The sequence below is a fragment of the Oncorhynchus nerka genome, linkage group LG24 (assembly GCF_034236695.1).
Source record: "Oncorhynchus nerka isolate Pitt River linkage group LG24, Oner_Uvic_2.0, whole genome shotgun sequence".
Classification (NCBI taxonomy): domain Eukaryota; kingdom Metazoa; phylum Chordata; class Actinopteri; order Salmoniformes; family Salmonidae; genus Oncorhynchus; species Oncorhynchus nerka.
This window is the reverse complement of record NC_088419.1, coordinates 22,670,491-22,742,579: the sequence shown is the minus strand read 5'-3', so window position 1 is coordinate 22,742,579 and position 72,089 is coordinate 22,670,491. Positions and strand designations below refer to the sequence as shown.

General features: G+C 44.7%; 1 protein-coding gene across 1 annotated transcript; it reads right to left on the bottom strand.

Moving 5' to 3' along the window:
• Positions 1 to 13,860: 13,860 nt before the first annotated feature.
• Positions 13,861 to 55,147, bottom strand: LOC115107671 (laminin subunit alpha-4-like). The gene is made up of 40 exons (XM_029631172.2): positions 54,810 to 55,147; positions 47,320 to 47,421; positions 46,783 to 46,910; positions 46,583 to 46,663; positions 46,136 to 46,350; positions 42,753 to 42,853; positions 42,367 to 42,547; positions 41,788 to 41,871; positions 41,506 to 41,657; positions 37,948 to 38,058; positions 37,396 to 37,507; positions 36,951 to 37,115; positions 36,624 to 36,817; positions 33,938 to 34,054; positions 33,196 to 33,344; positions 32,702 to 32,843; positions 32,509 to 32,602; positions 32,292 to 32,408; positions 31,966 to 32,151; positions 31,619 to 31,758; positions 31,292 to 31,456; positions 30,348 to 30,493; positions 28,870 to 29,032; positions 28,516 to 28,649; positions 28,193 to 28,364; positions 27,889 to 28,020; positions 27,634 to 27,776; positions 27,330 to 27,459; positions 27,088 to 27,225; positions 26,843 to 26,976; positions 26,517 to 26,672; positions 25,721 to 25,874; positions 25,329 to 25,522; positions 24,969 to 25,158; positions 18,238 to 18,393; positions 17,582 to 17,741; positions 16,849 to 16,979; positions 16,645 to 16,738; positions 16,116 to 16,235; positions 13,861 to 15,868 (listed from the first exon to the last, which is right to left on the bottom strand). Exons 1-40 carry the CDS (start codon positions 54,924 to 54,926, stop codon positions 15,723 to 15,725), a joined length of 5,646 nt encoding a protein of 1,881 aa, XP_029487032.1. The 5' UTR covers positions 54,927 to 55,147; the 3' UTR covers positions 13,861 to 15,722.
• Positions 55,148 to 72,089: the final 16,942 nt, after the last annotated feature.

Here is a 72,089-nt window from a genome sequence, read left to right as displayed (position 1 = left end):
ATGCCTACCAATGACTGGAATAAGAATAACAAAAATGGACAAAGGAAGTAAATCACTGCGGTTTAACTTTAACTGTCAGAAACAGAATGGAGGACATGCATAATGAGGAAAGACCTGAGCATTGAATCAAAGTCTAAGATTACACTTTAACCCTGACACACAGGCAGTAACACACCTGATTCTCCACAAGGAGAACACAAGTCGGCATGCCCGGTGAGCTACTGCATGGCCAAGACACTGTTGTAGGAGGAGGTGATGACGTCAAGTTTTAACACACAGTAGCCCAGTCCCTGGCCATCACAGCATAGGACACAACACATTTTTATTTTTTATTTTTTTTATTTCACCTTTATTTAACCAGGTAGGCTAGTTGAGAACAAGTTCTCATTTGCAACTGCGACCTGGCCAAGATAAAGCATAGCAGTGTGAACAGACAACACAGAGTTACACATGGAGTAAGCAATTAACAAGTCAATAACACAGTAGAAAAAAAATGGGCAGTCTATATACAATGTGTGCAAAAGGCATGAGGTAGGCGAATAATACAATTTTGCAGATTAACACTGGGGTGATAAATGATCAGATGGTCATGTACAGGTAGAGATATTGGTGTGCAAAAGAGCAGAAAGGTAAATAAATAAATAAAATAAAAAAACAGTATAAAAACAGTATGGGGATGAGGTAGGTGAAAATGGGTGGGCTATTTACCAATAGACTATGTACAGCTGCAGCGATCGGTTAGCTGCTCGGATAGCTGATGTTTGAAGTTGGTGAGGGAGATAAAAGTCTCCAACTTCAGCGATTTTTGCAGTTCATTCCAGTCACAGGCAGCAGAGTACTGGAACGAGAGGCGGCCAAATGAGGTGTTGGCTTTAGGGATGATCAGTGAGATACACCTGCTGGAGCGTGTGCTACGGATGGGTGTTGCCATCGTGACCAGTGAACTGAGATAAGGCGGAGCTTTACCTAGCATGGACTTGTAGATGACCTGGAGCCAGTGGGTCTGGCGACGAATATGTAGCGAGGGCCAGCCGACTAGAGCATACAAGTCGCAGTGGTGGGTGGTATAAGGTGCTTTGGTGACAAAACGGATGGCACTATGATAGACTGCATCCAGTTTGCTGAGTAGAGTGTTGGAAGCCATTTTGTAGATGACATCGCCGAAATCGAGGATCGGTAGGATAGTCAGTTTTACTAGGGTAAGCTTGGCGGCGTGAGTGAAGGAGGCTTTGTTGCGGAATAGAAAGCCGACTCTTGATTTGATTTTCGATTGGAGATGTTTGATGTGAGTCTGGAAGGAGAGTTTGCAGTCTAGCCAGACACCTAGGTACTTATAGATGTCCACATATTCAAGGTCGGAACCATCCAGGGTGGTGATGCTAGTCGGGCATGCGGGTGCAGGCAGCGATCGGTTGAAAAGCATGCATTTGGTTTTACTCGCGTTTAAGAGCAGTTGGAGGCCACGGAAGGAGTGCTGTATGGCATTGAAGCTCGTTTGGAGGTTAGATAGCACAGTGTCCAATGACGGGCCGAAAGTATATAGAATGGTGTCGTCTGCGTAGAGGTGGATCAGGGAATCGCCCGCAGCAAGAGCAACATCATTGATATATACAGAGAAAAGAGTCGGACCGAGAATTGAACCCTGTGGCACCCCCATAGAGACTGCCAGAGGATCGGACAGCATGCCCTCCGATTTGACACACTGAACTCTGTCTGCAAAGTAATTGGTGAACCAGGCAAGGCAGTCATCCGAGAAACCGAGGCTATTGAGTCTGCCGATAAGAATATGGTGATTGACAGAGTCGAAAGCCTTGGCGAGGTCGATGAAGACGGCTGCACAGTACTGTCTTTTATCGATGGCGGTTATGATATCGTTTAGTACCTTGAGCGTGGCTGAGGTGCACCCGTGACCGGCTCGGAAACCAGATTGCACAGCGGAGAAGGTACGGTGGGATTCGAGATGGTCAGTGACCTGTTTGTTGACTTGGCTTTCGAAGACCTTAGATAGGCAGGGCAGGATGGATATAGGTCTATAGCAGTTTGGGTCCAGGGTGTCTCCCCCTTTGAAGAGGGGGATGACTGCGGCAGCTTTCCAATCCTTGGGGATCTCAGACGATATGAAAGAGAGGTTGAACAGGCTGGTAATAGGGGTTGCGACAATGGCGGCAGATAGTTTCAGAAATAGAGGGTCCAGATTGTCAAGCCCAGCTGATTTGTACGGGTCTAGGTTTTGCAGCTCTTTCAGAACATCTGCTATCTGGATTTGGGTAAAGGAGAACCTGGAGAGGCTTGGGCGAGGAGCTGCGGGGGGCGGAGCTGTTGGCCGAGGTTGGAGTAGCCAGGCGGAAGGCATGGCCAGCCGTTGAGAAGTGCTTATTGAAGCTTTCGATAATCGTGGATTTATCGGTGGAGACCGTGTTACCTAGCCTCAGTGCAGTGGGCAGCTGGGAGGAGGTACTCTTGTTCTCCATGGACTTCACAGTGTCCCAGAACTTTTTGGAGTTGGAGCTACAGGATGCAAACTTCTGCCTGAAGAAGCTGGCCTTAGCTTTCCTGACTGACTGCGTGTATTGGTTCCTGACTTCCCTGAACAGTTGCATATCACGGGGCTATTCGATGCTATTGCAGTCCGCCACAGGATGTTTTTGTGCTGGTCGAGGGCAGTCAGGTCTGGAGTGAACCAAGGGCTGTATCTGTTCTTGGTTCTGCATTTTTTGAACGGAGCATGCTTATCTAAAATGGTGAGGAAGTTACTTTTAAAGAATGACCAGGCATCCTCAACTGACGGGATGAGGTCAATGTCCTTCCAGGATACCCGGGCCAGGTCGATTAGAAAGGCCTGCTCACAGAAGTGTTTTAGGGAGCGTTTGACAGTGATGAGGGGTGGTCGTTTGACTGCGGCTCCGTGGCGGATACAGGCAATGAGGCAATGATCGCTGAGATCCTGGTTGAAGACAGCGGAGGTGTATTTGGAGGGCCAGTTGGTCAGGATGACGTCTATGAGGGTGCCCTTGTTTACAGAGTTAGGGTTGTACCTGGTGGGTTCCTTGATGATTTGAGTGAGATTGAGGGCATCTAGCTTACATTGTAGGACTGCCGGGGTGTTAAGCATATCCCAGTTTAGGTCACCTAACAGAACAAACTCTGAAGCTAGATGGGGGGCGATCAATTCACAAATGGTGTCCAGGGCACAGCTGGGAGCTGAGGGTGGCCGGTAGCAGGCGGCAACAGTGAGAGACTTATTTCTGGAGAGGGTAATTTTCAAAATTAGTAGTTCGAACTGTTTGGGTATGGACCTGGAAAGTATGACATTACTTTGCAGGCTATCTCTGCAGTAGACTGCAACTCCGCCCCCTTTGGTAGTTCTATCTTGACGGAAGATGTTATAGTTGGGTATGGAAATCTCTGAACATTATGCTCATCCAAAACTTTACACTGGAAAAAAAATGGAAAGCACCAATGCTGTTCATGCAGTTATAATGTGTTTATTAATGTGGTTCAGTAGTTATGAGATTATGAATGCATTTGTACACTCTGAGTCCTCACCTCCAACCATTGAGTGAATGAGAAAGCATTGCAGCCAGTCACAATGCTCTGCTGCCCTCTTCAACTGGTCCACAATCTGTTGCCTGTAGGCTGAGCCAAACGTCCAGCGGCCCACTGCCCTGCAGATAAATTAATGAGGTTTGCACACTTGCTGTACAAAATAAGTTTGGCATTGTTTGACCACAGAATTACCTCGATAATTAGAAGTTTATTGACTAGTCCTAATGTTCAGGTTTTAGCCAGAAACCTATCGTCAGTGTCAGTGGTGCTTGACAATTAGTGCTGAGCGATTAACCAACGATGTCGGTTTAAATATCTGAATGCCATTTAGTTTTTTTTTCTTTCCGTGAGCCAGATGTGCAGTTTCTTTAGAGATAAATTAGGTCAAGCCTGAACTGTGCGATGTAGTAGGGAGTTGTCGTTTCCAGCAGAACAATATTCTACATAGTTTAGCGCAGAGAACGTTGTAATTAACTACAATAAGCATAATACATTGCGAGTCAGCTTAAACTTGTCCGGTCTGTGCGGAACACATGACCGAGAGGGTTAGAAAGCAGGTGCTTAGTGAGCCGAAGATGCATGATCTATGTGATTGATAGTTGGTATTCAGCAGTCATAAAAGTAAGCATTATTTACTTTGAAGAACTACTAAATAGTGATTTTTGTCAGACAGCATAGGCAGCAGCTCTATAGAGATGATGACTTGGAATGAAATAATATAGTCATCAACTAAAACAAATATTTTTTTAAAGTAAAGTAATGTGAATAAATTATGGTTAATGAGTGATAAGCAATAATGGGCAGTGCCCACCATCAAGGGACTTTTGTGAATTGTTTTATTCTGTGTTGTTACAACATTAAACCCACATAATGCATAGTGCATTTAATGTCTAAAAAATAAATAATCGTAACCAAAAACCATGATAATTTTTCATAATCGAACCGAAACCGAACAGACATAAAAAAGCACTAATCACTACCACCAAACTACTGAAAATGCTGTCTCCACTGAAATAGACTATTTATGTGCCATATAATGAAGCGATTACCATGTAAAGCTCAGGGGTACTAAACTCTTTACCCCTACAAGGTAATAAGCGTGCTGTTTTTCTGTGATACCTGATAATTAATTGCACCCACTTTGAGTCCTACTGTAGGTCTAAGTCAGTCCCTGATTAGGTGAGAACAATGGAAAAGCACATTGAAACTAACGTTGAGGTCTAGAGTTGAGTTTGAGGTGCCTAGCCTATACAGAACTTTTACTAAAAAATGAGTTTCATAATCTGCATATGGGCATGTGAGATGGCAGAGGCAGGCAGAGAGACTGTCAGTCTCTCAGTTGGTCACTCAGTCCCTCACCAGGACACGTCAATGAGCAGGACACGTCAATGACATCTCTCGCATGCGGGCCCTGTAGGATCTCATTTACCATGCCCTCCTCCACTCCTCCATGTCTACCAACAACGCCTGTAGAGAGGGCATTCCTCTTGTCAGAGGGTGTGTGAAGCTGACACACACACACACACACACACACACACACACACACACATAAATCAAGCAGAGACAATAAATCATCACTGGAATTTACCCTGGGATCGTATCCTCCCACCGGTGATGTCACAAGCTCCTCCATTGCTTCTGCTGGAAATACATACATAGCAGGGAACAACAATGGTCATTTGAGAAGGTGAGTAAAGGTTGACTGACTAACTGAGCATGCACATTTCACAGGCGATGGGTCACAGCAAAAGATGGGCGGGATGGAATTACCTTGGGTCAACATTCTGGGAAAAGCTGCTCAGAGCCTCATTGTAGATTACTTTCCAAATGACAAAGAAAATAGGAAATAAATGTGAGAGATACTGTAGCCCAGTTATGAATATGTCAAATGAGAACATACCACTAGCCTTACTTCCTGTCCCCTTTTACACAACAGGGGATAAAAACCACAGGTGACTGGCATTCATCTAGAATACATTGTTAAACATTATGAGATATTTTCTCCACTACTGGTAGCCTTGACCTTTTCTCATCAAATCAAATCAAATAGATGTACCTTTTAATAACTACAATTATTTTTAAGGAAAAGTTTACTTACCTTGTTGACATATGAATGCTTCCGCAAAGCAAGATCCCATAACCTGCAGCCCACCTGGTCACCACACGGTCCAACTGCAGAACACAGCTAACCCATGTTACATAAATATTATCTAGCTGTTCCATTTTAAAGCAATGCTATATTGTTACCTTACTCAACATCAGATGTCAGCATGCCTGAGTGGACAAAACATTAGGAACATCTGCTCTTTCCTTGACATAGACTGACCTGGTGAAAGCTATGATCCCTTATTGATGTCACCTGTTAAATCCACTTCAATCAGTGTCGATTAGGGTTCACGCATAGCGTGAAATGGAAAATGTAATTATATGCTATGTCTAAATCTTCTCTACGGCCTCTGCATGATAAATCAGCGCTCAGGGTGGGGACAGACAGCCCAGCTCAGTACAGAAAGCAGTATTTGCCCAATTATATTTAAAAGTTCAAATCAAATTCGCTAGCCTACAGCATACTTGAAACTTTGTGGGCCGCATGTGCTGCACTAGAATCGCATGTTCTCTTCTGCTTTATCATGGGTTGAAAGATGTGCATAATTCCATTCCATATAATACACTATATTACAATACAGGACAGTAATACAGTTCACACTAAAAAAGATTAGGCTACTGGAGCTAGTTTCATTTATCTACCCAAGATAGAATATAGTTAGCTACATCTATTGGCTTTATGTTTTTCTGTCATGTGTAATGTGCAGTAGCCTATATCATATATGAAATGGATAACAGCACAATCATTTGGGCTTATTAAAAATCATTAATGCAGGGCTCATAAAGTGTATTTAATATATGGCTCATCACTAGGGTTGTGTAGGTTAATTTCTAAATGTAATCCGTCACAGTTACAAGTTACCTGTCCAAAATTTTAATCAGTAACGTAACTTTTGGATTACCCAAACTCAGTAATGTAATCTGATTACATTCTGTTACTTTTAGATGACTTTCCCCTTAAGATGCATTAGAAGAAGGCAATGTCAGATCCCTCTGGAACTTTTTTTTACGCACACCTGGCCCCTATTCCCAGTGATTAGTAATTGTATAAGTGTACCCTTGGTTTACCAGTGTCCTGTCGATTATTGTTACAGTGTCCGTTGGTTCGTGTGAGTACCTGTCTGTGTTTTGGCTTTCGTGCCATTGTGGATTGCGCAGATGATTACGGGTCTCATCCCGTGTGTTAATCATTGTGCTCTTGTGTTATTTATTCGAGGTACTCCTCGTTCTTTTGTTTGGGTTTCTAACCTGTGTTTGTATAGTGTTCTTTTGGTCTTTGTCCCTGTGCCTTTACACGGCACGCCGTAATTTGGGTGTAATAAAAACACCTATTACGCATTCCTGCGTCTGTCTCCCGAATCATTCAGGTTTTAACTCAACTTAAAAGGCAATTTATTGTACTCCCGATGGAGTTGTAGTTGATATCTCAAATGATGACTTTGTAAAGCAATTTTAGAGTAGGCAAAATGGAGACTGCGTCCGTTTCACTGTTGTCTCAGGTGCCAGGCTTATTATGGACAGAGAGTGACATCTGCTGGGCACTAAGACAGTGCAACCCAGTTACAGATTTTCTCAGTCGCTTTGGTGCATTTTTCACATCATCCCTAACATGTGCAAAATAATAAGTGCATTTCTCAGAACAATTTGTACAAACTGCAATATACAATAGATATGTTTCTAAAGCTAGTCAGTCACTAAAAATCCTTAGAACATCTCTCAAAAGTAAATATTCATGCCAATGATCATGTCAGTGTCATCAGAATGATAAGTCATTGAATCATTGTTCACGAACAAGGTCGTCAAAATGTTTAGGCATGTTGTCAATGTAACTGTGTACTTTGACAGTATTACCTGATGTAAACTTAGGCTACAGTTTGGATGACAGTTACTGTATTGAAAATGCACAAGGCTGCACTTCTATGGCATATATCAATTTCAACAGTACTATTTACACATTACTGTATGTGGGTTATAGATTGAAAGAGACTGGACAACCCAAGGGGCACAAAGGGAAAAAAACTAATTTAGAAAGAAAACAGGAAACCACCCCTAAGGCACAACTTTGCCCGCAGCACTGTTGTGCTGTCTCTACACATCCAGACGTTCCTGTCTGTCGGCCCACATATTCTCATCCACATCACACCGGATATTTTCACTTCCAATGCAACGTGGAAAGAATCTTTTGGAATGCCTTATCCATCCTCTGCAGGCGTCTACTGTGATGTCCTCACATGCTGCATCCATTGCAGCCAGCAGGGTCATTTACATTTACATTTAAGTCTTTTAGCAGACGCTCTTATCCAGAGCGACTTACATCTGTGTGTGTGGCTGATGATCGTACACCTTCCACCTCCATGCTGAAAATAACTCCTCAATTGGGTTAAGGAATGGTGAATAAGGTGGGAGGAATTCTATGAGCATCCTTGGGTGGGTCACAAACCATTGCCATGTTTGATCGATGGAAACTCACATTATCACAAATGACCACATACTTTGGCAAATCCTCTCTAAACAGAACCCTCTCATCATCAGGGATGAGAGCCCTGTAGAGAGTCTCTAAAAAGTTGAGTAGATGGTGGGTGTTGTATGGCCCTATAAGGGGGATATGGGTTAGGACACCATGCTCCGAAATAGCAGCACACCTGGTGATATTTCCTCCCCGTTGGCCTGGCAAATCCACAGTAGCTCTGTGACCGATGATATTCCGACCCCACCTTCTGCATTTGGTCAGGTTGAAGCAAGCCTCATCCACGTATACAAAGTTGTGAGAGGGTTCACTTGATTCCAACTCCATTATACGCTATATCCCAGAACACACAGTTGAATTTGTTTTGGTAAGGAAGAGTGACATAAAATGTACATATATTGCATGTTCCTTCCACAGCAATGGAAATGTGTGCAGTTTATGCTTACTGTACTATGTATCTCTATAAAATGTTGCTGTAAAGTAGTTACATGGATATATGTTTTACCTGTACATACTGGTACCGTAGCTCCTTAACTCTGTCCTCATTCCTTTGGAATGGTACACGGTACAGCTGTTTCATACTCATCTGGTTTCTATGCAGCACCCTGTCGATGGTTGAGATGCTAACCGTATGGATGTTTTCAAAGACATCGTTGTCTTCTATAATGGTCCTTTGTATTTCCCTGAGTCTCATGGCATTGTTTGCTAGGACCATGGTGCAAATAGCCTCCTCCTGTTGAGGTGTGAAAAGGCGTCCTCTGCCACCGGTTTGAGGTAATCTTGCAGTCCTATGTGGGGAAAAATGCAGTGATGCATCGCACACTTTCACATAGACAAAAACTATGCGAACACACATTTTACTGTAAAACATACAGGTGGGTGCATGTAAGGTGCAGTATGTATCTGTATAGAGTATATTTCTGTATGCTGTGAAATACAAGTGGACTACTGTAATATGAAGCATTGTAGGAAGTATACAGTATACTGCTTATATACAGTAACAGTACACTGTAACAGTGTAACAGTGTTACATTGGTGGACATACCTGTTCTCTCTTCGAAACGTTTGAACTATTGAGGACACGGTTGATCTCCCAATATCCGGCTGCACCCTTCGACCCGCCTCAGCCATTGTAAGGCCATGATTGACAACATGATCTACAATAGTGGCCCTTATGTCATCAGATTAGTGCCTATGTCCTCTTTTGCCCCTTCCTCTGTTTTGCCTTCCACCACGCATCCTTGCTCCTCTTCTTCCTCCTCTTAGCTGTTGACCCTGTTCGTTTCCTGGTCCATCCATTATTGGAAAATTGCAACTCTGTTTTGTGGTCTGTCTATATATGCTTGCCAATAGATTCTTCATGAGATGCACCTTTGAGCAATTTAGACAACTGGTTGATTGTTGGTTGAACTAACACTTTACATTCCTTCATGAGTGAGGGTCAATTTCACCTGCACGATTCATTAATTCACGTTTTTGTACAAAAGGTTTAATAGAAATGTGTAAAACTATGCTTAACAGTTTATGACAAATAGTTCAACAATTTTGCATGTAATGGCTTATGCAAGGAACTAATGCCTAGATGTTTTGAGGGGTAAGACTATTCAACAGAGAACCATCTACTATATTTTGATCAACATGACATGAGCAATTGCTAATGTGGAAAAAAGCTGACACTTGTACATTATCAATTGCAATTTGTTCAAAGGAATAAGACATTGCTTTAATGATGTGCACAAGTGACTAGATGATTTGGAATTTGTACAAGTAGTATCAAGAATTGCACTTTTGATCTAAGAAATGCACCAAAGCAACTGAGAAAAACTGTAATACATATTGATCCCTCCAAAGCATTACATATGAATCTTAAAATAGACATTTAATTAATATTGAAGCAGAAAGTGAATATCCAACAGAGATTGGTAATAAAAATATAGAGTAACCTTTTGAAGTGAAAACAATGCCTTCCAATTTGGAGAAAGTGATCATGTGTCACACCCTGATCTGTTGCACCTGTCTTTGTGCTTGTCTCCACCCCCCACCAGGTGTCTCCCATCTCCCCTTATTATCCCCTGTGCATTTATACCTGCGTTCTCTGTTTGTCTGTTGCCAGTTCGTTTTATCCATCAAGCCTACCAGTGGTTTTCCCCTGGCTCCTGTCTTTTTCTATAATTCCTGTTTTCTAGTTTTCCAGGTTTTGACCATTCTGCCTGCTCTGACCCTGAGCCAGCTTGCCGTTCTGTACCTTGTCACACCGCCCAGGATTCTTGACCTCTGCCTGCCCTGACCCTGAGACTGCCTGCTGTTCTGTACCTTTAGACTCTGATCTGGATTACTGACCTGTCTGCCATTGACCTCTCGTTTTGCCTGCCCCTGTTCTAGTAATAACTTTTGTTACTTCGACACTGTCTGCATCTGGGTCTTCCCTAAACCGTGATAGTACGAATTGGCCATGACCGACCCAGCAAACACAGACCAGCTCCACAATGCCATCTCCCTGCAAGGAGCCACCATTGGACAACACAAGGAGTTACTGCAATGTCTTATGGAGGGACCATACCCTGGCACAATGCCATGACCAGGCGGCCAATACTTTTCTGGAGCAATTCCGTGGATTCCCCACTGGGCAGCGGGTCACCTATCCCAGTGTCTCGAGAAGTCCGCTTACCTCCTACGGAGCACAATGCTGGACATTCTGGAACCTGCCAGGCATTTATCTTCCAGTGCTTCCTCATTTTCAAGCTGCAGCCTTCTTCGTTTCCCTCGGACCCCCCGAGGATAGCGTGCATCATAACGCTGATGTCCGGGAGGGCACTTGCCTGGGCTACGGCGGTGTGGGAGCAATAGTCCGCCGTCTGCCTCCGTCTAGAGAAGTTTGTGGTGGAAGTTCGGAAGGTTTTTGATTCTCAGTTGCCCGGGAGAGAGGCTCCCACTGCTTCAGCTACGTCAAGACTCCCGTAGTGTTGCAGACTACGCAGTGGATTTTCGTACGTTGGCGGCTGAGAGTGCCTGGAATCCGGAAGCATTGTTCGACATGTTCCTTCACAGATTATCGGAGGTGGTCAAAGATGAGCATGCAGCCCGGGAGCTGTCGATGGATCTTGACTCACTCATAGCCTTGACCATCCGGATCGATGAGCGGATTCGAGAACAGAGGAGAGAGAATATGTGCCCTGTCACCCTCGTTCGTCCTCGATTCCCACCTCGCCTCCAAAAAATTGCGAGCGACCCCCAAAGTCTACATGTTCGAGTGAACCCGACGTCACCCGGGTTCTCTGGGGAATCACAGAGGGCTGTCGACTCGCCTCTTTCAGATTCCAGCCACCTGGTCAGGGCTAGATTGACGCCGGCTGAGTGCTTACGCCGACTCCACACCCAAAGCTTTCTATATTATGGAGCGACGGGACATTTCGTAGCTACCTGCCCATCAAAAAACCAGGCTCATCAAGAAGGGGCGAGTACTCTGATGGGCCTTATCTTTTTTGCGACAGGGGGCAGCATTTTCACTTTTGGATGAATAGCGTGCCCAAACTGATCTGCCTCCTACTCTGTCCCAGATGCTAATATATGCACATTATTATTAGTATTGGATAGAAAACACTCAAGTTTCTAAAACTGTTTGAATGATGTCTGTGAGTATAACAGAACTCATATGGCAGACAAACAGGAAGTGAGAAATCGATTTTCAAAACAGTGCTTATTCAAATCCCTGATAGTTATGGATGTGCTTGCACTTCACAGGGCTTCCACTAGATGTCACCGTCTTTAGATCCTAGTTTTAGGAGCTCATCGGAGCTCTTTTAGTGAGTGGTCTGGCAGAGAGCCTCCGTCTCATGACGCGCAGTCACGAGAGAGTATGCTCTGTTCCAATGCTTTTCATCAGACAATCAAATTCTCCGGTTGGAACCTTATTGATGATTTAAGTTAAAAACATCCTAAAGATTGATTGCAAACATCATTTGACTTGTTCCTACGACCCGTAACGGAACCTTTTGAGTTTTTGTCTGACACAGCGGTTGCATAGAGGATAAGTCTATCTTTAATTCTGTGAATAACACTTGTATCTTTTATCAATGTTTATTATGAGTATTTCTGCAAAATCATCGGATGTTTTGGAATCAAAACATTACTGAACGTAACGCGCAAAAACTGAGATTTTTGGATATAAATATGCACATTATCGAACAAAACATACATGTATTGTGTAACATGATGTCCTATGAGTGTCATCTGATAAAAGATCATCAAAGGTTAGTGATTAAATTTATCTACAGTGGGGAGAACAAGTTTTTGATACACTGTCGATTTTGCAGGTTTTCCAACTTATAAAGCATGTAGAGGTCTGTAATTTTTTATCATAGGTACACTTCAACTGTGAGAGACGGAATCTAAAACAAAAATCCAGAAAATCACACTGTATGATTTTTAAGTACTGGACGCCGTGCCTGGACTGGACATTGGCGCAGAGGAAGGCTCCTGCCATGGAGTGGGACTGGACGCCGTCCCTGGACTGGACGCCGTACCGTGAAACGTCGCCGGAGGCTCCGGACCGTGAACCGTCGCCGGAGGCTCCGGACCGTGAACCGTCGCCGGAGGCTCCGGACCGGGGACCATCGCCAGAGGCTCCGGACCGGGGACCGTCGCCGGAATCTCCGGACTAGGGTCCATCGCCGGAAGCTCTGGACTGGTGACACGCATTTCAGGGCGCGTGCGAGGAGCAGACACAGGACGTACCGGACTGGGGAGGCGCACGGGAGGCCTGATGCGTGGAGCCGGCACAGGTTGCTCCGGACTGGTGACACGCTCTTCAGGGCGAGTGTGGGGAGCAGACACAGGACGTACCAGACTGGGGAGGCGCACAAGAGGCCAGATGCGTGAAACCGGTGCAGACTGGTGTCATGCTCCTCAGCACGCCTGTGCTGCAGCACTCTCATCGCTACCACCTCTCTCCGGAATCTCTCATCGAATTCCAGACTGGCTCTGGTTCACCCCCCGGCTCTGCCGACCACCCCATGTGCCACCCCCCAAAAAATTGGTTGTCTTTTGGGCTTTCTTTGTGGACGCGAACCCCGGCGTCTTCACTGTACTCCCTTCTCTCCTTGAGTCCTTGTTTCCACGGAAGGCTTTCGTCTTCTGACATAATCTCCTCCCAAGTCCAGGATGTCTTCACCTCCTTTATCTCCTCCCAAGCCCAGGATACCTTCACCTCCCAGCCACGCTGCTTGGTCCTGGTGTGGTGGGATCTTCTGTCAGGATCGTAGCTGTAATCATACTCAGACCAAAGCGCAACGTGGAATCGGTTCGACATCTATTTATTAGAAGAGAACCGAACAAAAAAACAATAAAGAATACACGACACGTGAAGCTCATGCAGTGCTCACAGGCAACTACACAGAAACAAGATCCCACAAAACACAGTGGGGAAATGGATGAGACAACAATAAACAGCTGCCTTTGATTGGGAACCATACCAGGCCAACATAGAAAAAAACAACCTAGATTACCCACCCTAGTCACACCCCGACCTAACCAACATAGAGAATATAAAGGCTCTCTATGGTCAGGGCGTGACAGTAAGATGTTACCTCTCTCTCTCTTTCTCTCGCTGTGTCAGTTTATGGAAAATGTTGAATGAAAAGGCTATAATATTATTGTATTAGCTGCGTGTATATTTTATGACCACATCTGTAAATCAGACCAGTGTCTTTCATGTGGGAGGGGAATAAATTAATTCCAGCAAGGATTTTACAAGATCCATTTTATTCAGCAGAACAAATGTAGAAAAACAACAAGGTGACAAAGCAATGAAGACTATTGTGTTACATGCTGATATAGCCCCTTCTAGTGACTGCCATTTCCTTACCACCTATTTACTTATTTTTCTTAGTTTTTAGTCTACTGTCTGTGTTGTGTCATGTTATGTATTGTCTGCCTGTTTTGTTTTGTTCTCCCAAATTTGAAAAATATATACACTACCGTTCCAATGTTTGGTGTCACTTAGAAATATCCTTGTTTTTGAAAGGAAACAATTAAAATAACATCAAATTGATCAGAAATAAAGTGTAGACATTGTTAATGTTGTAAATGACTATTGTAGCTGGAAACAACAGATTTTGTTAATGGAATATCTACATAGGCGTACAGAGGCACATTATTAGCAACCATCACTCCTGTGTTCCAATGACACGTTGTGTTAGCTAATCCAGGTTTATTATTTTAAAAGGCTAATTGATCATTAGAAAACCCTTTTGCAATTATGTTATCACAGCTGAAAACTGTTGTCCTGACTAAAGAAGCAATAAAACTGGCCTTCTTTAGACTAGTTGAGTATCTGGAGCATCAGCATTTGTGGGTTCGATTACAGGCTCATAATGGCCAGAAACAAAGAACTTTCTTCTGAAACTCGTCGGTCAATTCTTGTTCTGAGAAATGAAGGATACTGTCACGACTTCCACCGAAGTCGGCTCCTCTCCATTACACACCTGGTTTTCATTCCATAATTACTGCATGTATTTAGTCCTCTGTTCCCCACCATATCTGTGTGTGTAATTGTTATGTGGATTTTGTCAGGCGCTATACTTTTGCTATGTTCCGTGTTTTTGGCACGTTATTGTTCTTATGTGCTATACTTTTTGGACCGGAATTAGCCTACACTCTGCTCTCCTGCACCTGACTTTCTCCTCCCGTACACACCCCTGACAGCTATTCTATTCATTGGCCAGTCTCAACGTCAACAGTGAAGAGGCGACTCCAAGATGCTGGCCTTCTAGGCAGAGCTGCAAAGATAAAGCCATATCTCAGACTGGCCAATAAAAAGAAAAGATTCAAAATGGGCAAAAGCCTTAATTTCTCAGAAGAATAGACTGACGAGTTTCAGAATGGTGATGGTTGCTGATAATGGGCCTCTGTACGCCTATGTAGATATTCCATTAAAAAATCTGCCGTTTCCAGCTACAATAGTCATTTACAACATTAACAATGTCTACACTGTATTTCTGATACATTTTATGCTATTTTAATGGACAAACAATGTGTTTTTCTTTTCGAAAACCTAGGACATTTCGAAGTGACCCCAAACTTTTGAATGGTAGTGTATATATATTATTTGAAATAAAATGATACATTAAATGAATAAAAACATAGAAAAGACAAAGATGTGGCTACATTGAGATGACAAAATAGGGTAGTGGAAGCATTGTCTGGAACTGGAGTTGGTTGCACTTCTACAGTACATCACAGCTCTCGTAGACTAAACAATCCCGTCCCTTTGGGAGTGGGAGTGTGATTTATGAGTACTGTCAATGTAGATTAAGAGAATGAAGATGCATTTACAAGCCTTCTTCAGTTGGCTATAATATGAGCACTGGAAATGCAGTGGTCCTTAATCACAACATGTTGCAGTCCTTCAAAGAAACACTGAAACACAGTTTTTTCTCATGTGAAACTAGACTAATTCATAGGGAGGGTGGTTTACATTTCTGGGTCATTCTCTTACCAAAGAACAACAAATGTTGCGTTGGTGAACAAGGATAGATAGTTATGAAGCAGAATTTGGTCAGTCTTGTTGCTGGAGAGCTGGCCTGTATTGGTTATGACAGGCCCTTTAGGCAGCTGGACAGGAGCCCACACTGACGGCCCCGCTGACCAGGGCAGCTTTACTGAAGCTCACTTGGCTCTCATTCACAGTCAGCTTCCTCATACAGCCTGTGTAGGCCCTCCTAGTCGCAATGCCCTCTGGAAGAAGAGATTCTAGGACGATAGATAATAAATAACATTATAAACACATTCATTACTACTTAAAGACATTTGAAAGATTTAAAGATTTTTTTGTATAGCATCCTTTTTTTCTTAATTTCACCCCCCAGCAACCTATACAAAGTTGTTACAGTTTGGATGTGATTTGTGGATGGGTTCTCAGGAATTAGGTGTTATAAGTAGTGTTTAACCACTAGTATGAGAGTTGAGTAGTCTAGAGATGCATGTCCTTGCTACTGACCTGGAGCTCCACCAATGAACACAGGGGTCCTGGCTCTCTTGGTGCTGGGGTTGAGTGGTCCCACCACGTGATTGACCTCTGAGTCCACATCCAGCTGGACAACATTGGCATCTCGAATCACTGTGAACCAGAGGAGGCAGGAAGGAACTGCACATATCAGTCACTGCACATAACATTAGGGCCGGATGATACCAGTATCGCGATACTCATTAGTATCATGGCAAGAAAACAAAACGTGAAGCGGATTTAACATATTTAGGAAAACAGCCCTAATGTTGGAAACAAACATTATGTTGTCATCAGTCACATTTGTTTATTTTCCAAGCTATATCACACAATATTTTATTTACAGCAGATTTTTTAAAGGAACCAAATAGTAAAGTCTGCTTCATCTTTTCTTTTTTGACATGGAAAAAACATTGCAATACTGGTATCGTCATGGACCTACATAACATGGACCAATCAGTGTAAATAAATCATGGTCTCATCCTGTTTAAATCAGGGCAGTCAGTGAAGGGAAGCCTCTTACCTGTGATCCTGTGCCAGCTCCCATCACACAGGCCTAGTCTAGGAGTGACCTGAGTGAAGAACTCACGAACTCCGTTGTTCACCAGCACCATCACCTGTGAGCATAGAACAACACTTGCAATGATGACAAGTCCAAGATCTAAAAATAGAAAATCAGCAAATGAATGACTTTTTAATGACAGATGACTTTGTATTAGTGGCTTACTGCTCCTTGATGGATGTACATGGTGAGGTACTCCTCGGCTGCTGTGTACACATGCAGTAGCACCCCTGATGCCACACGGGGGCGCACCTCTACCACCAGCTCAAACTTCAGCCCCAGGTTGAACGTGTCATCTGAATGAGACGGATGGAAAGAGAAGTTCAAGCAAAGTCTGCTTTACAACCCCCTCGTATTCTGAACCTCCCCTTTAACGTCTGTAACCTGGAATATTTCACTGCCCTTTGGCCCAATGAGGTATGTCCATGTGTGAAACTTAGCCGGCCACAGTAGGGTGTGAAATTGCTCTGTCCTCATTCAAACAGCTGCAGCTCGGCTCCCAAGAGTTTTGGGTCTGCAACTGTCCTCCGTGCCCTCGAATTTTCCACCAGGCCCAATTTTCACCACAGCTGCACTGGGGATATTGTATTCCTCTATCCTGACTACAGTTTCTCTGCTTCACTGTCTGTGTGGGGATTGGTGAGCGGCCCAAGTGTTTTGTCTGCTTTCCAGAGGAAATATAAAATGGCGTGTGATATAATTGACTCATTGTTTCCAAACAGTTCCAGACCCTGCCAAAACTATTAGTGTACAACGATACGATGTCCTGAAGATTGCAGCAAATCAATGTTTCACAAGCTTTTCCTTTGGTTTCATACTTCAAATTAATCTGGAATGGTTCAACCACAGTATGAAGCCAGAAGGGCTTTGAGAGGAATAATGTGTATTTGTGTATTACCCAAAACAACATATCCACCCTCTTCGGAGAAGTATGTCCCCGGCTCGGAGAGTCCCTCGAAACACGGCGTCACCCCAAAGGTCTGGGACACGGAGGACAGCCATTGGCCATTCAGCTGGAGGTTCTTCACACAGCCAGTGAAGCTGTATGCAGAGTTTCTCTATAGGAGACAAATACAGCACATGGAAGCGTAAATGAGTAGTACTAGACTGGTCCTATCATGGTAGTAGAGTAGAGTGGTAATGTCTGGAAAATATGTTCCACTAACAAATACGGTCTTGCAGAGAAGGGTCCCGTTGGTGGTTTCCTGTTCTCTGTGGGAACCGTATCATCTGAAGACAGCAGTCTGAATTGAAAATACTTGAATGGCACCCAGTGTGAACATATAATGCCAGAAAAGACTAGAGGACCATAAATCACCCAAACATCTCTTGCAATACTCTGTTTGGAGAGGTCAGGATCTTAACTATTTTATCCTACTTCAACATTATTGGCCAGGCTTTGTGTTTCCAGAATTCCACTGTAAAAACTTTGGAACATTCTGTTCCATTTGCCTTCAGTAGGCTACTAGGCTACAAATGGCACCCTATTCCCTATATAGTAAGTGCACTACTTTTGACTGGTACTACCCCTGGGTGCTAAGAGGTGTATCTTACCTGTATGTTCCTCTGGGCCCTCCCTGGGGGCACCCCCCCCAAGTAGAGTTGGCTGCTGACGTGCCAGGAAACGTTGGAGCCCTGAGCTCTGTCCTCCAGCACCGTCAGCCCATCAATGACTAATTGGCCTAGATTCCCATCACGGATAAAAATAACCTGCAGGAGAGACAGAACAGAGCTGCCACACTGAAGTGTTGGAGTATTTTACTGCTAAAAACTAGTGGTTTATCTTAATATAGAATTATATATTTCTGTAGGGGAGAGTGGAGTAAGTTGAGCCAAAGCGGTATATTGAGCCACCCTTGTTTCTATACACAAATGAAAAATTTGACAAAATATTTTGGAAGTCATTCTTTTATGGAGTATATGAAGAAAGAAACCACACAGAAAAAGTGGTTAGGTCCAAGAAACAGATTTTTCACCAAGTCAAATAAATGTATTGTGTTAGAGGTTTCATGATGCTCGTATCTAAACAAAAGTAGATACTTTTAAGATTGTTCAATTGAGGTCTGTATAAGCTTCAATATGAGGTCTTAAACCTAGCATGAAAGTGCATCCTTGTAGCTGTGTGGGTTAATACAGTCAAATGTTTTGCCATGGGGTAAGTTGAGCAGATGGTTGAGCCAATGGCAAGTTGAACAAATTGAAGTGTTGTCTTCACAGGCATAATGCAAGGCATTATTGCTGGGACATGAGGTAACAACAGGGCCTGGCCTATGTTAAAAGTGTTTTAAAAAGTTCAAAGTGTTGTTAGGTGTTAAAAGACCCCCCCTAGGGGAAGTTACCCGTAACTATTTCCATGTCCTGTCCTAGAGATGAAACATGCCTTTGGGGGGCTCCCGAGTGGCGCAGCGGTCTAAGGCCCTGCATCGCAGTGCTAGAGGAGTCCCTACAAACACCCTGGTTCCATTCCAGGTTGTATCACAGCGGTCTAAGGCACTGCATCTCAGTACTAGAGGTGTCACTACAGACACCCTGTATCACAGCGGTCTAAGACACTGCATCTCAGTACTAGAGGAGTCCCTACAAACACCCTGGTTCCATTCCAGGTTGTATCACAGCGGTCTAAGGCACTGCATCTCAGTACTAGAGGTGTCACTACAGACACCCTGTATCACAGCGGTCTAAGACACTGCATCTCAGTACTAGAGGCGTCACTACAGACACCCTGGTTTCATTCCAGGCTGTATCACAGCGGTCTAAGACACTGCATCTCAGTGCTAGAGGAGTCACTACAGACACCCTGGTTCCATTCCAGGTTGTATCACAGCGGTCTAAGGCACTGCATCTCAGTACTAGAGGTGTCACTACAGACACCCTGGTTTCATTCCAGGCTGTATCACAGCGGTCTAAGACACTGCATCTCAGTACTAGAGGTGTCACTACAGACACCCTGGTTCCATTCCAGGCTGTATCACAGCAGTCTAAGGCACTGCATCTCAGTACTAGAGGTGTCACTACAGACACCCTGGATCACAGCGGTCTAAGACACTGCATCTCAGTACTAGAGGAGTCACTACAGACACCCTGGTTCCATTCCAGGTTGTATCACAGCAGTCTAGGGCACTGCATCTCAGTACTAGAGGAGTCACTACAGACACCCTGGTTCCATTCCAGGTTGTATCACAGCGGTCTAAGGCACTGCATCTCAGTACTAGAGGTGTCACTACAGACACCCTGGATCACAGCGGTCTAAGACACTGCATCTCAGTACTAGAGGTGTCACTACAGACACCCTGGATCACAGTGGTCTAAGACACTGCATCTCAGTGCTAGAGGAGTCACTACAGACACCCTGGTTCCATTCCAGGTTGTATCACAGCAGTCTAAGGCACTGCATCTCAGTACTAGAGGAGTCACTACAGACACCCTGGTTTCATTCCAGGCTGTATCACAGCGGTCTAAGGCACTGCATCTCAGTGCTAGAGGCGTCACTACAGACACCCTGGTTTCATTCCAGGCTGTATCACAGCGGTCTAAGACACTGCATCTCAGTGCTAGAGGCGTCACTACAGACACCCTGGTTCCATTCCAGGCTGTATCACAGCGGTCTAAGGCACTGCATCTCAGTGCTAGAGGTGTCACTACAGACACCCTGGTTTCATTCCAGGCTGTATCACAGTGGTCTAAGACACTGCATCTCAGTACTAGAGGTGTCACTACAGACACCCTGGTTCCATTCCAGGCTGTATCACAGTGGTCTAAGACACTGCATCTCAGTACTAGAGGTGTCACTACAGACACCCTGGTTCCATTCCAGGTTGTATCACAGCGGTCTAAGACACTGCATCTCAGTGCTAGAGGAGTCACTACAGACACCCTGGTTCCATTCCAGGTTGTATCACAGCGGTCGAAGGCACTGCATCTCAGTACTAGAGGTGTCACTACAGACACCCTGTATCACAGCGGTCTAAGACACTGCATCTCAGTACTAGAGGAGTCCCTACAAACACCCTGGTTCCATTCCAGGTTGTATCACAGCGGTCTAAGGCACTGCATCTCAGTACTAGAGGTGTCACTACAGACACCCTGTATCACAGCGGTCTAAGACACTGCATCTCAGTACTAGAGGCGTCACTACAGACACCCTGGTTTCATTCCAGGCTGTATCACAGCGGTCTAAGACACTGCATCTCAGTGCTAGAGGAGTCACTACAGACACCCTGGTTCCATTCCAGGTTGTATCACAGCGGTCTAAGGCACTGCATCTCAGTACTAGAGGTGTCACTACAGACACCCTGGTTTCATTCCAGGCTGTATCACAGCGGTCTAAGACACTGCATCTCAGTACTAGAGGTGTCACTACAGACACCCTGGTTCCATTCCAGGCTGTATCACAGCAGTCTAAGGCACTGCATCTCAGTACTAGAGGTGTCACTACAGACACCCTGGATCACAGCGGTCTAAGACACTGCATCTCAGTACTAGAGGAGTCACTACAGACACCCTGGTTCCATTCCAGGTTGTATCACAGCAGTCTAGGGCACTGCATCTCAGTACTAGAGGAGTCACTACAGACACCCTGGTTCCATTCCAGGTTGTATCACAGCGGTCTAAGGCACTGCATCTCAGTACTAGAGGTGTCACTACAGACACCCTGGATCACAGCGGTCTAAGACACTGCATCTCAGTACTAGAGGTGTCACTACAGACACCCTGGATCACAGTGGTCTAAGACACTGCATCTCAGTGCTAGAGGAGTCACTACAGACACCCTGGTTCCATTCCAGGTTGTATCACAGCAGTCTAAGGCACTGCATCTCAGTACTAGAGGAGTCACTACAGACACCCTGGTTTCATTCCAGGCTGTATCACAGCGGTCTAAGGCACTGCATCTCAGTGCTAGAGGCGTCACTACAGACACCCTGGTTTCATTCCAGGCTGTATCACAGCGGTCTAAGACACTGCATCTCAGTGCTAGAGGCGTCACTACAGACACCCTGGTTCCATTCCAGGTTGTATCACAGCGGTCTAAGGCACTGCATCTCAGTACTAGAGGTGTCACTACAGACACCCTGTATCACAGCGGTCTAAGACACTGCATCTCAGTACTAGAGGCGTCACTACAGACACCCTGGTTTCATTCCAGGCTGTATCACAGCGGTCTAAGACACTGCATCTCAGTGCTAGAGGAGTCACTACAGACACCCTGGTTCCATTCCAGGTTGTATCACAGCGGTCTAAGGCACTGCATCTCAGTACTAGAGGTGTCACTACAGACACCCTGGTTTCATTCCAGGCTGTATCACAGCGGTCTAAGACACTGCATCTCAGTACTAGAGGTGTCACTACAGACACCCTGGTTCCATTCCAGGCTGTATCACAGCAGTCTAAGGCACTGCATCTCAGTACTAGAGGTGTCACTACAGACACCCTGGATCACAGCGGTCTAAGACACTGCATCTCAGTACTAGAGGAGTCACTACAGACACCCTGGTTCCATTCCAGGTTGTATCACAGCAGTCTAGGGCACTGCATCTCAGTACTAGAGGAGTCACTACAGACACCCTGGTTCCATTCCAGGTTGTATGACAGCGGTCTAAGGCACTGCATCTCAGTACTAGAGGTGTCACTACAGACACCCTGGATCACAGCGGTCTAAGACACTGCATCTCAGTACTAGAGGTGTCACTACAGACACCCTGGATCACAGTGGTCTAAGACACTGCATCTCAGTGCTAGAGGAGTCACTACAGACACCCTGGTTCCATTCCAGGTTGTATCACAGCAGTCTAAGGCACTGCATCTCAGTACTAGAGGAGTCACTACAGACACCCTGGTTTCATTCCAGGCTGTATCACAGCGGTCTAAGGCACTGCATCTCAGTGCTAGAGGCGTCACTACAGACACCCTGGTTTCATTCCAGGCTGTATCACAGCGGTCTAAGACACTGCATCTCAGTGCTAGAGGCGTCACTACAGACACCCTGGTTCCATTCAAGGCTGTATCACAGCGGTCTAAGGCACTGCATCTCAGTGCTAGAGGTGTCACTACAGACACCCTGGTTTCATTCCAGGCTGTATCACAGTGGTCTAAGACACTGCATCTCAGTACTAGAGGTGTCACTACAGACACCCTGGTTCCATTCCAGGCTGTATCACAGTGGTCTAAGACACTGCATCTCAGTACTAGAGGTGTCACTACAGACACCCTGGTTCCATTCCAGGTTGTATCACAGCGGTCTAAGACACTGCATCTCAGTGCTAGAGGAGTCACTACAGACACCCTGGTTCCATTCCAGGTTGTATCACAGCAGTCTAAGGCACTGCATCTCAGTACTAGAGGAGTCACTACAGACACCCTGGTTCCATTCCAGGCTGTATCACAGTGGTCTAAGACACTGCATCTCAGTACTAGAGGTGTCACTACAGACACCCTGGTTCCATTCCAGGCTGTATCACAGTGGTCTAAGACACTGCATCTCAGTACTAGAGGTGTCACTACAGACACCCTGGTTTCATTCCAGGCTGTATCACAGCGGTCTAAGACACTGCATCTCAGTACTAGAGGAGTCACTACAGACACCCTGGTTCCATTCCAGGTTGTATCACAGCGGTCTAAGACACTGCATCTCAGTACTAGAGGTGTCACTACAGACACCCCGGATCACAGCAGTCTAAGGCACTGCATCTCAGTACTAGAGGAGTCACTACAGACACCCTGGTTCCATTCCAGATTGTATCACAGCAGTCTAAGGCACTGCATCTCAGTACTAGAGGAGTCACTACAGACACCCTGGTTCCATTCCAGGCTGTATCACAGTGGTCTAAGACACTGCATCTCAGTACTAGAGGTGTCACTACAGACACCCTGGTTCCATTCCAGGCTGTATCACAGCATTCTAAGACACTGCATCTCAGTGCTAGAGGCGTCACTACAGACACTCTGGTTCCATTCCAGGTTGTATCCAACCGGCCGTGATTGGGAGTCCCATAGGGCGGCGCACAATTGGCCCATCATCGCCCGGGTTTGGCCGGTGTAGGCGTTCATTGTAAATAAGAATTTGTTCTTAACTGACTTGCCTTGTTAAATAAAGGTTAAATAAAAAATAAATGGATGTTTAGGTTCCACCTCCAAAGAATGATGAAGGCAATTGATCCATATTCACAAACTGGGTGTGGGGAATTTCCACATGGAGTTGATACACATCAATAAATAGGGCGTAGCTAGCTAGCATGCTAACCTTATCTGGCTAGCTATCTTGCTGATCTTATCTACATAGCTATCTTGCTAATCTTATCTACATAGCTATCTTGCTAACGTTATCTAGTTAGCTATCTTGCTAACCTTTTCTAGCTAGCTATCTTTCTAACATTATCTACATAGCTAATATTTTATCTGTTGTTGCCGGGTTTTTAAAAATTCCACCATATTCAAAAGATTAGCCAGCTGGCTCTGTGGCTTGTTCTCGCACTGGATTTGTCATAGCATTGATTTAGGGAAAACTTCACCACAGAAGGAAACCACTGGCCTATCTTTGACTTTGCCATCTATTGTTATCTTCAAAGTTTTGGCATCTTCCATAAATTGTGTCTGCGAATATGCCATAGAAATAGTAAGAAAGAATAAGATGAAGCTCCGGTAATATGGATAAGTATTTAAAGATAGCTGATATGTGTTTTTCTACATTGTAATGGACACGGTGCAAACTTTGGTAGGCTCCTGGCAGGCTTCGGCTGGGGTACAGCAAAGCCAAGTCAGCCCGAGCTCATGGTTCTCACAAGGGGAGGGAAATAATCGGCTACAATGATTTTGCTCATGTACGACATGCCTTTTCATTATCTGGATAGACACTCGTGGTTTTTAACTAACGTTACACCAATCAAAGCAGTGGACGGATGGGGGGAGTGGGTATGCAAAATGCTTTAATATCACACAATTATACAATTTATGAAATGGTCATATACAGTATATATTTGTTTTTATAAAGACTAGCTAAAAAATAAGTGAAAATTGACAAATTATCAAATGGATTAAGATAATTAATCCACAGATCTGTATTTAATAGTTTACAACAGTAGTTACCTTCTGAAATCTGTATTCAATTAGTTTTAAAAAGTAGTCCGTTTTTAGGATCTGTATTCAAATAGTTGTAGTCAACTATTTGTTCCCCTGTTTTTTATATTTTTATAAAGCATAGTTAAAACAGGTCTGGTATACTGTATGTGACTGTCAGAGGTCAAAGTAAAGTATTTTTGTATGGATAGTGGGGAATAAGTACATCCACTTACATTGTGCCATGCTCCATCATTGTTCTTCTCCAGGCTCTTGATCTTGACCCTCTGCTGACCCAGGTTGAATGTGTACACCAGCTTGCCATGGGCCAGGAAGAGAGCCATGAAGTTGTCCTCCGCCTCATCTGATGCATAAAATATTAGGCCAAAGGAGGACTGGGTCTTCAGGGACAGGGAGAAGTGAGACCTGGGGGAGTATGGTGCATAAGAACTAGTACTTAGACCAGAGAGCACGTGACTAGTACTTAGACCAAGAAACCAAAGTGGAGTTGTAGTTCAGAGTGGGTTCAGGATTGACCTCTGGTTGACTTCTGGTCAACCTATGTACCCACAATGTTTTCCTAGCCCCGGCATTACCTCTTAGAGAGGGACCCTGGGATGTCTGTGAACTCCTGCCTGCTGTTGGCAGTGCCCCCATAGTGATGGGCATGGCGGGTGGCACGGGGCCTGGGGGACAGGTAGCAGGGCGTCTCCTCTGTCTCTCCTGGCTCCTGGTCATCACTATTCAGTCCCAACAGGCCTTTTGGGAGGTTGGACTTATCTCTGCCCACCTTTGAGAGACAAAGGAAGTCACTTGACTGTTAGTAGTGGGTCAATGCATGCATGCCTCTAGTTCAATATTCACTGATTAATTCTGTACTCCTTCCGCATTGATTATACCAAGATGGGCATGAATAAAAATGAAAATTGACATTTCGTAGCAAACTGTGTTCACTGACATGTATGGAAATTAATGAATGTCTTTATACCTTCCTTGTATGGCCCTGCTTGGGTTTGGCAGAGTTTTTACTTTGCTTCGAGAACAGGGCAGCGGGTGGTCGCTTCACAGGGCAGTCCTGCAGAGAGGTCTGGACATTCTCAGTGTACTTCTGAAAATCCTCTGGCTCAATGTCTCTGTCTTGTCTGAAGAGAAAGAGAGAGAGAGGGAATAACATCTAAATGCCAAAGACCTAAGAGCCATAGAGATACTCACACACACACACACAACTGTCTCCATGGAAACACACTCCTTGTCCTCCCACTCGGCTCTCAACAGCAGCTCTATTTGTGAGCCTGGCTTTCCTCCTCTCATAGATAAAGCTAGGCAGCTAGGTTTTCACCAACCAACCTAAGCCAAATTAACAATTAGCATGCTCTCATAACAGCAGTCCCTGGAGAAAGGAAACAGGCTCACTAACAGTGTGCAAACTTGGACTTGTTCACTCAGAAACACATTCAGCATTGACTGGTGGTGGACGAGGTCAGCTCACCCATTGATTGCTTTATTTTAAATTGTTTAAATGTAACCTTTATTTAACTCGGCAAGTCAGTTAAGAACAAATTCTTATTTACAATGGCGGTCCACCCTGGCCAAACCCGGACGACGGTGGGGCAATTGTGCGCCGCCCTATGTGACTCCCAATCAGTTAAGTGACTTCTCTATATAGATGCAATCCATGACAATCCATTTCATCAAATGCATTAGGCTACGGGGCCACTTGAGTTGCAATCCTGTCTATGTATTTCTAATGTGATCTGAGTGCTGTGGCAGGGAGAGAGTGTTACCTGCTGATGTAGGCATAGCTGATACAGCCAGTGAAGTTCTTGATGCTGCTGCTGGGAGAGCCTCCGAAGTAGAAGTTCCTCACTGTGGATGCTGACGGGGCAGCAGTCGGACGTTTCTTCTCATGCTTGTCTTTGTCATCCACCACCAACTCATACCTAGGATAGCATTAGATGGTTCATAAGCCAATTAGTGCAATGAATAATGATAACCTATTCTATATTCAAAGAAACCTTTCAAAAATGAAGAAATCTCAAAGTGCCTTAATTAACAGCAGGACAATCTGGAAAAGCACATTGTAGATGGGAGCCATGCATTGGATTCTTACTTGTCATTATTCACTGAAGCTACCAGGAAATGGGTAATTCCATCATTGTACTGCTTCTTGTGTGATTTGACTCTGGTGCCTCTGGAGTTCAATACCACTGCTCCGTTCTCAAGGGTGATGGTAAACTCATCAGACTGGAGGAGAAAGACAGAGGAGAGTTTAGAACAGTTGTATTTCCTTTGTAGTTCCTTACGGAACTCATATTAAAAAGAGAGCATTCTTGATTTAAGAATAAATCAGTATACCCCTTCGCTGTGGTAGAACAGGAGACCAGTAGGCTGCAGTGTCCTGAAGTTAAGGCCTCCCTCGAAGGAGTCGAAAGGAGATATCTTTGCCGCAGACCCTAGGTAGCTCTCTCCAGTGAAATAGGCTTTACGGGACATCTGTGACAATCCATGACACAACAGGGATATTGTCAACTATTGTTGTTCAGTTGATTCTGTATATGCTTTGTCTAGTAGAGTTTAATGTGGACTACAGTACATACAAAGTAGTCCTCAGGACAACCGCTGCTGATGCCAATAGTGCCAGGTTCTTCCAGGAGGTTGAAGTCTTTCTTCTGGAACTGGAAACCCTTCACACAGCCCTTCAGCCCAACCAGGGAGGACAGATCAGGCCTGGGGGAGAGGGAACAGGCTCATAGTTTCATGGGGCATAGCTGTCTAATGCCAATGTTATAATCTGTTGATATTGTGTTACAATTGTCAATTGCTTTTAAGGTTATACCTCTGTCAAAGTCCTTGGATTGGTGTGAGAAAGTGCATGCTTGTGGTGTTGGTTGGACAACTCACCTGGAGAGGAGAATGTGCGAGGGGGCTCCTCCTATGTAGATATCAGAGAAGGGCAGAGTCTTTTTCTCGTTCTCCATGGACTTCACGTGACTCTTGTCCACCAATAGAATGAACTTCTTGGAGTAATGGTAGATCACTGACACCTATAAAAAAACAGTGTAGATTAGATTACTGTTGAGGACATTTATTTTATTCCCACAGTTGTAGAATGCACACCCCTGCAGACACAAAGGGAGTGGGCTGATTTAGATTTACCTCATGGTATCTTGCGTCCTTGATTTGTAGTTTGGGTGAGTTACTCTCCATGACGATCGGGCCTCCACTGAAGCCAAAGTCATACATGAGACGTAGGAAGCCATTCTTCAACTCCAACAGGAAGAAGTTGTCCTGGAAAGAAGATAGAAGAATTACAAAAACAATTGTTCACAGTTACATGATGAAGAAAAATGATTGGTAAATCTCTATGCTCTCTGAAGTATTACAAGGCATAGCATTGCATCACGGACTGACTGTGTTGCTTGTTCAAATATAAAGGTGACATTTTTGTTGCTATGTTTACCCCATTGACCATGAGTAACAGGATACCGTTGTTTGCCACTGTCCGAACAGCAATGTCAAACCGGGTGACGATGCCAAATTTACCCCTCCTCTCCATGTTGTTGATGAGGGCATACCCAGTTCCGTCAAACAGGTAGCTGGCGATACGACTCTGTGAGAATGCCAGCTTATACCTGATAGGGCAAAGAAAACAATGTTCGATTTAAGTCAACATTAAGTTACTTTTCTGAACAAGCCTCAGATGTAGACGTGGACTCTTTAAAGGCAGAGGTAATATCTAAAGTTACCAACAAAAATGTTTGGACAAGATGCAGTATATCATACCTGGGACAAGGTGTTGAAGCAACTACATCCATCTTGTGGGTCTGTTTGAAATTGTACATACTGATGACATCGTTATTCAAAGAGGCCAATTCGATGCAGCCCACAAAAGGAGCTAGGCTTAGTGCAGGTGGAAGCTACAAGAAAAACAAATAAACAACATTCAGAATCTTATCTTGGAAGCGTAAATACAGAATCATTGCAATACTGATTCAATCCTGCTGTGTCAATGGGTCTTGTGTGAAGTACAGGTTACATCAACACTGTATGATGAAAACAGTCTGCTATGCATTCGCCAATGCCACAGAACTCTGATCAGAGGCTGGTGTCATATCCTGTTAGAAAGTAATACTGTACCCTGACATCAGCGGGGACGCCACCCACAAAGAAGACAGTGTCTTCAGGATCCAGGTCGAACAGGGAGTCGGTGCCAAAGGCCTCTCCCTTCTGGATGAATTTCTGCTCGTCTGTGGAAGCCTGACTGGGTACGGTCAGAAACACTTTGCCATGTCTGCCCATCCTGTCAAAACAGAGACACAAAGCAGCGTGAATAATCAGTCACATCAACACCATTACCTCCTGTATGGGCAGATCAGCCTCCTAGCTCCCTGTGAGTGGTTAGACTAGACAGATGTATTGACTGTGTGAATGGATGGACGACCTTTAGCCTGGTCGCAGATCTGTACTCAGTGGTGTAAAGTACATAAGTAAAAATACTACTTAAGTAGTTTTTTGGGGTATCTTTACTATTTACAATTTTTGACAACTTTACTTTTACTTCACTACATTCCTAAAGAAAATAATGTACTTTCTAACTCCATACATACACCCAAAAGTACTCATTACAATTTGAATGCTTAGCTGTCACGTTCTGACCTTAGTTCTTTTGCTATGTCTTTGTTTTAGGTTGGTCAGGGCGTGAGTTGGGGTGGGTTGTCTATGTTCGTTTTTCTATGTTGTGTTTTGCATTTGGCCTGGTATGGTTCTCAATCAGAGGCAGGTGTCATTAGTTGTCTCTGATTAAGAATCATACTTAGGCAGCCTTTTCCCACCTGTGTTTCGTGGGTGATTGTTTTCTGTCTTTGTGTATGTCACCAGACAGGACTGTTTAATTTCGTGTCATTCTCTGTTATATTTGTTTTAGTGTTCTGTGTTTAAAAAATTCATCATGAACACGTACCACGCTGTACATTGGTCCTCCGATCCTTCATACTCCTCAGACGAGGACGACAAACGTTACATTAGCAGTACAGGAAAATGGTCCAATTCACAGACTTATCAAGAGAACGTCCCTGGTCATCCCTACTGCCTTTGATCTGGCAGACTCACTTAATTTACAAACTAATAATTTGTATTATGTCTGAGTGGTGGAGTGTGCCCCTGGCTGTCAAAAATATAGAATAATAAGGAAATCGTGTCGTTTGGTTTGCTTGATATAAGGAATTTGATGTATAGCATTTACTTTTACTCAATAATGATAGTTGAGTTCTTTTCCCACCACTGTACTTAAGTACATTTAATACCAGATACTTTTAGACTTTTACTCAAGTAGTATTTTACTGGGTGACTTTCACTTTCTATTACTTGAGTCATTTTATATTAAGGTATCTTTATTTTTATTCAGGTATGACAATTCAGTACTTTTTCCACCTCTGGCTGTACTGTATGTGCTTTAGCCAAGTCCTTTGTCATTGGTTGTCAGTCATGATGCCAAACATGTATGGCGTGACAGCAGACATGACAGAAGTCTTGTCTATCAAGCATTAACTGATCTGCTTCCAGAATATGAGAGTCAATCTGTGTGGATCTGTTTCTTAGGAAATACTCTACTGTACCTCTCCACTTTGATGAGGTTGAAGACTGGAGGCCATTGGCTGATAGGCTTTGAACCAAGTGGGATCTCGACATCTTCCTCTCCCAGGTTGTAGACGTACACCAGGTTGTCATTCTTGATTGCCAGACCCATGTAGTCCTTCCTACCCTACATGATATATAGGACAAAAAACAAGGTTACAGGTTTTATACAACATATAATGCATGTACTGTAATATGGAATCCCTGCCTGTGCTCTTTTCAGGAAAAGCAAAGCATCCAAATCTTTGGTTTCATAAAACCAACGAATGGTCACTGAGAGTGCCATTTCTAAGGAAACACCACTGCCTAATTTACAGCAGTGGCAGAATCACCAGGGTAAGCAGCATCGTTAATGAGAACAGAGAGGCCCAGAGAGGAGAGATCTGCCCTGCTGTCAATAAGCCCCTATGGGTGGGGGTTAACGCCATTTATGTAAAGGATCCCCGACTTTGAAGGCAGTGGCACACACTATTGTTAACAGGGGTTTCCTGGAAACCTTTCAAAAACGGCAACCGTCTGCTTTCAAAGGCCTCTCCTGCTCACATAATGACAACAAACCATTCATCTGCACACAAGCTGCTCTCCCTTTCATCTCAGGCCATCCTCAGGGTCCAAGTCTGGGAAGTTTCAATAGCAGATCTGGGCCATTCTGCACCCCTCTCCTCCCACCCACCCACCCACCCACTTCTTGCACACAACAGAACAATGCCTCAGTCAGATCACAGGAGCCATTGTGTTCTATGCTGCTATCCTGATCCCAGATGTGTTTATGCTTTATGGCAAACTCCCATGGTAGTGACATCACAACAGCACGAGTTGGCTATACAGGACAAACATATCTGCTTTATAAAAGAGCCAAGCTGCTGAACCCAGAACCAGCCCTGCTCCCTGTTCCCTGTCCCTCCTCTCCCCCAAGCATCCTCACGTTTCTGTCTCCCAGATAGAAGATGAAGCGGTCCTCGATAGGGTCCTTATCTGGGTCCACCCTGATGAACAGGCTGATGGTGGTCACTGTCTTCAGGTCCTCCAGGTTGGTGTGGGGCTGCACCTGAACCGATGACTGACCATTGAACTTCATGGACACTTGGACCTATGGTGTGACAAAACATGATATATCCATGTCATACGACCTTGATTACGAACAAGACTTGGGATTATAGTAACATGAGACTAAATTGAATTTTACTCATCATAGGTGGATGAAAGTACATTTCGGTTGTGATATAGTGATTGTTAAGATGATAATATTGACCTTCTTGGCCACACTCCTGGCCTGGGCAATGAGCTCTCTGATCCTCATGATGTTAGTGGTCACATTGTTCACTTGGTTCTTCTCCTCCACCACACGCAGCTTATGCAGCAGTTCAGGGACCAGCTCAGACAGGTTCTCCACTAAAGACACCACCATAGATGGAGAGGAAGATGACAATTTACAACAATAATTCAACTACTTTTTTCTATTAAGCCACCACAACCACAGAGCATTTTTTCTGAGAATCTCTGTTCAGTTTTACACTTACTAGTTCCAGTGTAATGCTTTGTCATGAAGTCTTCTCTGTTGAGGATTGAAATGCTGTTGTCTGTATGGGTGTACTGTACCTGCTTCCCCAGCAGAGACTACAGCACGGTCAAAGGCTGCAGCAGAGTAATCTTGGTTCTTCATGCTGGTGGCCCACTCCTCCACCTTCTCGTGGATGGGGGTGATGGTCTGCAGGACCTCCACTGACCGGTTCAGGGTGCCTTCAGCCACCTCCTCGGTGAGCTCCAGACGCTTGGTGGTTCTGCCTGGAAGGTCAGAGTGGAATTCAGAACAAAAGAAAATGTCACTAAAGAGATGAGAGCAACCTTGGAAGGGAAGTGAATACAATGATGTGTATGTCAGAGACCCTAGATAGGCTACGGGCCAGAAAGATAATGTGTTTTACCTGGCTCAATTCCCTTGATATCTTTCAGTACTACCGCTAGTTTTTTGGTGTAATCCCCCATGGTCTCCTTGGTCTCCTCAATGTATTTCATCTTGTCCAGAACCTCAGCTTCAACCTCTGTGGAGATAATTTACACATGCATCATCACTGAGCATAACCTGTACAAGTTAGTTTCTAACAATAATCAAACAGTGCTGAACCAGAAAATGTGTTATACCAAATTGCTCAGAGCGCAATGAAACAGATTCCTTGAAGACATTCTCACTCTGGGTCTTCAGAAACCCCAGCTGGGTGTTGATCCCATCGCTGGCCTGCCATAGACAGCACAGTTTTAGGTTACCAAGCGAAAATCACAGTACAGTAGCCTAAATATATGATATGTAGCTAATTGCGCATTTCAGACAACCTACATCCTCAGCTCTTGTTGCTAAATCCATTGTTGCCAGTCCAGTGATGTTGGCCTCTTCGATGTACTGGACTATGTTGTTGTACACATTGGCTGTAACCAGAGCCTTCTGCACGAAGCCGTTGGCATCACTGCGTTTCAGAGCACTAGGTGAAAAGAAACATACCACAAAATCAATGTCTGGTTAGAATGTTTGTAAAGCATTGAGGATAAGGAACATAGCTGAAGTGCTGGCCTACTTTTAACTGGTGCTACTACTGTACATTAAAGGGTGGCCTTTCAATGGTGCTTTTATCCCGTGTTGGATAAACATGTTCAGTGGGTATTTTGTATCTTGAATGTGGTGTCCATTATCATAGAGTAGAGGATATTCAAGTGTAGTGGTACTTAGTAGTTGGTTGGTTCTACAATGTGATGTGCATTTATAATGGACTAAGGAGGAGTGTTTAGAGTGATGCAATGATTAGATCACTACTATGTAACATCACTACTGCTCACTACTCCAGCTCGTCCGCTTGACTCTGGAGGTCCTCTGCGTGGTCCTGGGCTCTCAGGACCAGGTCTCTGTCTGTCAGGGGCAGCACCTCAGTCTTCTCCTGCAGCCCCTTGCTGGCGCCGTCGATCGCAGCGTGGTATTCAGTCACGTTCTACACAGACAAAGACCCCATTCCAGGACTTAACTGACAATATTACCTCTGAATGATTATATTTCCCTACTGAGTAACCCAATAGAGAGGCAATTGACTTAAAGGGGAATTGTTCAAAGAAGCAGTGGCTTTTTCGATCCCAATCAATTCCAAAAATGAGTCTCTCATTTTGTCTGTCTGTTAAATTTGTTATGGATTGCATAGACCAGTACATGGGACTCTCCCTGTCAGTCCATATTCAACACATGAACTGAAACATTACATGATGACCTCATTGAGTGGGTCCAAAACACAAAGCTTTCAGGCATAGCAGGTTAATAGTGACTATGGTGTGTACACTCTTAACATTTTTTTTCTATCTAGAACCTAAAAGTGTTCTTCGGCTGTCCTCATAGGAGAACCCTTTGAAGAACCCTTTTTGGTTCCAGGTAGAATACTTTTGCGTTCCATGTAGAACCATTTCCATAGAGGATTCTAAATGAAACCCAAAAGGGTTCTACCTAGAACCAAAAAAGGTTATCCTATGGGGACAGCCGAAGAACCCTTTTGGAAGCCTTTTTCCTAAGAGTATACAGGCCGAGAACAGACCTTACCTGCACCAGGAGATGCATCTCGGCCACAGTATTTTCAGTGTCCATGATAAGGTCTTTAGCCAACTGCAAGGTGTCATTCACAGCTTCGTGGTTCTCTATCAGTTCCTGCTGCTTGGCCTGGGAGCGAGAGTGGACAGGATTAGCGAATACTCTGACTAACCGAGAATAAACATTGTGTAGAGAGTACTGGTTATGTATCTCTCCCATATGAACACTTGTATCATAAAAGTACACAAATCATAGGTAGAATCATTTCAAATGTCAAATGAAAGCTGCAAGCCTAATCGATGCAGAACATCAACATTTAATTTACAGAACTCCCTTTAACAACTTGTATTTTGCCCTAAAGAGGCAAGAGAGAGATATGTGTTGACAGCAGTTATGAGTATGGTACAGTAACATTCTCTTTCCCCCATAGTAACCCTGGCTGTGTTTCTCCTGCCACGACTTGTGTTGACTAATCTGCTATGGGAAGGAAGAGCCCCAGATTATGGTCTGCCTCCTGTTTGGACAGTACACCATTCACGGAATAGATTTGAAGCCGAGGCCCAGATCAAGGAGATAACACACACATACAGCCCTGCACCAGCTGGTTGTCCTATCTCTAGCCTTCACTGCAGCAGCTGGTTGCTCCTCGCACCAGCCTTCACTGCAGCAGCTGGTTGCTCCTCGCTCCAGCTTTCACTGCAGCAGCTGGTTGCTCCTAGCTCCAGCCTTCACTGCAACAGCTGGTTGCTCCCAGCTCCAGCCTTCACTGCAACAGCTGGTTGCTCCCAGCTCCAGCCTTCACTGCAACAGCTGGTTGCTCCCAGCTCCAGCCTTCACTGCAACAGCTGGTTGCTCCCAGCTCCAGCCTTCACTGCAACAGCTGGTTGCTCCTAGCTCCAGCCTTCACTGCAACAGCTGGTTGCTCCCAGCTCCAGCCTTCACTGCAACAGCTGGTTGCTCCTAGCTCCAGCCTTCACTGCAACAGCTGGTTGCTCCTAGCTCCAGCCTTCACTGCAACAGCTGGTTGCTCCCAGCTCCAGCCTTCACTGCAACAGCTGGTTGCTCCTAGCTCCAGCCTTCACTGCAACAGCTGGTTGCTCCTAGCTCCAGCCTTCACTGCAACAGCTGGTTGCTCCCAGCTCCAGCCTTCACTGCAACAGCTGGTTGCTCCTAGCTCCAGCCTTCACTGCAACAGCTGGTTGCTCCTAGCTCCAGCCTTCACTGCAGCAGCTGGTTGCTCCCAGCTCCAGCCTTCACTGCAGCAGCTGGTTGCTCCCAGCTCCAGCCTTCACTGCAGCAGCTGGTTGCTCCCAGCTCCAGCCTTCACTGCAACAGCTGGTTGCTCCTAGCTCCAGCCTTCACTGCAGCAGCTGGTTGCTCCCAGCTCCAGCCTTCACTGCAGCAGCTGGTTGCTCCTAGCTCCAGCCTTCACTGCAACAGCTGGTTGCTCCTAGCTCCAGCCTTCACTGAAGCAGCTGGTTGCTCCTAGCTCCAGCCTTCACTGCAGCAGCTGGTTGCTCCTAGCTCCAGCCTTCATTACAGCACAACCACAATAGGCCCATAATGTCAATTTGTACATGACAACAGGGCCAGTCTCTGGTATAAATTAGAATCGCAATCCCTCAGGATTTCACACCATAATGAATAGGAACAACAGGCCTGTTGTATTGTATTTTGGATCTATTATTTAAAATCTTTCAGTTGTCTAACTAGCCCCATGCCTCAGATGGAGGAAACGTTCAGGATCTGTACAAAATTACTGTACACATTCAAGTAGCTGTGGTTATTCAACTCTAAGGGGCATATCCTCTTGATATGGGCTATGGGGTTACGCTTGTGTTGTACAATAATGTATCTACCCCCCACTTTGTGCCTCCTAACAATCCCTAACAGCTGTTTCTGTATTATTGTTCTCTACTACTAAATACCATGGGTAACTGAGTTCTCTGGCAGATGTTGGGAACAACTACAATCCCCATACTGTATGGCAGAGAGGGAATATCTGGTCTATTCCTTGGAAGGAGATGAACTGTTGCTTTCCAGTGATAAAGTCAAGCTGAATTCCTGCAACAGTCAGAGGGAAGATAAAGGCAAACGGTACTGATGCACCTCAGAGCAGGCTGGAGCTGCACTGATCTCTTTAGCTGGGCGCTATCAAATCAATTGTTATTGGTCACATACACATGGTTAGCAGATGTTAATGCGGGTGAATTGAAATGCTTGTTATTCTGGTTCCGACAGTGCAGTAATATCTAACAAGTAACCTTTCAATTCCCCAACAACTACCTAATGCACACAAATCAAAAAGGGGTGAATGAGAATATGTACATGTAAATATATGGATGAGCGATGGCCGAGCGGCATCGGCAAGGTGCAATAGATGGTATAAAATACAGTATATACATATGATATGAGTAATGTAAGACATGTAAACATTATTAAAGTGGCATTATTTAAAGTGGCATTGTTTAAGTGACTAGCGATCAGAGTGAGCTGTGGTAACGAAACCATGCTGACAAACACAGGGAGCCAGGGAGTCAGGCAAGCAGAGAGCCAAGGAGTCGGGCAGCCAGTAGGGAAGGCATAAAGTCAGTCAGGCAGCCAGTCAGTCAGCTAGAGGCATTTGGGGAGGCAGGAGGAGAGAGGCTCCAGACGGCACGCTCTAGTCCAAGCTGACCCCGGGGTCGTGGGAAGTTACCTCACTCTTCTGGAATTTGACAGTGTTGGCTTTGTTCATGTCTTCCGTCTCCTGGACAGTGTTGGCAGCCTTCTGGAGGATCTCCTGGGCCTCAGAGAGCTTGTTGGTGAAGCGGGAGAGCACCTCCCGTACCGGGGCCACGCGGCTGTCTGTACTGATCAGCTTCTTCTCCAGCTGACGCATGCGTCTAAGGACTGGACAACACAAACATTTGTAAATACACAAGACCACAGAGCTTGTCTCTACCTCTCCATTATAACACGTCTGTAGCGTGTGTGTTTCTTTGTGTAGATGTGTCTATGTGTGAATCTGTGCATTTTTTCTCACGGTCGTGGGCCTCGGTTGACTCATCGGTGGCGATGGGTTCTTGTGGGGAAAGGTCCAGTTTCTTTATCCAGGCCACCATGCCCTCGGCAACAGCTGTCTTTTGAATGATGATCTCTGGGTCCAGATCCTGATGAACACTGTACAGCTTCCAGTCACTGATCATCTCTGTGAGACACAGACACAACACAGAGCACAGGGGGAAGGAAGGCTGGGATATGGCTATGGGACCAAAAGCACCCTCATAAACAAGTGCTGATCAATGGATGGCAGTAGGAAATACAGCAAAGGTGATTTGGATTTAAATCTTAAGGCAAGGCGGGCTTAAAAAGTAATTGGATATCATATATCAACATTTATAACATACCTAGGAGCATTATGAATAATGGGGGAGGTGTACGGTGCTCAGAGAGGCATAGCAGTGTATCTTTAGCAGGCTTAACAATACCTTCAATTAGCACTTTGATGGCGGTAAGGTTAGTTGTCAGCTCATCAGCCAGAGTGAAGCTCTGTAGTGTGTCGTCATCCACTCTGTCCCCCAAGGACTTCAGTACACTCTCCTGGCCCACAGCAAACACCACACAGATCAATTACATAGTCAAGACATGAAAAGCACCACAGAACACAAATATCAATGACACATTCTGGACACCACCACCACAAGCTCAACTAAAACAGATTTGATGGCTCAGAGATAACTGAACTGTATAACCTTAGTCTCTCGTGACAGACGTTAACATTAAAATTTTAAATCGAGTAGTGGGAGATAGTGGGAGATTTGGTTCTGGAACAGCTTCTACCCCCAAGCCAGAAGACTGCTAAATAGTTTCATTTTTTAGTCTACACTAGTTGTTTACGAAGCATGCAACAAAAACATTTGAGTTAGTATGAATTAACTCTATGTTGGTTTTTGCATTTGGACATTATTTCACCTCCAGAGAAATGTCAACTATGAAAGGAGGAAGGTGGAGGAGGATGAGTGATGAAGGTGTCCTCTTACCGTCTCTGCAAGATGGTTCATGTCTAAGAGTAGAACAGCGCTGGCCTCCTCCAGCTGCCCAGTCTGGGTCCTCATCAGAGCTGACTTATTCCTCCAGTTCACAAACTGTGTCTGGAAACAAAACATAGGGGTAATGGGATACACTTCCACAATACTATTACAATACACTACATTTATGTTAGGATTGTGAGAAGAAAATGATGTGATTCACACAGTAGAATGGTTGTTAGATTGGCTCGTTGGTTGGTTGGTTGGTGTATGATATTTGCCAAACTTTATTTTTAGAAAAACTCTGCTAGTTGAGCTGCTTATTTGTCTTATTTAAATCAAAATGAACTGATAATATAGGTGTGTATAAACATATTGAGTCCCAACTATATCAGCCTGAGCAGAGAGAAAGGCTGTACATGGTGTGATCATAACAACATACAGGAACTCAAGTTCTTTTATTCACCTGACCTAGAATTCCTTACAATCAAATGCCGACCGCATTATCTACCAAGAGAATTCTCTTCGATCATAATCACAGTCATGTATATCCCGCCCCAATCAGACACATCGACGGCCCTGAAATAACTTGTTTTGACTCTATGTAAACTGGAAACCACATATCCTGAGGCTGCATTTATTGTAGCTGGGGATTTAAACAAGGCTAATCTGAAAACAAGGCTCCCTAAATTTTATCAGCATATCTAATGCGTGACCCGGGCTGGCAAAACCCTGGATCGTTGTTATTCTAACTTCAGCAACGCATATAAAGCCCTTCCCCACCCTCCTTTCGGAAAATCTGACCACAACTCCTTTTTGTTGCTTCCAGCCTACAGACAGAAACTAAAACAGGAAGCGCCCGTGCTCAGGTCTGTTCAACACTGGTCCGAACAATCGGATTCCACCCTTCAAGATTGCTTCGGTCACGTGAACTGGGATATGTTCTGCATAGCGTCGGACAATAACATTGATGAATACGCTGATTTGGTGAGCGAGTTAATTAGCAAGTGCATCGGTGATGTTGTACCCACAGCGTCTATTAAAACATTCCCCAACCAGAAACCGTGGATTGATGGCAGCATCCGCGCAAAACTGAAAGCGCGCGAACCACTGCTTTTAATCAGGGCAAGGTGACCGGAAGCATGACCGAATACAAACAGTGTAGCTATTCCCTCCGCAAGGCAATCAAACAAGCTAAGTGTCAGTATAGAGACAAAGTAGAGTCGCAATTCAACGGCTCAGACACGAGAGGTATGTGGCAGGGTCTACAGTCAATCATGGACTACAAAAGGAAAACCAGCCCCATCGCGGACCACGATGTCTTGCTCCCAGGCAAACTAAACAACTTCTTTGCTCGCTTTGAGGACAACACAGTGCCACTGACATGGCCCGCTACCAAAACCTGCGGGCTCTCCTTCACTGCAGTCAACATGAGTAAAACATTTAAACGTGTTAACCCTCGCAAGGCTGCAGGCCCAGACGGCATCCCCAGCTGCGTCCTCAGAGCATGTGCAGACCAGCTGGCTGGTGTGTTTACGGACATATTCAATCAATCTTTAACCCAGTCTGCTGGTCCCACATGCTTCAAGAGGGCCACCATTGTTCCTGTTCCCAAGAAAGCAAAGGTAACTGAGCTAAACGACTACCGCCCCGTAGCACTCTGTAACGGCTTTCTTTCTGGGAAGGAGAGGCGGACCAAAACGCAGCGTGGTTATAGTTCATGGTAATTTAATAAGGTAACTCAAACATGAACAGGAATACAAAACAATAAACGTGAAAACCAAACCAGCCCTATCTGGTGCAGAAAACACAAAGACAGGAAACAACCACCCACAAAACCCAACACAAAACAGGCTACCTAAATATGGTTCCCAATCAGAGACAATTACTAACACCTGCCTCTGATTGAGAACCATATCAGGCCAAACATAGAAATAGACAAACCAGACACACAACATAGAATGCCCACCTAGCTCACGTCCTGACCAAAACTAAAACAAGGAAAACACAAAAGAACTATGGTCAGAACGTGACACACTCACTTCCGTCATCTTGAAGTGCTTTGAGAGACTAGTCAAGGACCATATCATCTCCACCCTACCTGACATCCTAGACCTTCTCCAATTTGCTTACCGCCCCAATAGGTCCACAGACGACGCAATCGCAATCACACTGCACTCTTCCCTAACCCATCTGGACAAGAGGAATACCTATGTAAGAATGCTGTGCATCGACTACAGCTCAACATTTAACACCATAGTACCCTCCAAACTTGTCACCCCGCTCTGTGCAACTGGGTCCTGGACTTCCTGACGGGCCGCCCCCAGGTGGTGAGGGTAGGAAACAACATCTCCACCCCGCTGATCCTCAACACTGGGGCCCCACAAGGGTGCGTTCTCAGCCCTCACCTTGTACTCCCTGTTCACCCATGACTGCATGGCCATGCATGCCTCCAACTCAATCATCAAGTTCGCAGACGACACTATAGTGGTAGGCTTGATTACCAACAACGACGAGACGGCCTACAGGGAGTAGGTGAGGGCCCTCGGAGTGTGGTGTCAGGAAAATAACCTCACACTCAATGTCAACAAAACAAAGGAGATGATCGGGGACTTCAGAAAACAGCAAAGGGAGCAGCCCCCTATCCACATCGACGGGACAGTAGTGGAGAAGGTGGAAAGTTTTAAGTTCCTTGGCATATACATCACGGACAAACTGAAATGGTCCACCCACACAGACAGCGTGGTGAAGAAGGCTCAGCAGCACCTCTTCAACCTCAGGAGGCTGAAGAAATTTGTCTTGTCACCAAAAACACTCACAAACATTTATAGATGCACAATGGAGAGCATCCTGTCAGGCTGTATCACCGCCTGGTACGGCAACTGCTCCGCCCACAACTGTAAGGCTCTCCAGAGGGTGGTGAGGTCTGCATCACTGGGGGCAAACTACCTGCCCTCCAGGACACCTACACCACCAGATGTCACAGGAAGGCCAAAAAGATCATCAAGGACAACAACCACCCGAGCCACTGCCTGTTCACCCCGTTATCATCCAGAAGGCAAGGTCAGTACAGGTGCATCAAAGCGGGGACCGAGAGACTGAAAAACAGCTTCTATCTCAAGGCCATCAGACTGTTAAACAGCAATCTCTAACATTGAGTGGCTGCTGCCAACATACTGACTCATCTCTAGCCACTTTAATAAAGAAACATTCATTACATCAATTTATCACTAGCCACTTTAAACAATGACACTTTATACTGTATAATGTTTACATACCCTACATTACTCATCTAATATGTATATACAGTACTCTATACCATCTACTGCATCTTGCCTATGCCGTCCGGCCATCGCTCATTCATATATTTTTATGTACGTATTCTTATTCATTCCTTTACACTTTTGTGTATAAGGTAGTTGTTGTGAAATTGTTAGGTTAGATTACTTGTTAGATATTACTGCATGGTCAGAACTAGAAGCACAAGCATTTCGCTACACTCGCATTAACATCTGCTAACCATGTGTATGTGACAAATAAAATTTGATTTGATTTGAAAATGTACCATACCTGCAGACGTTGGGCGGTGTAGTTGTAGTACTTGAGCCTGTCGTTGGCTGCAGCCCCAGTGGAGATGTTCAACACACTGACCTTCACCTGGTCCAGGGTCTTATTGGACAGCCTCAGGTCACCAATCAGGTGCCAGATACACTCATCACAACCTGGTGGTAGGGAGGAGACAACATTTTTGTGTGTAATTTCCCCAACATCACATCATGCTAAAATCCAACACAAAGGGTTGTTTAAGATAATAATAAAAATGAATGTTTCAGTTTAACTAGACACTCTTACTGATGTTGCAGAGGTTGACCGTGGTGGATTCAGGGAGGCACTCCCCAGTGTGCACATCACAGTGGCTGCTAGCACAGTCACATTCTGGATGGAAGAAACAGACATACACATTTCATATAGTTGATTACATGTCGAGTTCCATTTATCGAGTTGAAGGCTTTATCATCCGGACATAGGAGAGTCAGTCGGAGTACAAATACCAAATATATAATGGAACCCATGGTGGGTATTTTGGCTGGGAAGGAGTGCTGCTGCACATCTGTAGTGTGGTTCTGGTTCTCTATGGTGAAGCTGTGGAATGGATGATGGTTCCGGCAGCTGGGCAGATAAATTAGGACTGGGCGGGCGGTGATGTCAGAGGAACGTCGGCTGCCAGCTGCAGTTAGTGTCTGTGGTCATGTGCAGATGCGTACGGATGGTCCCGGTGTTTCAGATCGCAGCAGATGCCTCCCTGACATCATGTATGAGTGGGTGTGAGAATGGTGGACTGGCTTGCTAGCTACAGATAATGTTATCTGTTCTTAATGTTTGACCAACTGGTCTGGGTGGTTCGCAAGATTAGACAGACACAGTACTTACTCTGACACCCTGAGGGGCCGTAGTTCCAGTAGTCTGGGAGGCAACGCTCGCAGTATCGGCCTCCGGCCCCTGGTTTGCACTGGCAGCTGTGGGTCAGAGGATGACAGGTGGGCCGGAGACCGGCAGGTCCGCAGTCACAACTATGGCAGCCCTGGCAGTTATTGAAACCTGTGTGGCCCTTCTAAAGTACACAATGGATATACAGTATGTTAGACATCTGGTTGTTATTTTTGTTATTCACAGTAGCCTTAATGATTTTGTCTGCTTTCATCTTATTGTCTGCTTTACTGAGCATATCTGTTGTCAGGAAAATCTGTCCAACAGTGTTATTGTGTGACCACATGGTTGTAAGGCTGTCTCCTTGACAAGGCCCTTGAGCGTCTCACCTCACATTGGTCACAGAGTTGGCCGGTGACACCAGGCTTACAGTGACATGTCCCTGTCCTGTCATCACACGAAGCTGTCCCACACTTACTACACTCACACACTGTAACATAGGACACACTCATAGTTAATACAGTGGGTCAAAAAAGCATGACATGGCCACAATGAAAATGGTTATTTCTGCCCTAAAATACAAATGAAAATCCTGCAATAGATTGTGATTTTTCCCATTTCTTCAGTTGTATTCTTCATAGTTTTCTACAAGTGAGTTAGAGCTGGACTTATCTCATCCAAACAGCAACAGTCCGTGTAGACCCAAATTGGTCTACACGGACAAGTTCTGGCTTGATTTAGATCTTATTTCTCGGAATGATATCAGTTTGTCTCTGTGAATGGTTTGTCCTCTGACAAATCAACTGTAAATGTTGGTGTTCCTCAAAGTTCCGTTTAGGACCACTATTGTTTTCACTATATATTTTACCTCTTGGGGATGTCATTCGAAAACATAATGTTAACTTTCACTGCTATGCGGATGACACACAGCTGTACTTTTCAATGAAACATGGTGAAGCCCCAAAATTGCACTCGCTAGAAGCCTGTGTTTCCGACATAAGGAAGTGGATGGCTGCAAACTTTCTACTTTTAAACTCGGACAAAACCGAGATGTTTGTTCTAGGTCCCAAGAAACAAAGAGATCTTCTGTTGAATCTGACAATTAATCTTGATGGTTGTACAGTCGTCTCAAATAAAACTGTGAAGGACCTCTGCGTTACTCTGGACCCTGATCTCTCTTTTGACGAACATATCAAGACTGTTTCAAGGACAGCTTTTTTCCATCTACGTAACATTGCAAAAATCAGAAACTTTCTGTTAAAAAATTATGCAGAAAAATTCATCCATGCTTTTGTTACTTCTAGGTTAGACTACTGCAATGCTCTACTAGACTCCTGTTACCTGGAGACTCCTGCTACCTGTTAGACTCCTGCTACCTGGATAAAGCACTAAATAAACTTCAGTTAGTGATAAATACGGCTGTTAGAATCCTGACTAGAACCAACAAATTTGATCATATTACTCCAGTGCTAGCCTCCCTACACTGGCTTCCTGTTAAGGCAAGGGCTGCTTTCAAGGTTTTACTGCTAACCTACAAAGCATTACATGGGCTTGCTCCTAAATATCTTTCCGATTTGGTCCTGCTGTACACGTACGCTACGGTCACAAGACCCAGGTCTCCTAATTGTCCCTAGAATTTCTAAGCAAACAGCTGGAGGCAGGGCTTTCTCCTATAGAGCTCCATTTTTATGGAATGGTCTGCCTACCCATGTGAGAGATGCAGACTCGGTCTCAACCTTTAAGTCTTTACTGAAGACTCATCTCTTCAGTAGGTCATATGATTGAGTGTAGTCTGGCCCAGGAGTGTGAAGGTGAACGGAAAGGCACTGGCGCAGCGAACCACCCTTGCTGTCTCTGCCTGGCCAGTTCCCCGCTCTCCACTGGGATTCTCTGCCTCTAACCCTATTACAGGGGCTGAGTCACTGGCTTACTGGTGCTCTTCCATGCCGTCCCTAGGAGGGGTGCGTCACTTGAGTGGGTTGAGTCACTGACGTGATCTTCCTGTCTGGGATGGTGCCCCCCCTTGGGTTGTGCCATGGCGGAGATCTTTGTGGGCTACACTCGGCCTTGTCTCAGGATGGTAAGTTGGTGGTTGAAGATATCCCTCGAGTGGTGTGGGGGCTGTGCTTTGGGAAAGTGGCTGGGGTTATATCCTGCCTGTTTGGCCCTGTCCGGGGGTATCATCGGATGGGGCCACAGTGTATCCAGACCCCTCCGGTCTCAGCCTCCAGTATTTATGCTGCAGTAGTTTATATGTCGGGGGGCTAGGGTCAGTCTGTTATATCTGGAGTACTTCTCCTGTCTTATCCGGTGTCCTGTGTGAATTTAAGTATGCTCTCTCTAATTCTCCCTTTCTCTCTTTCTTTCTTTCTCTCTCTCGGAGAACCTGAGCCCTAGGACCATGCCTCAGGACTACCTGGCATGATGACTCCTTGCTGTCCCCAGTCCACCTGGCCGTGCTGCTGCTCCAGTTTCAACTGTTCTGCCTGCGGCTATGGAACCCTGACCTGTTCACCGGACGTGTTACCTGTCCCAGATCTGCTGTTTTCAACTCTCTAGAGACAGCAGGAGCGGTAGAGATACTCTTTATGATCGGCTATGAAAAGCCAACTGACATTTACTCCTGAGGTGCAACCTCGACAACTACTGTGATTGTTATTATTTGACCATGCTGGTAATTTATGAACATTTGAACATCTTGGCAATGTTCTGTTATAATCTCCACCCGGCACAGCCAGAAGAGGACTGGCCACCCCTCATAGCCTGGTTCCTCTCTAGGTTTCTTCCTAGGTTTTGGCCTTTCTAGGGAGTTTTTCCTAGCCACCGTGCTTCTACACCTGCACCAGTTAATATTTGGTGAACATGCAGCCCTTTTCCATGATACTATTCTTACACGGATGTGCACATGGCATTAGATCATACACAGGCCAGGGTTGTCTGAATTGTACTGTACTGTCTCTGAGGCATTGTGTCATTAGAGCATGGCAGGAATTCTCACTACCCAGCCTGCCCAACTGTGTAAACACACAAAATAGACCTCCCCGTATTTAGTTTCAGATAGAGCCTTGTGATTGACTTATGACTATATGAGCAAAACAAGGGGAAATTGTTAAACCTCTATTGAAGACAGATCCATAGTAAGTCTTTAACCCCAAGAGCAACGTCAAAGCAGCTTTCAAGTCCAGAATTGTGCAAATGACTGGATATAGCTTCACTATTGTCAGACATCAAATGAATATCTATTTTTCCCTTGGATATTTTTCCATGGGTAGTCTACATTGACAGTAAAGTTGACCTGTGTCACACCCTGATCTGTTTCACCTGTCCTTGTGATTGTCTCCACCCCCTCCAGGTGTTGCTTATTTTCCCCGGTGTATTTATCCCTGTGTTTCCTGTCTCTCTGTGCCAGTTTGTCAACCAGCGTGTTTTTCCCGTGCTCCTACTTTTTATAGTCTCTTTTGCTAGTCCTCCCGGTTTTGACCCTTGCCTGTTTCTGGACTCTGTACCTGCCTCTCTGACCATTCTGCCTGCCCTGACCTCGAGCCTGCCTGCCACTCTGTACCTCCTGGACTCTGATCTGGTTTTGACCTTTTGCCTGTCCATGACCATTCTCTTGCCTACCGTTTTGGATTATAATAAATATCAACGCCTCCCGTTTCTGCATCTGGGTCTCACCTTGTGCCCTTATAACCTGACTTATTCCCTTTAGCTCCTATTGGAGCAAAGGGCCTCAGTAGGGTAAGTAATGTCTAACAGTACTCTTGGCAAGCACCTCTGCAGTTCTTGGCACTGATGGCGTCGCCGTAGAAACCTGGGGCACACCGTTCACAGTTGGCTCCGGCCGTGTCCCCCCAGCAATTCTGACAGAAGCCGGTCACGTTGTGGCACTCATTGAAGATGTGGTTGGGGTCCGAGTTACCGTTACAGTCACAACTCTTACAGGAGTCACCGATCACCATGGGGTTGCCATAGAAACCTGGAGCACATCTGGGTGAGGAAGATGCAAGGTGGTTACCAATAATTGTTTGATTTAGTATGCCTTATCACTTACGGTGAAACATCATTGTTATATGAAAGCATTTCCAAATATTTATCGTTCAGGCCCTGAAAAAATAAATAGTGAAATTGTGTCTATATGAGCCGATTTAGGATAATAAGTGTAATTGCTCCCACGGTGGTGTTAACTCATGGTGTTGGCCAAGGTTCTGTCAGCACTGACCTCTCACAGTAATGTCCAGCATAGCCCTCTTGGCAGTTGCATCGTAGGATGTTACTGCTTCTGTCACAGTGCTCTGCAAAGCTGGCCAGACACACAGCGGAAAGAATGTCAGTCAGTGAGCTCTGCCCGCCAACACACAGGCCTCTCTCTGCACGGCCTGCACAACAGTAGGGTCTGGATGGACGGACGCTATAGCTTACTTGTTGGAGGGGCTGGACAGGGGACAGGCGCACGGCTGGCAGGAGTGACGTCCGTGGTTGGCGATGTCAGGCATGTATCCATCCTCACATATTTCACAGAAATCCCCAGTGGTGTGGTCCTGACATGACTGCATGGTAAAGAGTGGAATATACTTGAAATCTATTACTGATATGATAGTAGATAGTAATCTAGAGACTAGAAGTATTCCCCATGGTGTAATTAAACAATAAGGCACAAGGGGGTGTGGTATATAGCCAATATACCACGGCTTAGGGCTGTTCTTACGCATGACGCAATGAGGAGTGCCTGGATACAGCCCTTAGCCGTGGTATATTGGCCATATGCCACAAACCCCTGAGGTACCTTATTGCTATTATAAACTGGTTACCAATGTAATTAGAGCAGTAACAAGAAATGTTTTGTCATACCCTGGGTAAATGGACTGATTTACCACAGCTTTCAGCCAATCAGCATTCAGGGCTCGAACCACCCAGTTTATAATGAGTATTAATAGAGGGGATGGATGTCATACTTACTGTACAAACACCTGTAATATCTTCACATGTTTCTGAATGGCCTTTGCAGTTACATGGTAGGCATTTTTTCTGGTTACTGAGAAAATATAGTTTTGCACACACCTAGGGAGAGGGAACATGAATGAGCTCAACCTCAATTTCACACACACAACAGTTTTCCCATGAATCTGATCTAGGATTAGAAATACATTTGACCAGTGATATGGTTCCTGACATTAATGCCAAGTTGCTTACGGGGCACTTTATCATTCTACCTTATGTTATTTTGAGTATTAAATTGTTATTGATTACTGCACTGTTAGGTTTAGACCTTGCAAGAAAGGCATTTCTCTGTACTTGTGCATGTGACATTAAAACTTGAAACAGCAATTTCAGAAAGTACGTAGAGCACCTGGAATCATTTTGGCAAGGCTGGATTAAGTTGTGCGTCATCAATGGGATACAACATTCCCCTACTTTTCACAATATCTCTTATCAAACAAACTCATGTTCCGTCATGAAAAAAAGGTGCTCTCGTGGCTAAGACAATTCTGACATTATTGGATACTTGCATACTGCTAATAATGGTTCTCTCATTCACAGAATGTTACTTACAAAACTCTCATGGCCAATTCACTCTGGCAGTTTCCTAATGTAGTGTGATATCAGAGTTCAGCAACACCTCTCCTCACTCCCCCTCCACAGATCCCTTTGATCTTCAGTCACCCCATTCAAAGATGGTTATGATCCTACAACACTACTGTTCATATTGGCCTGTTGTAAGAGTGCCGTGTTTCCCCCCCTTGTTTCATCCAGTCAATGGAACACGTATGTTGTGTCCAGAGTGGCAGGCACCAATACATCTCAAACATCTCACACAACTCCCAGTTGTGATGCATAATTCCCCTTGATTTATTCGGTAGCCGGCCGTGAGGTCCGGCTAGCAGGCCGGAGGTCGGGCTGCCTTCTGAAAATGAGTAGCTTCCGTTCTTCTGGCAATCATTGGAAAATAAAATAAACGACCCACGAGAAAGAATAAACTACCAACAGGACTGTCACGCCCTGACCGTAGAGAGCTTTTTATATCTCTATTTTTGGTTTGGTCAGGGTGTGATTTGGGTGGGCATTCTATGTTCATGTTTCTATGTTTTCTATTTCTTTATGTTTGGCCAGGTATGGTTCTCAATCTGGGACAGCTGTCTATCAAAGTCTCTGATTGGGAATCATACTTAGGTAGCTTTTTCCCTCCTTCTGTGCGGGATCGTGTTCTTCGTTTGTGACCAGGTAGTTTGCACTACGAAGCTGGTTGGTTGTTGTTTTCTTGTTTTGTTTTGTCTAAAAGTTTCACTTCAACAATAAATATTATGTGGAACTCAAGGAACGCTGCACCTTGGTCTCATCCTTCCGACGACAGCCTTTACAAGGACATTAAAAACTGTAACATCTTAGTATTAAATGATCAACATACTGTACAGCTGGCTGGTTATACGCTGCATCGGCAGGCTAGAACAGCGGCGTCTGGTAAGACAAGGGGTCGGGACTATGCATATATAAAAACAACAGCTGGTGCACGATATTTAAGGAAGTCTCAAGTATCTCATGATAAGCTGTAGACCACATTATCTACCGCACTCAATGAGCAGTATTCCGCCATAAGCAAATAGGAAAACACTCATCCAGAGGCGGTGCTCCTAGTGGACGGGGACTTTAATGCAGGGAAACTTAAATCTGTTTTACCAAATTTCTATCAGCATGTAAATGTGCAACCAGAGGGGAAAATACTCTAGACCACCTTTACACCACACACAGATACTCGTACAAATCCCTCGCCCTCCATTTGGCAAATTTGAGCATAATTCTATCCTCCTGATTGCTGCTTACAAGCTAAAGTTAAAGCAGGAAGCACCAGTGACTAGATCAATAAAAAAAAGTGGTCAGATGAAGCAGATGCTAAGCTACAGGACAGTTTTGCTAGCACAAACTGAAATATATTCTGGGATTCTTCCTATGGCATTGAGGAGTACACCACATCAGTCAATAAGTGCATCGACGACGTTGTCCCCACAGTGACCATACGTACATACCCCAACCAGAAGCCATGGATTACAGGCAACATCTGCACTGAGCTAAAGGCTAGACCTGCCGCTTTCAAGGAGCAGGACTTTCAAACACGGAAGATTATAAGAAATCCCGCTATGCCCTCCGAAGAACCATCAAACAGGCAAAGTGCCAATACGGGACTAAGACTGAATCGTACTACACCGCCTCCGACGCTCATCAGCTTGCAAACCATTACAGACTACAAAGGGAAGCACAGCCAAGAGCTGCCCTGTGACACGAGCCTACCAGACGAGCTAAACTACATCTATCCTCGATTCGAGGCAAATAACACTGAAACATGTATGAGAGCACCAACTGTTCCGGACGACTGTGTGATCACGCTCTCTTAAATGAGTAAGACGTTTAAACAGGTCAACATTCACAAGGCCGCGGGGCCGGATGGATTACCAGGACGTGTACTGTGAGCATGCGTTGACCAACTGGCGAGAATGCTATTCATTGACTACAGCTCAATGTTCTACACCATAGTGCCCTCAAAGCTCATCCATAAGCTTGCGACCATGGAACTAAACACCTCCCTCTGCAACTGGATCCTGGACTTCCTGACGGGCCGCCCCCCAGTTGGCAAGGACAGGGAACAACACATCCGCCACGCTGATCCTCAACACGGTGGCCCCTCAGGGGTGTGTGCTCAGTCGCCTCCTGTACTCGCTGTTCACTCATGACTGCACGGCCAGGCACGACTCCAACACCATCATTAAGTTTGCCGATGACACAACAGTGTTAGGCCTGATCACCGACAACAACGAGACAACCTATAGGTAGGAGGTCAGAGACCTGGCCATGTGGTGCCTGGATAACAACCTCTCCCTCAAAGTGATCAAGACACAAGACACAGGAGATGATTGTGGACTACAGGAAAAGGAGGACCGAGCACGACCCCATTCTCATCGACGGGGCTGTAGTGGAGCAGGTTGAGAGCTTCAAGTTCCTTGGTGTCCACATCACCAACAAACTAACATGGTCCAAGCACACCAAGACAGTCGTTGAGAAGGCACAACAAATCCTATTCGCCCTCAGGAGACTGAAAAGATTTGACTCAGATCCTCAAAAGGTTCTACAACTGCACCATCAAGAGTATCCTGACTGGTTGCATCACTGCCTGGTATGGCAACTGCTCGGCCTCCGACCGCAATGCACTACAGAGGGTGGTGCGTACGGCCCAGTACATCACTGGGGCCAAGTTTCCTGACATCCAGGACCTCTATACCAAGTGGTGTCAGAGGAAGGCCCTAAAAATTGTCAAAGACTCCAGCCACTCTAGGCATAGACTGTTCTCTCTGCTACCGCGCGGCAAGCGGTACTGGAGTGCCAAGTCTAAGTCCAAGAGGCTCTGAACAGCTTCTACCCCCAAGCCACAAGACTACTGAACATCTAATCAAATGGCTACAACCCCTCCCCCCTTTACGGCGCTGCTACTCTTATTATTATTATTATTATTATTATCTATGCATAGTCACTTCAATAACTCTACCTACATGTACCTCAATTACCTCGACTAACCGGTGCCCCGCAGATTGACTCTGTACTGGTTACTCTCTGTATATAGTCTCGCTATTATTATTATGTTATTGCTGCTCTTTAAAACTACTTGTTACTTTTATCTCTCATTCTTAATCGTATTTTTTTAACTGCATTGTTGGTTAGGGGCTTGTCACGGAGCAGATTTTTCCTTCCATCCTGTGGCTTTTCTGACCTGTAGTACACACCATAAATGAGGCCAGGCCTATACATCATATGGTTACGATGTTATATGATGTCCTGGTCATTGACTACAGGTCATTTCAATCGATTCTACTCACCTTCTGCTCCCACACATATGTTTGCATTACAACTGATTACGTATTATAGAGTAGGTGTTATCTATGCCAGTGTAAAATTATCTGAATGGGTCCTGAACAGTAAGCAGTCTAGAGATCCATATCACAATTGAGGCTATTGCACTACAGAATGCTAGTCCTCTCAGAGAGTCTTATTGGTTGCTGACAGTGCTGAATAATTACACTTCATTGCTAATGACTAGATTTAGAATGATCTGAACCCCACCCTGTTCAACTGGGTCCTGGATTTCCTGACGGGCCGACCCCAGGTGGTGAAGGTAAGCAACAACACCTCCGCTATGCTGATCCTTAACATGGGGGCCCCACAAGAATGTGTCCTCAGCCCCCTCCTGTACTTCCTGTTCACCTATGACTGCGTGCCCATGTATGCCTCCAACTAAATCATCAAGTTTGCAGACAACACAACAGTTGTAGGCCTGATTACCAACAACGACAAGACCGCCTACAGGGAGGAGGTGAGGGCCACGGCGGAGTGGTGCCAGGAAAATAACCTCAACGTCAACAAAACGAAGGAACTGATCATGGACTCTAGGAGACAGCAAAGCGAGCACGCCCCCTTCCACATCGACAGGGCCGCAGTGGAGAGGGTGAAAAGCCTCGGTGTGCACATCACTGACAACCTGAAATGGTCCATGCAAACCGTGTGGTGAAGAAGGCGGAACAGCGTCTCATTAACCTCAAGAGGCTGAAGAAATTTGGCTTGGCCCCTCTGACCCTCTGACCCTCACAAACCTCTACAGATGCACCATTGAGAGCTGTATCACTGCCTGGTATGGCATTTGCACTATCCGCAACCACAGGGCTCTCCAGAGGTTGGTGCGGTCAGCCCAAGCATCATCGGGGGCACACTGCCTGCGTTCCAGGATAACTACAGCACCTGTTGTCACAGACAGCCCAAGAAGATCATCAATGACCTCAGCCATCCGAGCCATGGCCTTTTCACCCCGCTACCACCTAGAAGGCGGAGACAACTTAGTCACTGTTACTGGCCGGCTACCACCCGGTACTCTACCCTGCACATAGTCATTGAACACTGCTCACTTTAATAATGTTTACATACTGTTTTACCCTCTTCATATGTATATACTGTATTCTAGTCAAGCCTCATCCTATTAAACTACTGCTGTACACACCTTTTCTATTCATATACTGTCCATAATGTCTATACACAACATCATATACAAATGTATATTGCTCGTTCTGATATTTCTTAATTATTTTATTTTATTTGTTGGATTTGTGTGTACTGTTTTGAATTATTGCACTGTTTGAGCTAGGAAAAACATTAGCATTTCACTGCACTTGCGATAACATCTGCAAAATATGTGTACTTGACCAATAAAATGTGATTTGATTTAATTACCCTATGGTAAACTACTTTTGACCACCAGGGTCAATACAGTTGGGCTCTGGTCAAAAGTAGTGCACTATATACTGTATAACAGGGAATAGGGTGCCATTTGGGATGTAGACTTTAGAAGTGTAAAGTATATAACACAGCAGACGTTTCACCATGTAATATCTAACTACATTAGTTCCTGTTCGTTTGGACCAGAATGAGTCTCATTCAAATATCCTTTAGTTCAGAATACCATTTAATTAAAACACCAAACCGCAACTTCCTGGTACTGTTTCCCCTGGGTATAGGGAGTAATCCTGTGATACAGAAAACAAACCCCTCAAGAATATTTTACAGCATGGTAAATGCTCTAATCCGCTCCTAAATGGCATGAACATTGAAACAATTCACATCTGTAGCCTTCTGGTCCACTCTGAATGTCCTCTGTAAAGTGAGCTATTTCTGAACTATTTCTCTGTGCTCCCACTGCCGTAGAGAACAAAGATGACATTCACCATGTAGTGTAGCCTTTCTCTGTTTCATGTGCAGCAGCATGTCCCAAAGACTATGTCACTGTGCTCCACTTCTAAAAGGTGGAACCTCAAATAAATGTTAAGGGCAATTCCACGTTAACAGAGTGATGCAGAGACTCAGATTTTTCACACTCCTTGTGCACAGAGTTTAATCGTTTGTTTAACTTTGCAATCATTGTTATTTTTTGTTGGCATACAATTTAAAGTGAAAAATCTGAATCTCAACATCACTCTGTTATTGGGGAATTGCCCGTATGCATTTATCATTAGCTGTTCATATCATGTGTTCGGAAGTGCTATAAGTTATTTAGCCTACATGAGACTAAGCATGAGTCTGGCTCTATCTCTGCCTCTGGTACAGGGATAAATAAATACGGTGAGTCTCAGCTCAGGCAGAAAAACAAGAATTGGCTCCAAACAAGAGTTCAGTCCAAAGTCAACATCTTCTCAGGTCTGAGGCTGTGGCAGACTCTCTCTCTCTCTGAAATAGGAACAACAAACCTGGTGCCCCCTCTCCCTCCCTGCCTGCACCTACTCCTCACAATAAGAGGCAGATAGTTTATTGACTTTGGGCCTCGTGAAGGCTTCACTCTCTGACTTAGTGGTAAACTCCTCGGAAGATACTGAGGATGGGAAAGGGGTATGGCTTGGTAATGTGAATCTCATCATAATCCAATAACAGAGCAGAGACGATATGTCTACAGTGGAGAGGCCTCTATATATGGCTCTCTGCTATTAGAATGCTCATGTACACAGGAGAAGTAAACAATTTCACAAGAGGTGGAAGATCGTCAATTCTAAATTTAGACACTGGGGGATCTGCTCCCTTCCCCCTCCCCTCCCCTTCCCCCCACCCCATCAAAATTCTCTCTACTGCCTTAAATTTAGCAAACAAAAAATAAATATAGTTATTAAATTCATTGTTCTGTGACTCTCTGTGACTTCTTACACAATGCAAAGTAGGTTTGTGTAACATTTACATTAGTCTTGCTCTGGGCACATTGTTTTGCCTGTGTGTCCCTGAGATATAAGGTCTCTCTCTAAGACAGATGCCCATTCTTTGGCCCCCAAACAGGAAATATCTGCCTGCACCCAGTCTACCCACTATAAATGTGTGAGCAGCACGTCCAGTATTGTTTCTCATGCAATTTCTGCGTGCTATGTTCCCTCTATGTGTGTTGCTCAACACTTGGCAGCTGGTTTCCATTAGGGCTCCACCGGTGGCTAGCGCGGGCCAATGGAGAGTGATATGTCCCTCATCAGGGTCTCGGCTAGAGCTCCTCCACAAACATCCCGACGCCAGGCAGAACACAGAGAGGGTTGAGACGCAGCACTGAGTGGCCAGAGTGCTGCCACAGAGATATGGATCCACACAGCAAGATCCTCTCACACCCAAACCACCCCAGCATTTCACAAAAAAAGATCTAAGAAGCATACTGACTGACTTACAAACCTGCCTCTCTTGCAGTGACTATCAAACCCCATTAGAGAAGCATTCAGCACAGTTCATGGGCATAATATCCAATGTGACAGTCTGATTCAGTCATGTGGAAAAAGTGATGTCGAAAAGTTTGCAATAACAACAGGTCTTCTGTATTTAGCTGTGATAAGGAACTGGACGCCTGCTGTGCATCCTGTACCAGCCAAGCAGAGAAAAAACTAAATGTCTGGTCTTACTTTCATCACAGACTGCTGTTCCCAATGTAAACCAATGGAAGTCGCTGGGCAGACGATCCCTGAGAGGACGATGGAGAGTAGAAGGCAGAGGCAGGGCAGAGCTTTAGTAGCAGACATGTCTGTGTGTATGTCCAGTGGAGCGCTGCTCCCTCTCGCTCTCTGTCTCACTGTCCTGCCTGTAGTGAAGTCTTTCTGCGACACAGGCAGCTCTCTCTCTCCCTCTTTCTGCAGCACCCGTTGGTTAACTTTTCCACTGGTCCGACCTTGCGGTGCAAGCGCCAGCTCAGTCCAGCCGCAAGTCCTATAAAACAAATAGTGTGTACTTCCTCCTCTCCTTTCCTTTCAACTCCCGCCTATGCCTCCCCCAGTGGACCTGCCTCCCCAGAGCCTGATCATAAATCACATTCAGATGAGAAGTCTGGAGAGGGAGAGAGAAGAGGAGAGAGGGGGGGGCAATAAAAAAGGGAGAGAAAATTAGAGAGCAACGGGGTGCACTAGACTAGTGTGTATTTCAGACAGGCAGACAGTGCAGTCATCCAGGTGGCATATCTCCCTCTGACCGGCAGAGTCACATTGAGTGTTGTTGGTCAGCAGCTGTCTCCGTCTGCAGGGTCCCTCCATGGTACCCTTGGGGGGGACTGAGCAGCGGACACAACCTCCAACCCCTCTCAGAGCCCTCCCTCCCCCCTCTGGTCGTCCAGGTAGAGAGAGGGGCCGGGATAAGCCTCAGCACTAGGTCTGCAGTTCTGAAAAAATTAAAAAGCTGACCCCCCACCCCACCTCTTCACTCTTCTCCCCCATCCCCCTCCCTGGCTGGCGCTGCCACTCTGTTTTTCTAAACACAGGTCAGACTGTCAAAGAAGGTGATACATTTATGAAAACTATGTTAGTCAGGATGCTTCCCCCACTAGGAAGGAGGCCAGTGACTATGGCTGAAAGTAGCACTCAGTCAGTCAAAGGAAGTATTGTCAAAGTTCAACGCTGTGTACTCTAAGATCAAAGTATGGTGTCCGTGTCGGTGCATGTGCTTTATTCGTGTCGGAAATGTACAATGCAGAAACACATGACAATAAAGAGAGGTCTCATGCCAGCCATTAGATTGTGACAGGGTGATGGTGTTCTCTCTCCATCTCTCTGCCTATAAAGAGTGTTTGTAAGTCGTTTCAAATGTGGCGTCTGAGTTATGTGCCATTGGTCCTGACTGGACCATGTGGAAGTTCTACACTGCTCGTCGAACATCTCATTCCAAACTCAGCCTCTACTCTTCTGGGAAAGCTTTCCACTAGATGTTAAAAAACATGGCTGCGGGGACGTTCTTGCATTCAGCCACAAGAGCATTAGTGAGGTAGGGCACTGATGTTGGGCGATTAGGCCTGGATCACAGTCGGCGTTCCAATTCATCCCATAAGGTGTTCAATGGGGTAGAGGTCATAGCTCTGTGCAGGCCAGTCAAATTCTTCCACACCGATCTCAAAAAAATATTTTGCTTTGTGCACAGGGGCATTGTCATGCTGAAAGAGGAAAGGGCCTTCCCCAAACAGTTGCCACAAAGTTGGAAGCACAGAATAATCTAGAATGTTTTTTTATTACTGTAGAATTAAGATGTACCTTCACTGGAACTAAGGGGCCTAGCCTGAACCATGAAAAACAGCCCCAGACCATATTTCCTACTCCACCAAACTTTACAGTTGGCACTATGCATTGGGGCAGGTAGCATTTTCCTGGCATCCGCCAACCCAGATTTGTCCGTTGGACTGCCAGATGGTGAAGTGTGATTGATCACTCCAGAGAACGCGTTTCCTCTGCTCCAGAGCTTTACACTACTCCAGCCGATGCTTGGCATTGCGCACAGTGATCTTAGGCTTGTGTGCGGCTGCTCGGCCATGCATGGAAACCCATTTCATGAAGCTCCCGACAAACAGTTTTTGTGCTGACGTTGCTTCCAGAGGCCGTTTGGAACTCGGTAGTGATTGTTGCAATTGAAGACAGACAATTTTTTTCACGCTGTGCGCTTCAGCACTCGGCGGTCACGTTCTGCGAGCTTGTGTGGCCTACCATTTCACGGCTGAGCCATGGTTGCTTCTAGACGTTTCCACTTCACAATAACAGCATTTACAGTTGACCGGGGCAGCTCTAGCAGGGCAGAAATGTGATGAACTGACTTGCTGGAAAGGTGGCAAGTCACTGAGCTCTTCAGTAAGGCCATTCAACTGCCAATGTTAGTCTATGGAGTACACATGGCTGTGTGCTCAATTTTATACACCTGTCAGCAACCGGTGGGGCTGAAATAGCTAAATCCACTAATATGACTGGGTATCCACATACTTTTGTATATATAGTGTATGTCTCGAACGATCAATAAACAGGCCGTCACATTCCACTGATGCATGTTAGGGATGTTTCTTTTAATCCTGCCTTTCTTCCATTCAAGAGCAAAACAAGACAACAACATGTCCGTTACCACGCATCAGAGGAGATCAAACGTCAGCCTTTATAATATGATAGGAATTATCTCTCTCACACACTAACACACAGCACACACATTGCTTATGTAAAGCCTGGCCTCAGAACCATAAGAAACATCCTGTGGTGTTTATGGTTTCCCAATCTTATAACTTTACTAGGTTAAATAACAAACGGACGGAGAGGGAAATATGGTTAATGCCCACAGGTGTTTTACTGTTACACTGCACGGGGTAACGGGGAGCTGCACAAAACCAACAAACCTAGCCTGAACTAGCTAGCCATACCTCCCACTGGACTGGGACAACTGTCTCTCCCGGTATATCACCACTCCAACCTGGCCAACTACGTAGCAGGGACCCACCCAGTTGCTGTCCAGTTTGGGGCTCTTGCTTTTCACTCTCTTGGGGCCGTACACCCACACCAGGTCTCCTGATGTAAAACGTTGCCCCTCACATGCACATCGTACAATGTGCATGTGAGCGGACAACATTTTACATCAGGAGGAAGATTTTCTTCATAGTCTTGGTAATGCAAAATTTCCTACACCAGGGCGTCCATGGTGTAGCTCCAGCACTTCTTCTCTCAGGACGTAAGGAACGACAAACTGCCAATGAGCCTCTCCTGAGGCTGATTCCAACCAGCTTATTTTCAGTGCTCCATCTCTTATTTCTACCCCAGGCCACTGTGACCACACTCCCCTCACAGTGGGTGACTGCTCCACCACCTTTCCCAGGGGGCAACGTTCTTCCTCCACCCAGCCAATCACTAGGTCGGGATCAGCCTGCTGTTTTTTAATTTTATTTTTTACCTTTATTTAAGTCAATAGATGTCTAGAAATTACAACAACCAATTTGACAGAGCTTGAAGTAAAAAAATGGGCAAATGTTGCACAATCCAGGTGTGGAAAGCTTACAGAGACTTACCCAGAAAGACTGAACTGTGATAGTTTCCAAATGTGCTCTATAAGGTATTGACTCAGGGGTGTGAATACTTACGTAAATGAGATATTTCTGTATCTAATTTTCAATAAATTTGCAAAAGTCACGTTCTGACCTTTATTTCCTTTGTTTTGTCTTTATTAGTATGGTCAGGGCGTGAGTTGGGGTGGGCAGTCTATGTGTGTTTTTCTATGTTGGGGTTTTGAGTTCAGCCTAGTATGGTTCTCAATCAGAGGCAGGTGTCGTTAGTTGCCTCTGATTGAGAATCATACTTAGGTAGCCTGGGTTTCACTTTGAGTTGTGGATGTTTGTTTTCCGTGTGTGTGTTTGTTGCCACACGGTACTGTTTCGGTTTCGTTCATGTTCACATTTATTGTTTTGTATTTCATAGTGTTCAGTTTATGTCTTAAAATAAACGTTATGGACACTTACCACGCTGCGCATTGGTCCTCCGATCCTTCCCGCTACGCCTCCTCAGAAGAGGAGGAAGAATGCCGTTACAGAAACACCTACCAACAAAGGACCAAGCAGCAGGGTAAAGGGCAGCAGCAGCGGCAAAGAACACAGGACATCTGGACGGCAAAGGACCCTGGGCACAGCCAGGGGAATATCGCCGCCCCAAAGCAGAGCTGGAGGCGGCGAAGGCAGAGAGGCGCTGGTATGAGGAGGCAGCACGGCAGCGCGGCTGGGAGCCCGAGAGGCAGCCCCAAAAATATTTTGGGAGGGCACACGGGGAGTGTGGCGAAGCCAGGTAAGAGACCTGCGCAAACTTCCCGTGCTTACCGGAGAGAGAGAGGGACCGGGCAGGCACCGTGTTATGCGGTGGAGCACACAGTTTCCCCAGTGCGTGTGCATAGCCCGGTGTCCCCGGTTCGCCAGCACAGCCCAGTGCGGGTTATTCCACCTCTCTGCACTGGCCTGGCTACGGGGAGCATTCAACCAGGTAAGGTTGGGCAGGCTCGGTGCTCAAGAGCTCCAGTGCGCCTGCACGGTCCGGTCTACCCAGTGCCACCTCCACGCACCAGCCCTCCAGTGGCAGCCCCCCGCACCAGGCTGTCTCTCCGTCTTCTGCCTACAGGTGTTCCCGCCTGTCCAGCGCTGCTAGAGCCTTCTTCCTCTCCAGCGCTGCCAAAGTCTCCCGTCTGTCCTGAGCCGCCAGAGTCTCCCGTCTGTCCTGAGCCGCTACAGTCTCCCGTCTGTCCTGAGCCTCCAGAGTCTCCTGTCTGTCCTGAGCCTCCAGAGTCTCCCATCTGTCCTAAGCCTCCAGAGTCTCCCGTCTGTCCTGAGCCGCCAGAGCCGCCAAGCTGTCTGGAGCCGCCAGAGCTGCCAGCCAGCCAGGAGCTGCCAGAGCCGCCAGCCAGCCAGGAGCCGCCAGAGCTGCCAGCCAGTCAGGAGCCGCCAGACCCGCCAATCAGCCAGGAGCGGCCAGAATCGCCCTTCACTCCGGAGCTGCCAGAGTCTCCAGCCTCTCCTGCGCTGCCTGAGTCTCCTGTCCATTCGGGACCCATTTCTAGGGTCCCCAGTCCGAGGTTGGCGGCGAGGGTCGCCGTGTTTAAGAGGCCACGGAGGCGGACAATGAGGAGGAGAAAAACTGTGGTGAAGTGGGGTCCACATCCCGTGCCAGAGCCGCCACCGCGGACAGACGCCCACCCAGACCCTCCCCTATAGGTTCAGGTTTTGCGGCCGGAGTCCGCACCTTTGGGGTGGGGGGGGGGTACTGTCACGTTCTGACCTTTATTTCCTTAGTTTTGCCTGTATTTAGTATGGTCAGGGCGTGAGTTGGGGTGGGCAGTCTATGTGTGTTTTTCTATGTTGGGGTTTTGAGTTCAGCCTAGTATGGTTCTCAATCAGAGGGAGGTGTCGTTAGTTGTCTCTGATTGAGAATCATTCTTAGGTAGCCTGGGTTTCACTTTTGAGTTGTGGGTGTTTGTTTTCCGTGTGTGTGTGTTTGTTGCCACATGGTACTGTTTCGGTTTCGTTCATGTTCACGTTTATTGTTTTCTATTTCATAGTGTTCAGTTTGTCTTAAAATAAACGTTATGGACACTTACCACGCTGCACATTGGTCCTCCGATCCTTCTCGCTACTCCTCCTCAGAAGAGAAGGAAGAATGCCGTTACAGCAAACATTTTTCACTTCATCATTATGGGTTATTGTGTTTTTCAGAAATTAATGTAATCAATTTTGAATTCAGGCTGTAACACAACAAAAAATTGAATAGGTCATGGGGTGTGAATACTTTCTGAAGGCACTGTAAATTATTTATACACTTTAAGTAGATGGTACTTATATTTTTATGCAATTTAGATTTTAGCCACTAGATAGCAGCAGTGTGTGTGCAAAGTTTTAGACTGATCCAATGAACCGTTGTATTTCTGTTCAAAATGTTGTCTCAAGACTGCCCAAATGTGCCTAATTTGTTTATTAATAACTTTTCATGTTCAAAACGGTGCACTCTCCTCAAACAATAGCATGGTATTCTTTCACTGCAATAGCTACGTCACCGGCCTCTAGACATCACTGAAGTGTTTCATTACGTACACCTGGTTCCAATTTCCCCTGATTTAATAATTGTACATATATATGTGTCCTCTGTCCACCTTTGTTTTGTCGGTTATTGTTTCCATGTCTGTTGGTTTTGTGAGTACCTGTACTTTGTTGTTTCGGCTTTTGTGCTGCATGCTTTTGTGCTGCATGTATTGTGTACTCGTTGCAATGTGGGGAATGGGTCTGAATACTTTCTGAATGCACTGTAAAGACGGGGTCTTCAGATTTTAGTTTATTATGTAGTCAATAAAATATTTTAATCTACAAATGTTTTTATCCCCAATATTTGTCCTGTATACTGCCTTTTCCTGGATGGTCTGATATTGTCAAATTAGTATTCACTAGTTTTTAAAATACTGCTCCCACGCAGTTACTCTGCGTTGATTATATTTACACACTAATGTGAAGTCACCAAACTTAAGTTGCTGTAGCCTAGTTTTACTGTAGCCCAGGCCTATGAAGCACTGTTGGCCAACTGGTAAAATATTGAGGTATTTACAACCTAGTGAAAATGAAATTTTAGCCTACAGTCTGGTTTACAGTTGGTCTGTAGACAGTTGTCCAACACAACTTGTTATGAAAAAGTGACCACACATGACGGGCTGCATGACATCAACAGCATGGTGGTCCAAATGGCACAACTGCTGTATTTTAACCTCAATAAACCCATATTTAATTTATTATATTATTCTTGTCTGCATTAAACATATCATTAGAGCAAGTTTTCAGACCACTAATTATTTTGCAATTTATGGTTCAGCCTTATTTTTAAAAAGAAATCCTCAATCTACACAATACCATATGCCAAAGCAAAAATGGGTTTAGAATTTTTTGCAACTGTATATGACTGATACTCTATTTACATAAGTATTCAGACCCTTTGCTATGAGACTCAATGTGCGTCTTGTTTTCATTAATCCTTGAGCTGTTTATACAACTTGGAGTCCACCTGGGGTAATGTCAATTGATTAGACATGATTTGGAAAGGCACACCTTGGAGAACCATTTCTGCAGCACTCCACCAATCAGGCCTTTATGCTAGAGCGGCCAGACGGAAGCCACTCCTCAGTAAAAGGTACGTGACCACCTGCTTGGAGTTTGCCAAAAGGCAACTACTAAAGGTCTCAGACCATGAGAAATAAGATTCTCTGGTCTGATGAAATCAAGATTGAACTCTTTGGCCTGAATGCCAAGCGTCACGTCTGGAGGAAACCTGGCACCATCCCTACAGTGAAGCATGGTGGTGGCAGCCTGCTGTGGGGATTTTTTTCAGTGGCAGGGACTGGGAGACGAGTCAGGATCGAGGGAAAGATCCTTGATGAAAACCTGCTCAGGACCTCAGACTGGGGCAAAGGTTCACCTATCAACAGGACAATGACCCTAAGCACACAAACAAGATAACACAGGAGTGCCTTCGGGTCATTTTGGGTTATTGTGTTTAGATTGGGGGGGAAATGTAATTCATTTTAGAATAAGGCTAACGTAACAAAATGTGGAAAAAGTCAAGGGATCTGAATACTTTCTGTATGCACTAAACTTTCCTCTACCCTTGCAGCTGGCTACCAAAGGAATTTAGGAAGGCTGTTTTTCATGATAAGAACCCTCTTTTTGGTGACTGTCAATATCCGATGCTATGCGACTCAAACATGAGCAATAAGAGATCAGCACAATGGACAGTGTTTGATTAATTTACCACAAAAATGATTTTATTATCAAGCCACTTCTCTGTATTTTTTAAATAGTTTTTGACAATGTTTTTGTTTCTTGTTGGTGTGGTTACAGGTACATTATCCATTTCAAATGATAAGTTTATTGAACATACCCGTAGGCTGTTACTAAAAACAAAGAAAACCGTAAGAAATACAGAATTAAAGTGATAAATAGGAAAACATATAAATACATTGGTCTCCTCCCTCAACCTCCCCTTCCCTCAACCCCACCAAGGCAACATGTCTCCATCCACCCCCCCACTCCTGGAAACCATGTTTCCCCCTGCACTTAGCACCTAGCACCTAGCACCTCCCCATTCCACCCCTTCCCCGTTGGCCTGAAAGCAAAGAAAGTAAAGATTAAAGTAGGTAAGGACACTACCGGTCAAAAGTTTTAGAACACCTACTCATTCAAGGGTTTTTCTTTATTTTTACTATTTTCTACTTTGTAGAATAATAGTGAAGACGTTAAAACTATGAGAACACATGGAATCATATAGTAAGCTAAAAAGTGTTAAACAAATTCTTCAAATAGTCTGCATTTGCCTTGATGACATTCTTCAAATAGCCTCCCTTTGCCTTGATGACATTGGCATTCTCTCAACTAGCTTCACCTTAAATGAGTAGGGTGTTCTAAAACTTTTGACCGGTAGTGTATGTGTTGGGCTTTATGGATTGTTTATTTTTGTTGGGCTTTAGCTGAGATTGTTCTTTATAGTCAACCATGGGAACATCTGTGTCATCCTCATCTTCAATGCGAGGATCTGGACAGCCATGCTATTTGAGGTCATGTGAAGCACTGCCGTTGCAATTATGACAATGCAGCATCTTCTTGGTTGAAAGCGCAATGTGTTTATGAGACAATGGAAATTACTTTTCCATACACCAAACATGTGCTCCACCACACCTCTGGTGCGGATATGAGCTTGGTTGTACCATTGTTACTCAGGTCCTATTGCATGAAGCTAGGGGTGACCAAGAAATGGGTCTGCATACCCACTATCACCCAGTATGATTCCAACATGTTGTCCTCCAAGCTGATCATACAAAGAATATTTTTTTCCAACATGCAACAATGTTGAAGAACTGCAAATTGGGAGTGCACTCACTTTGTATATTTATTCAGAACCAGTTTTTTTGATTCCTGTACTCCTCAGCATCTGCAGTAGAGGGACACTTGATGGGAATATGACATCCATCTACACAGCCACTGACTACCGTATTCCTAGAACTCCGCATCAGGGAACTTGATGTAATTGTCTTTCAGTTCACATATAGCATTGCAGACTTTGTGAATTATTCCGCGTACAGTTGGTTCACTAGAAGCACACAAATCTCCTGTTTCACGATGGAAGATCCCAGATGCCAAAAACCTCAAGTTGATCAGAACTTGTAGGGAAGGAGGGATGGGCTTTCCCCTAAGAGAGTCAGATGAAAGCCTTGGCTTAAGCAAACAAATGATGTCAGCTGCATTGTCTTTCAAAATCATTCAGTGGGTTTCTCCTGTCTGTAACTGCCCTTCTGTCTGTTCTTGGTGGTGCTCTTTGATCATCATTGAAATAGTCCAGGTAATCCATTTTCCTCCATTGCCAAGGTCAACCTGGGGGCCAACATCCATTAATCTGTGTCTGCGGAATCCCCGCCATAATGTTTAAATTGATGGTTCAGATTATGGGATGCCAAGGTCATATTTTTCCATATTCGGTTCCAGTTATAGGGTTTTTCAGATTCACTTAGATCTGTGGACTATACTTTTTTAATTGCTAGCTCAGAATGTGAGCTTTCCAAAAGTTGTTTATATATTATAGAGATCAGTGCTTTCCAGAGCCCAGATAATGTATTTATAGATCCCATCATTGCATGGTTCAGTGTTTGGGTTTCCCAAGGGACTCCATAGGCCAGGACAGCTGACCTAAATTGTAAATATAGAAAAAAGGAGTTGCCTGGTGATGTGTAAATGTCTTTTAAATCTTGGAATGTTCTGAAACCATTACTGTCCATGATTTTGGCAAGGGTACTGATACCACATTTGTGCCATTGGGGGGGATGCAGAAGGCTGCCCTCCAGATTGGAAGGAATTGTTGTGAAACACTGGAGTATGGGCATACCATTTTGATTCCCAGTTACATTGTTTTTACATTTTACACCAAATAGAAATTGTGTGAGAAATAGTAGGACCAAAGCGTAGTTTACACAGTGCAATGTCACGATCTTCCTCTTCTTCATCTGAAGAGGAGAGGCGAGAAGGATCAGAGGACCAAAATGCGGCGTGGTATGTGTTCATGATGAATGTTTAATTAAAGAAAGAACTGAACACTGAATACAAAAACAATAAACAAATAAAGACTGTGAAGCTATCATAAGGACTGTGCTGACACAAGCAACTAACATAGACAATCACCCACAAACAAACAGTGCAACCCAGGCCACGTAATGTATGATTCTCAATCAGAGACAACTAATGACACCTGCCTCTGATTGAGAACCATACTAGGCCGAAACATTGAAATCCCCAAATCATAGAAAATCAAACATAGACTGCCCACCCAACTCACGCCCTGACCATACTAAATAAATACAAAACAAAGGAAATAAAGGTCAGAACGTGACATGCAAGGGATATATCAGTGAAGACCACCTCTTCCAAGGTAATAGGAAACACCATATTTTTCTATATACTCAGCCAGGGGGCAGAAGAATCATCTCTAAACCAATTTAGGATGGGACAAAATTCTAGTGCCTGGAAACACAAAAATGTAGTAACGGCTAGTCATCCCACGTCTTTCCAAGTTTGTTAATTTTATCCGGGCTCGCTTACTTTGCAATATACATTTTCTCCCAATATCCTGAAGGGGGAGACAAGGGAAGCATTGAACCACAGAAATTCAGCCTTGACAATATATTCATTTTGACTGTAGATATTCTGCTGTTTAAAGCAACTGGGATATTAGTCGGATTGAATTGATTTGAGCGTTCTGTTAACGTTTCTGGCAATGGTTTTATCTAAGGAAGGAAATACAGTATATATATTCCCAAATACTGTATTTAAAATGGGAAACGACTGAGATTCCATACGTAGAGACTGAGTCCTCCATCGGGGTCTTGAGAGGCGTAAGGACAGATTTATTTTATAACTTGAGATGAGGAAAGCCAGTATGAGGATTTGCACTCAGGCTAGAATGGATGGAGAATGGATGGAGGCTGGTGCGTAGGAGAACAAAAATATATCTGTAGAGTTCAAAAGGTACTCGCACTCAAAACCGTGAAAAGGAATAACCCGAGGAGGTCGAGATTCATTTCATCCATGCTCAAAAGAATACAACAAGTGAAAGTGCAAGGTGCAATAAAACAAAAACGGAGCATATGTTTTTACCTTGTGCCTTTATCAGTGCTGTACAAACAAATTAAGACACTGTTTCAGGAGACACACCTGCTGTGCGTAACAGGCGCAAGCGGATAGTTTATTAGATACTGGTAAATAGGTAGTCAATGAATATTTGCAAGGAATATGTAGAAGAATATAAAAATGGACAATTCAAATGTCACATATAATTGAAAAAAGTAAACGGTCTAGGCTACATAACAATATCAGAAGCAATAGATATGAATTAAATATTCAAGTTGCCTAAAAATCTCAGAGGATAGTTTCAAGGGGAATAAAATTGGGTCTAGTTATTGTTCATTACAAGCATACATTTGCATTCGTTCTTTTAAATCTCTTAAAATAGCCTATACTCTTCTTGTGTACTGTATAGCCTACTCTACTGATTGTCTGTCTGGACTGTCTGCCTGTCTTGGTGAGAATCTTAAGTTAATAAAATACTAAAATATTATAGTTTATATTATAGTTTGTGTGTCTATTATTATTTTAATAGATATCAATATGGGGAATCCCTGCAATAGTGTGTCGTTTGAGACACACTCATAGAGACCCTATTTTTTAAAGAGCAAGTCACAGGCCGAGGCTATGGCTGCAGATCTCAGTGACATAACTTCAACGGATCTGCTTTGCGTGTTCCAAGACAGGTGAGCAGACTCAACGGAAGCCCCAAACGGTTCTATTCTTTGTTGGAGGTGTTCCAGTCTGCGAATAATCATTTCTATTCATATATGGGTACGAGCATTACATAGTATTTCACATACATGAAGTACTATAATCACAACCTAGTGAGCTTAATACTAACATAGTAGTAATTGGCTTGAGGTGAAAACGTTGTAGGCCTATTGGAATGGGATATTATTTCTCTATGAAAACTTGATGTTTGTGGTTTGACTTTTGAATTACATTTCTATACTGATCAAATCAAATCAAATTGATTTATATAGCCCTTAGTACATCAGCTGATATCTTAAAGTGCTGTACAGAAACCCAGCCTAAAACCCCAAACAGCAAGCAATGCAGGTGTAGAAGCACGGTGGCTAGGAAAAACTCCCTAGAAAGGCCAAAACCTAGGAAGAAACCTAGAGAGGAACCAGGCTATGTGGGGTGGCCAGTCCTCTTCTGGCTGTGCCGGGTGGAGATTATAACAGAACATGGCCAAGATGTTCAAATGTTCATAAATGACCAGCATGGTCGAATAATAATAAGGCAGAACAGTTGAAACTGGAGCAGCAGCACAGTCAGGTGGAAGTTGAAACTGGAACAGCAGCATGGCCAGGTGGACTGGGGACAGCAAGGAGTCATCATGTCAGGTAGTCCTGGGGCATGGTCCTAGGGCTCAGGTCAGTTGATAAGGGCTTATGCTTATGTCCTAGGGATTATGCCAGTCCCATAAGGGCAGAGGTGGCACCACAGGTCCAAGAGTAATGGTGTGTTTTTTTTCCTGATCTAGAGACCTAGCTAACTCCGAACCCTAATGACATTGTGATTAAACCTTTTTTTTATTTTATATATGGGCTATTTAATACTTTGCTGTATTAAATAGCCCATATAAAAAAGGTTTAATGTAATGTAACCAATCAGTCCCCCTTTTACTTGTATCATTTCACACCCTGCAAATCACCAGCATTGTATAATTATTGTGAAGATATCAAAACTATGAAAAACACATATGGAAGTAACCAAAAAAAAGTATTTAAAAAAATAAATAATAATTCAAATAGCCACCCTTTGCCTTGATGACAGCTTTGCACACACTTGGCATTCTCTCAACTAGTTCCACCTGGAATTATTTTCCAACAGTCTTGAAGGTGTTGCCACATGCTGAGCACTTGTTGGCTGCTTTTCCTTCACTTTGTGGTCTGACTCATCCCAAACCATCTCAATTTGATTGAGGTCGGGGGATTGTGGAAGCCAGGTCATCTGATGCAGCACTCCATCACTCCTACTTGGTCAAATAGCCCTTACACAGCCTGGAGGTGTGATAGGTCATTGCCCTGTTGAAAAACAAATGATAGTGAGACTATGCGCAAACCAGATGGGAAGGCGTATCGCTGCAGAATGCAGTGGTAGCCATGCTGGTTAAGTGTGCCTGTCACCAGCAAAGCACCATCACACCTCCTACTCCATTCCTTACGGTGGGAAATACACATGCAGAGATAATCTGTTCACCCACACCGCGTCTCACAAAGACATGGTGGTTGGAACCAAAAATCTGAAATTTGGCAGAATTTGACAGATTTCCACCGGTCTAATTCTTGTGTTTCTTGGCCCAAGCAAGTATCTTCTTCTTTATTGGTGTCCTTTAGTAGTGGTTTCTTTGCAGAAGTCCAACCACGAAGGCCTGATTCACAGAGTCTCCTCTGAACAGTTGATGTTGAGATGTGTCTGTTACTTGAACTCTGAAGCATTTATTTGTGCTTCAATTTCTGAGGCTGGAAACTCTAATGAACTTATCCTCTGCAGCAGAAGTAACTCTGCGTCTTCCTTTCCTGTGGCGGTCCTCATGAGAGGCAGTTTCATCATAGCACTTGATGGTTTTTGCAACTGCACTTGAAGAAACTTTCAAAGTTCTTAATGTTCCGGATTGACTGACCTCCATGTCTTAAAGTAATGATCAACTGTCGTTTCTCTTTGCTTATTTGAGCTATTCTTGCCATAATATGGACTTGGTCTTTTACCAAATATGGCTATCTTCTGTATACCAACCCTACCTTGTCACAACACAACTAATTGGATCAAATGCAATAATTAGGATATCAATTCCACAAATTAACTTAAGGCACACCTGTTAATTGAAATGCATTCCAGGTGACTACCTCCATGAAGCTAGTTTAGAGAATGCCAAGAGTGTGCAAAGCTGTCGAGGCAAAGGTTGGCTATTTTGAAGAATCTCAAACATAAACAAATCAAAATATATTTTAACACTTTTGGTTACTACATGATTCCATATGTGTTAGATCATAGTTGATGTATTCACTATTATTCTACAATGTAGAAACAAATTAAGAAAAAACATTGAATTAGTAGGTGTGTACACACTTTTGACTGATATGTCTTGACTCATATTGTCAGCCAGTCCAAGCAGATTAGTTTGGAACAATCTCACTCACACACACACACACACACACACACACACACATTGTTTGAAGTTGATAACATAGCTTCAGGAGAGTTCAAAGCAATGAGGCGACACATTCATATATGAGCGTTGACCTTTCTTGGACTAGGGACTTGATTAGCAGGAAATGGCTGTGACTAAGGTTGCAAAATCCTGGGATACTTTCAATAACTTCACAGTAAATTCTCCCTATTGTATTGCTTGACTATATTCCTACTGAATGGTTGGAAGAGAGATTGACTTCATCATTACTTGTTTTTGTAAGAGGTGTTGACAAGCTGAATTTACTGAGCTGTCTTTTTAAAATACTTTTACTTAACATCTGTTTCCTCATCTCGCACCTGATTATATAAATCAGAATTGGGTCAGATTGATACAAGAACCTCCATACCTGAATTAGATTAGAAATAATGGCAGATATTTTGATACTTCAAACACCACACACATTAATATAACCTACCACTCACCACTTTTCTCAGTGTTTTATTCCCACTAGTGCACCTTGTTTTAAAGTGTGCATCTTCAGTTTATAGTCTTATGTATCCCTGGGCCGCTGGTGGTCAGCATCGATTAGAAGCAGATGGGGGTGTGTAAGAGGAGGGATAGAGAGGAGAGGTCTGAGTTGGTGGGGAAATTAGTCACACATTAAAGACTGGTTTCACATAAATTACTCCTGTCTACGGCGAAGAGATACAATCCGACAAAGAGAGTGAATATGTTCTGCAGTGCATCCATTCTGGCATGTCTCTTATCCAGCCTGTGACTTTGGAATGTGAAACTTATATTTAATTATGAAATGCACAAAATTAAGAACTGCAGCTGTCACAATTCCACTCATACCAAGGGAAAACAGAAGGCATCTTGTATGTGGTCAGATGAAACCCCATATCCTAGGCCCTGTCTTTAACTGGACATCACTTTCACAGGAGGTTGGTAGCACCTTTAATTGGGGAGGAAAGGCTCATGTTAATGGCTGGTGCGGAATATGTGGAATGGTATCAAAACACATGGCTGCCATGTGTTAATATCATTCCATTTACTCCGTTCCAGCCATTATTATGAGCCCTCCTCCCCTCAGCAGCCTCCACTGAGAGCTATGTACTGTATGCCTCAGCTGGTGGAGCAGTGGTGAATGTATCCTTTCATAGTGCCTGCCTGCTTGCTTTCCGTGGGTACAGCCTTTGGGCCTACAGACCTCAGAAACATTACTCCACTCCAACGTTAGTCAGTTACTAGGTAGGCAAAATGTCACTTAGTTACAAGGTACAGTATATATGCTATGTATCATATTCCTAATGGTTGACAAGCACACTAATTGTTGTTACTGTCATGGCCCGGATCAGGGTACAATGCTTCCCCAACAATAAGCAGGAGAAGCACATCAAGAGGAAGTGTTAGTCTGGATGTGCATTCCTCCACTATCTCAGTGTGAAGAGGGACATGGCAGATAGCAACCCGTCTGGATACTAGCAGTGACACAGGACTTAGGACTCCCTCCTGTCCTACTCTGTGTTCACACTGCTGTATCGTCCTGTTATCAGAGACAGTGGCTGACAAGGACATGTTTCATATCCCATCCTGTCACCTTACCATGCACTCACACTCCCAGTTCCACACCAAGGTCCACGGAGTTCTGTTAGTCCATCCCAAAATCCTTAGCAGGAGTAAGCTGTTGCATGATGTAAATTCAGTACAACGTCTGGGTAGAAGGCTGTCTAATTTCTACAGTATTTTGTGTCAAGCTTGATCATCTTTTAATGACACATGCTTGAGTGTATTCAAAAGTGTTTATCTCGTAATGTTAAATGTCATGAAGTTAATTGAAAATAGACATCACCTTTTTGTACTGTACTCAACTGAGCTGGACTAGTATTTTAGCTACATGAGTGCCCCCCAGTGTTGACAAACTAAACTACAGGTAATTTCTCCCCAGTAGAAGCAGCAGTCCCCTCTTGGGAATCACCACCCTCATTCTTGCTCAGAGAGAAGCATGTTTTTGACAAAAGGCATCGAGGATCTTCACACTGGATATAAAATGCTTCAAATACTGAATACTGTGTGATCCATGGTTGAGGGTTTCTAAAATCGAATGTATAAATATTGAATATATTCCCAACCATATTTTCCAAAGCAGAAAAATGAAACACTCCCACACGTGGTTGTTTCAAAATCTACTGAAAATCCTGCTGCATCTGTCGGCCCTAATTATCATGAAAAATGATGGAGCGATCTTCAGAGGGACGGTCAAATTCTCCAGTTGATATTGATCCCTTCCCTTCCTCTAGTGAGGTACTGGTGCTGCTGAGCAGGTCTGTGGAGGAGGTGTAATCCCACTATACCTGACAGAGCTCGTTCCCACAGACAAACCCTATCCATCACCCCTACGACCTTCACCTACACACACCACAGAAAGACAACAAATTACATTGATTTACTTTTGGAACAGAGCTACCGCCGCGCTGAGGTTGCGCCTCTCTTCAAAGTGATTATTGTGTTTTTGGGTGGACCAGTGCAGCGGTGTGTGTCTAATTGTGTCTAATTGGTGAGCTGGCTTGATCAAAGCAGCCCACTCTCCGGAACTGTCAGTGCCCAGCCTACCGTAGGCAGCTCAGCTCAGCCTGCATTCTGGAGGAGGGAGAAAGTAAATGACTTTTTCTTCATGAGGCCAGGCAGACAATAAGCGTGTTGTGATGCTGTCAGACTAATGAAAAATACCCGGAGGGGAGTCATTGTCTTTTTAATAACTTCATTATGTTTCTTTAATTCATTAAATGAAAACCTTTGTTCTCTCCGAGGAGTTTCAACGCTCTGACTGGCTATTACAGGCTTATGGTATTGAGCTGTCCTCTTGTTCTTTAGATGAGCACAAAGTAAACTGTATTTTCTCACTCAGTATATTAGAAAATAAACCTGAGTACCATAGCAACATTTTCCTCAGAGGTTACCTCTGTATGCCTGTCGATTCAAAATTGATTTCTGTAGAATGATACTTCTTCATATGCTAATAATGGAACCCTGTTTCAATCTGAAATGCACAAATGATAAATATGTGAAACATTTGCTTATAATTGTATGAAAAGAGATGGCTGGTGTCCATACTAAAGCACACTATTTATATTC

Excerpts from the sequence above, each read along its gene's own strand:
- LOC115107671 (XM_029631172.2), bottom strand. The coding sequence starts at position 54,926 with ATGTCTGCTACTAAAGCTCTGCCCTGCCTCTGCCTTCTACTCTCCATC. Across the intron at positions 31,759-31,965 it reads AGTCTCTGCTGGGGAAGCAG|TGGAGAACCTGTCTGAGCTG; the intron begins GTACAGTACACC and ends TGGTGTCTTTAG. Across the intron at positions 16,739-16,848 it reads TGTACATCCATCAAGGAGCA|GTGATGGTGCTGGTGAACAA; the intron begins GTAAGCCACTAA and ends CTATGCTCACAG.